Source organism: Cibotium barometz, chromosome 11 (assembly GCF_041138505.1).
Source record: "Cibotium barometz isolate CiBa-2024 chromosome 11, ASM4113850v1, whole genome shotgun sequence".
In the NCBI taxonomy this organism is placed as follows: Eukaryota; Viridiplantae; Streptophyta; class Polypodiopsida; order Cyatheales; family Cibotiaceae; genus Cibotium; species Cibotium barometz.
The window spans coordinates 49,683,551-49,755,639 of record NC_141056.1 but is presented as its reverse complement, the minus strand read 5'-3'; the positions used below and the strand labels follow the sequence as shown (position 1 = coordinate 49,755,639).

General features: G+C 42.1%; 1 protein-coding gene across 2 annotated transcripts; it reads right to left on the bottom strand.

Moving 5' to 3' along the window:
* Positions 1 to 54,310: 54,310 nt before the first annotated feature.
* LOC147634284 (putative lactoylglutathione lyase, chloroplastic) lies at positions 54,311 to 61,138 on the bottom strand. Of its 2 annotated transcripts, none has more exons than XM_086805412.1 (9): positions 60,904 to 61,138; positions 57,077 to 57,202; positions 56,842 to 56,966; positions 56,654 to 56,718; positions 56,356 to 56,568; positions 56,179 to 56,226; positions 55,783 to 55,893; positions 55,557 to 55,697; positions 54,311 to 54,645 (listed from the first exon to the last, which is right to left on the bottom strand). In XM_086805412.1, the coding sequence occupies exons 2-9, from the start codon at positions 57,190 to 57,192 to the stop codon at positions 54,604 to 54,606; spliced, it is 861 nt and encodes a 286-aa protein (XP_086661538.1). In that variant the 5' UTR covers positions 57,193 to 57,202; positions 60,904 to 61,138; the 3' UTR covers positions 54,311 to 54,603. The 2 variants fall into 2 exon arrangements, with proteins under 2 accessions (XP_086661538.1, XP_086661539.1); XM_086805413.1 differs by lacking the exon at positions 60,904 to 61,138 and adding an exon at positions 60,452 to 60,679.
* Between the last annotated feature and the right edge of the window lie 10,951 nt (positions 61,139 to 72,089).

Here is a 72,089-nt window from a genome sequence, read left to right as displayed (position 1 = left end):
CACATTTGGACATGGGCTAAAACTTTTCTTCACTTCAAGTAGTGTGTATATCTTTTCTAATTGGCTCCATAGTAAAAAACGTTTTCATCTATCTTCTAGGTCCTATTTTTTCTCAGAGCACACTTGAATATAAGTCCGCATTCACATGTGACTTACATGCATACTGATATGCAATCACACATTGGCCATGTGTCTTGCCATTTATTGCTCCTACATGCGTGCATATCTAACCAACACAACTACCATTTGTAAATCCCTCATGGTGTATGGTGGCAGTGTTTTGACTGACCCCCCTCATCTCGTTGTATCATAATTTTTCCCATCATTCGTTTAGCTTGCATTCTCATTACTTCCCCTCAAGCTTGACTCCATCTCATGCATTTCAAGTTTCTTCCTGAACTCAGAAAACTTCCGAACTCCGAATCGCTTTGTTAAAATGTTGACTACCTACTCATCTATGCCAACATATACCAGATTAATATCACTTGTCTACAACCCTCTCTTTGATGAAATGATAATGCACCTCGATATGCTTAGCTCTAGTATGAAACACTGGTTTTCTTAAATAATCTACCTCACATGCAACCATAATAGCATCTCTATACTCTACCTCAATGCTAGAAAGAGCAACTGTGGGTTGCTTCTTTTTGAACTCCATGAAGCTACTGCACTTCCCAAACTAAACATATAACTACTAGTAGCTCTTTTGTCAAATGCACTACCCGGTCCCAATTGCATATGTAAACCCATGCACATCAACTTGCCGGTAAAGCTTCTTTGCATGGTGGCTATAAGCCAAAATCAAAATCCTCAGGTAAGGATATAGAGAAAGAAGGTGATAAGCCTAAAAAGAAGGGCAAGTGTCACTATTGCAGGAAACTAGGGCACTACATATATGAGTGCAAGAAAAGACTAAAGAAGGAGAAAATGAAAGAATCGGGCATGGCTGTGGTGGCTGTGGTGGCTGGATGCATCTACACCGCAGAGAAGAAGGAATCTGCAAGTTTTGCTCAAGATTATTGGGCATGGACTGTACATTGCAGTTATGACCCTTGTGTTCATGATGTATGCATGTTAGTGGCATAATCGCATGCTTGTTACTTTGACAATAAGCACATTACTTCACAAAAAGGTTTGTTCTCATCTCTAGAATCTGTTCCAAGTGTAGGAATGGTCACATGTGCAAATGGTTCCTCATATACTGTCAAAGGAGTTGGTAGAGTTGTGCTCACTTCTGCAAATGGGGGCACATTTACTCTTTCTAAAGTTTATATATGCTAGGCATTAAGAAGAACTTGCTGTCATTTTTAGCCTTAGCCTTGTTAGGCTTGAATGGTGAAATTTGTGGATAACAGATGTATAGTTCATGATAGAAATGATGGTTATTCTATCATTATCTCAGGTACTTTGTTTTATGGCCTATACAAGATGGAGTTACAGCATGATGCTTACTCAGTTTCCTATGACTCGTGCTAAGTGATGCAAAATTATGGCATGCACGATTTGGCCATCTAAATTATGGTAGTTTGTTATGCCTTCAAAGGCATGATAAGGTGTCTGAGTTGGCAACTCTTAAGACCCTTGCTAGACATGTATGTGAGGGGTGTATTCTTGGTCAAATGCATCAGGCATCATTTCCAAAGGATGGATATGTGAGAGCTATTAAGCAATTATAGCTTATACATAGTGATGTATATGGTCCTATGAGGACACCATCTATTGGGGGATATCTCTACTTCGTCACTTTTATTGAGGATTACTCCAGATATAGCTGGGTGTATCCATTAAAGTAGAAATCAAAGGTTTTTATGTGCTTTAGGCACTTTGTATCCATGGTTGAAAATGCATGTGAATGTAAAGTTGGCACCCTTCGTTCTCAGATCGAGGGGGAGGAGTATATGTCTAGGGAATTTCATGCATATATGGATGAAAAAGGCATAAGGCATCAATGTGCAGTGCCGTACACACATTAGCAAAATTGTGTGGCTAAGAGGAAGAACATGTCTCTCATGGAGATGGCACGATATATGGTGAAAGTCCAAGATTTATCTCATGGTTTTTGGTTAGAGGCAACTATGTGCACAAACTATGTGTTGAACAAATGCCCTACTACCAAGGCCTTGTAGTCTAAAACTCCTTATGAAGCTTAGCATGGCAGGAAGCCTTCTGCGACTCATTTATGTGTTTTTGGTTGTCTTGCTTATGCTCTTGTACCTAAGCAACAACGCAGTAAGCTTGATGATAAGGCAGTTAAATGCATATTTGTGGGATACAGTTTAGAAAACAAGGGATATAGACTCTACCATCCGACCACATCACATCACATCTATTCACGTCCATCACATTCATTTACATCACATCCATTTACATCCATCACATCACATCACATTCATTCATATCCATCACATTCATTCATTCATATCCACCACATTCATTCTCATAACCATCCAATCACATGCATTCTATCCACATTATATCACATCACATTCATTCTCATAACCATCCCATCACATACATTCTATCCACATTATATCACATCACTTTTATCCACATCATATCTCATTCATACACATCTCATCTCATTCATCCACATCCATCCAATCATTCACATGTACGACTACTCACATCTATCCATACATTCATATCTATCACTTCACATCCACATATATTCATGTCACATCACATTCTTTCACATACACATCCACATACATTCTTTCACATACATCCACATCCATTCTTTCGTATACACATACATCGACATCCATTCTTTCACATACACATCCACATCCATTCTTCACATACACATTCACATCCATTCTTCACATACACATCCACATCCATTCTTCACATACACATTCACATCCATTTTTACCACATCTTTTCACATCACATTACATCCATCCATTCATTCACATCTATCTGATTCATATCGCATCTCATCACATCTATTCACTTCACGTCTCATTTCTATGCAAGTTTTCAGTTTGATTTTCTTTTAAATACAAGGAGTATTTCTTGAATCAGTATCCCCAAAACTTCTTAATCGAAATTCTGAATTTCATACCAGAATTCCTCGAATTCTATAACCTTGATCCACAAATCAATTCGAAGGGTCTCAAACTTAGTTTCAGATTTGGCAGGACTTTTGAGTGTATTTTTCTAAACTAGTCACACCTTCTTTCCTCAAAACTGAACGAAAGAGTTTGGTCTTGGTCATAGTCTGATTCAAGGTTCGAGTTGGATAAGATTTTTCCTGATCTATCTTTCTCGAAAAAGGTTTGATAATTCAGTTACTATTTTATTGAATTTCTTTCTTTGAATATTCACTTAACTGATTTCTAAATTAGTTACGAATTCCAATGAGGAATAGATTAATTATTTATCTGAATATTTCGATCTCAATAGATTTCCTGAATTCTCTTTTTACAATATGTGTGAATATAAAACGATAGAAATTTCTCTCTTAGAGTATTTAATTATTCATTTATCAAATACTCGTAGAAGTTAAACATAGAATTTAAGAGAATTCTAATTTTGATATAAAAATTCTTTATGCGTCTATTTATGCATAAAAATCAACTTCAGTGGGAATAACTCTTTTTTTTAAAAATCATTTTATGCATAAAATCAAATTTAATAGGAATAACACTTTTAAAATAAAAAGAATTTCTTTATGCATCTATTTGTGCATAAAAATCAATTTTTGTAATAAAAAAATTCCTTTATGCATCTTTCTATGCATAAAAATCAAATTTAATGAGAATAACACTTTTGTAATAAAAAAAATCCCTTTATGCATCTTTCTATGCATAAAAATCAAATTTAATGAGAATAACACTTTTGTAATAAAAAGGTTCCTTTATGCATCTTTCTATGCATAAAAATCAAATTTTATAAGAATAACACTTTTGTAATTTAAAAAAATTCATTTATGCATCTCTCTATGCTTAGAAATCAATTTTAATAAGAATAACACTTTTGTAATTAAAAAAATCCTTTATGCATCTTTCTATGCATAGAAATCAATTTTAATGAGAGTAGCACTTTTGTAATTAAAAAAATTTCTTTATGCATCTTTCTATTATGCATAGAAATCAATTTTAATAATTAATATCAGTAATATCCATGCATATTCATAGGTGAATATGTACATGGAGTAATTAGAATATTTCTTTTAGATGCAAAAATGGTGGGAATTACTCTTTTGGAATAACATAAAAACAAACTTTCTTTTCTACAAAATTTTAAAAAATTTTGCCATAACCTCCTTTGTATGGCTGACCATTTCTCATTTTTATCATTCTTTATTTAACTTAAATTAACCCAAATTAGATTTATAGAACTCTAATCTACACAATTTTCTAAATTCAAGAGAGTAAATAATAATAAGAGCTTAATTAATCCTCTAGTTAATCTTTCTAGGATTGAGAAAGGTTGGAATGTAAAGAGGAGAAGGGGGTGGCCTTTTTATCAAAGGCATAGCATTTGAATTTAATTCAAATGCTACAAAACATAAAAATTAAGAAAACCATAGATTCTTCATTAAACAAGTAAGAAAATTAGCTTACATGGAGCTTGTAAGCTCTCCTTTGGCTTGAGGGATTGAGGGTTCTACTCTTGTTTGAAGCAAGAGTGGCCACCAATTCACTTTGGAGAGGATTAGGCCATAAATAATTGAATTATTAAAAAATTCAATGTAGATGGCTTAGGACAGGAGCAGAGTAACAACAGTGCATAAACACCATAAATAATTGAATTATTAAAAAATTCAATGTAGATGGCTTAGGACAGGAGCAGAGTAACAGTGCATAAACACCATTAAGCTTTTACAAAGGGGGAGGCTTCTATTTATAGGAAAAAGTGAGCCTCTAACCAAGCAAACTGATTCTAGAATTTTACAGATCAGTTTGGTCAATTTTACAGATCAGTTTGGTCAATTTTTGACCATTTTTGGGTCAGTTCAATTTACTTTTTGGATCTAGTTTTGAAATAGGAGAGAGGAGAGATGAAAATATCTCATTTTATTGATTAAAAATTGGGGGTAATGATGAGAAAAAGGTGCCTACTTCATGAAGGGAGATCCCCACACTGAGGTGTCAAAATTTAATTTTTTAATTCTTTTCTTTGGTCCTTAGTCCACTCTTCATCTTATGTCAGCATTTACTTATTTTTTGGGAGGGGGGTTCTTTTATTCTTCAATTTACCTACTCCCTACATTTGGATTAATCTTATTGGTCCATAGGAACCTTAATTGGACCATAATCCAGAAATTTCTGAAAATCTAGACCCTTAGGCTAAGGTCCTTTTATACCTATTTTTAATTGATTCCAATTGCACATTGGAAAGTTCTTTTTGAATTTGTGTTTCAGGGGAAACCATTTTAGACACTAGGATGATTTTTATATCCAAAAATATCTTAATTTTGAATTACCTCCCTCTAGGCATTTTCTCTCTCTAGGCTAAAACAGGGTAAACATGATCTTTCTTTTATTTCAGAGAGGGGAATAATTATAAGATCAGAAGGGGAGGTTCTTACACCTGCACACCTCAAAATCTAGAGGGAGGAATCTTACGGTACCGAGGCTGGTCAAGACCTCGGAAGGCTTTGCCGCTCTAGCGACGTCCCTCGTCGACGACTCCCCGCCAGCTGTTGCAATGAACCTCCTCTTAGTAAAACACATGCCAAATGCTTCCTCCAGCATCCTGGCGTAAAACAGTCCTTTAAATGAAAACAGGGATTCTATGCAAGTAAAATTCCCAGTTTAAGATTGGTTCCACAAAACCCTTTTTCCTTAATCTCCAATTTCATAATGAGAATCCTTGATCTCTCTCATTAGGGTACTCCATCCATCATTTGACTGACTGTCCAACTAGATTCTTGGTGATTTCGGTTAAGGAAAAACTAGGTTAATTTGACGGTAGTCTATTCCTTGTATTAAGAACTGGAATTGGTTCACGAAGTTTTTTGCTTGATTCAGATCGAGAGATTTACTGACCGTCCCTCTCATACTCGTGGTCTAACCAAAATCATCCAGTTTAGTCCTGGCTTTGATTCCAAGATTTTCTTCAGATAACATCTACTAAATTTCTAACCATAAGGAGATTCCAATTTCATTTCTTCTTAACCATAATAGTTTAAGAAATGGTTTTATATGAGAATATCGGATTTTAATGAAAATACTCTTCTTTCATTTAATCTAATTTTGGGTAAATACCAATTTGGTGATTTAACAACGTAAAATATCTAAAGATAATCTTTCTACCAATTAATTTCTCAACCTTAATTCCCTAGGTAGAATTATGGTGAAAATTCCTCTTTGACACCAAAAATTAATTCAAATCTTTCTTTACTTAAATATCATAAAATTTTTTCTTTTAACTAAATACCAATATCCATTTTTTTAATAAGCTTAAAATTTCTCTTTTCCACTCATCTAACTCCTCAGGATTCTCTATACCTAAGGATAAAGCATTAGTAGTGTATGTAAGAAAGTAATCTCTCATGATTTTCTCCTTTGCTTCACTGATCAATGGATTTGATACCACTGTAATTGCAAGCAAGGAGGCTTTTTTGGTATTGAGTGCATCTGCCACCACATTTTCTTTCCCCGGTCGATACTTAATTTCAAAATCAAATTCTTATAGGGTCTGCATTCATCTCCTTTGAGTCTTGACGCATGTTGAGATCCCTTTGGGTGAAGATCCACTTCAGACTTTGATGATCTGTCATCAAGGTGAACCTCTATCCCAAAAGATAATGTCTCCACAACTTCAAAGCATAAACTACTGAGAGTAACTCCAAGTCATGGTGGAGACGGCATAATTTTTCTCATGTGTTCTGAGTTTTCTGGATTCATAGGCCACTGCGTGACCTTCCTGCATAAGAGCACTACCTAAGGCAAACCCACTGGCATCAGTAACTACCTCAAAGGGTTTGGTAAAATCTGGCAACTTAAGGATAGGGTTGGTTACTAAGGCTGTCTTCACTTTATCAAAGGCACTCTAACACATTGCAGTCCACTGAAAAAGTGTACTCTTCTTGAGAAGGTTAGTTAAAGGGGATGCTCTCTGAGTATACCTGGGTATAAAGATCCTATACCATCCGGTTAATCCTAGGAATCCTCTGACTTCCTTTACTGTCTTGGGTTCTGGCCATTCTACGACTGCTTGGATCTTTGCGGGGTCAAGAGAAATCCCATCCTTTGATACTATGAATCCCAAGTATTCCACCTGGTCAACAGAGAAAGAACACTTGCTCTTTTTTGCAAAGAGTTGGTGTTTCCTTAGGATTTCCAGGACCTTGTGCACATGATCTTCATGATCTGCAGCATTCTTTGAGTATACCAAGATATCATCAAAGAAGACAAGAACAAAATCATCCAAGTATTCTCTGAGAATATCATGCATACGATGATTAAATGTTGTCGGGGCATTAGTCAATCCAAACGGCATGACTGTGAACTCATAATGCCCATAACGAGTATTGAATGCTGTCTCGCGATGTCCTGTTCCTTGATTCTGATGATTTGGTAGTACCCGAATTTGAGATCTATCTTTGTGAACATTTGGGTCCCACTTAACCGATCCAGAAGTTCATCAATCCTAGGAATAGGATACTTATTTTTAATTGTTAATTGATTCAATCCTTTGTAGTCAATACCGAGTCTTAACGTTCCATCTTTCTTCTTTTGAAAGAGAACGGGCGCACCCCAAGGTGAGACACTGGGTCTGACGAATCCCTGCTCTAACAGTTGTCTTAACTGCTCCTTAAGTTCTATGGCTTCAGGGACTGGCATTTTATATGCACGCTGGGCTACTGGCTGAGCTCTGGGGGTTAACTCGACCTCATGATCTACTTTGCGAGACGGAGGCATCTCAGTCAGCTCTTCAGGGAATACATCTGCATAATCACTTAACCACTCTGGTTCTTTAGCCTTGCATTTTATGTCTACTGGATTCATCTTAACGACATAAACAGCTTGCCTCTTTCTGAGCCCTTTTAACAATTTAGAAGCCTTGACTAATTGCAGCATTGGGGATCCAAAAATTCCATTTCTTTGAACTTTATTCCCGTCGTGAAGGTCAAGGAAAGAGATGGTTCCTTTGTGACAATGAATATCAGCTTGATTCTTATGGAGCCAATCCATTCCAAGGATTCCATCATAGACTCCCAAGGGTAAACTGGCACTTTGTTACGTTCCCATCTAGACTAAACGGAATAAGGTCTGTCTCAAGGTGTGAAAAGAATCTTTCCACTGACCAATTCCACTTGCATAGGTTTCCCTGATTTTTGCTTTAGGACTAATTTACGCAGACATCCTGGGAAAATAAAAGAATGAGTGCTACCTGAATCAATCAAAAGCTTGAATTGCTTACCCTAGTACTCTGCTGGAGTCTGGAGGACTGAAAATTGACGGTTATTTCCCTGATGCTCTATTGCTGCATAGATCTATCCTTTTTCTTCCTCCACTTCATCAGCTATAATGACAGCTCTAGCTACTGTAGTCTGAGGTGGAACTCTCTCTCTTTGGTTACTCCAATTTTGGGAGGGAGTTCGGAGACTACTTTGCATGGAGGCTGCAAGCTGAGGTGGCACTCTTCTGGGGTTGCCTTGATTCTAGCGTGGGGGACCCTGATTGGACTGATACGAGAGAGTCTGTCTCTGAATTCTGGGACCCTGGCTTCCTTGGCCCACAGAAGGAGATGGGCAATCCTTGAGCTGGTGCCCAAATCCCTGACATCCAAAGCACCTGTTCTCATCTTTGCATTCTTGAGAGAGCCGGAGTTCCTGAGAAAGTACTTCGAGGGAAAGGTCTTCCTTCATTCCTGAAGCTTCCCGTCTCCAGATTCTGGTTGGGACCTTGGTGTCTCTTTGGAAGCGGAAGGTTGGAAGAACTTCCTGGTGTCTGGAATCGCTTGAAGGATGAGAGGGGGCTGGCTTTGGCGGGACTTTCACAAAAATGAAGGCTTTGGCAAAGTCCTTCGCCATTCTGACAGCTTCGGCCATGGATACTGGCTTGGCATTCTTGACGAGTGTGTCTAAGGGTTCGTTCATTTCCCAAACGAACTTGGCCATGAGTTGCTCTTCATCTAGAGGTGGTGAATACTTGAGGAGAAGAGCAAATGCCTGGTGATATTCTTTGATAGTTTTGCTGCCCTGATTTAGCTCTAAGAATTCATTCATTTTGGTTTCTAAAAACTCGAGGGGACAAAATCTCTTCCTCAAATAGGTTTTAAGATCATTCCAGGATTGGGTATTTCGGTCCAGATGGTTGGTGTCACAATGGTTTCTCCATGCCACCCTGGCTGTTTCCACAATTTTCAGCCTGGCAAGAGCCATTTTGCTCCTCTCATTGTAACCAGTGACATCAAAATACTCCTCCATTGCTTCAACCCATAGCTTCACCCAAGTTCTCCCCTTCACCTTTGAAGGGTCCTGGCTGAGTTTTGTGAAGAGCCTTGCGAACGTCGGGATCAAGCTCTTCTTCATCAGCAGTGAGAGGGTCTGGCTGACAGCCACGGTTCCCTTGCCTCATGATTCTACCAAAAATGATATATTATTAAATTTTTATTTTGATATCGCCCACAAGATCCTAAGACTTAAGAGGTTTGGAAAATAATTTCTTAAACAAGATAAATGATCTTATTGGAGATCTATGACATATGTCCGATAACAGATTTTGCTTTATTAGTTTGTCCATAAACAATCACTTATGCAACGGGGAATTTTTCTCCACAAAACATTTCTTTATTTATATAAAAGTTGCAATATGTACATAGAGCAGCTCGGCTCCAAAAGTCAAAATCTCCTCGGGAGACGCATAAGACGATAGTACTGGGCTATAGACATGCCTTGATACAAATGTTTCCTTACTACCAAGGAGCTACTCCTTAGGAATAAAGCAACTAAGGAGTTTGTAGATTTGGCAAGAAAGTCTGAAATTTCGAGGCGTTGAGTGATATAAAATAACACCATGTATCACTTTCAGCCTCATCAAAATCATGGTTAATGAGAGATTCTGCCTCAACATCGCATGATGTTGGTCGCAAAGAGGCGTGGACATACTGCCCTACAAGCCACTTGTGTTGTTGTCTCTCCGCTGGGTCAGGAAAATAGAGATCCTCGAAATGGCCTGCGAGTCTAGCTCGGCTTGTTCGAGTTGTAGCGGAAGAGATAAGATGCTCGAAGGCGAATGCAGTCACGTCTTGTGGACTGGGTGAGGTCAGGAACACTAGATGAGTGTGGAACTTCCATCTATAAAACCAAATTCTTTGATTCAAATTCTTCGTTAATGAAGCTTAAGGAATGAAAATATAATATGTAAATGCTCTTTATGAGTTTTTACTATAAATTTTTGATAAGAATTCATTTGTCCTTATTAGCTTTCAATAAGGCTCTGATACCAGCTGTGAGATCCCCAGCCTGCTCCGCGGTGCCCCCTCCGAGGGCGTTCAGCGAAAGCAACATCAGCCTCTCAGGCGAGGCGGGGATCCACACTCGGGGCCTAGTCTCTTGTCTGGACATCTGTGGTGGGCGAGTCCAACAATTCCTCTCCAAAACCAAACCCGGAAAACTTTCCTTGCCGGGAAGGCATAGGCAATCCTCTAGGGAAAATCTTCGAACGGGAGAATTAATCTAACAGGTCAAAGTCTTAACTATTCAAACTGATCCGACCGAATCTGAAGTCACATGGTCAGATCAAAGAAGAGAGTTGCACTTGGTCTATAGAATCACCGCTTTTTTCCTCCTTTAGAGGCACAGCCGGCTGATTCCCTCTCCCACAGAACAAGGGTCTTCTCAGGACTTAATCTAACTAACGTAACTAATCGTAGCTTAATGGTATCGCAAGAATCCCTCGATCCAGTTAGCCCATGGGTTTAGCCAACCGCCCAACCACTGTATTGGTGGGATTCCTTTATAAGGATTTGGTTATGTTTTGCCCGGGTACCGAGGAAATGAGTTCCCAGGCCCCCTAGTCGGTGTTTCATGCAAAAATTAAGGTAGGCATACCACGTACACACCCAATATGAAATTACCTTTATAACAGAATCGGCTGTCTTTAAAACAATTCTTCAATGAAAATCATATTACTGATCATCATCCTCCAAAATTCTGAGTCCATTATATTACAAAATATGTCATCTGGGCTCTCTGTTGAAGACCAGTTGGCCAAACACGAGATCCAATATCAAAATTTGATTCACAAAAGTCATTCTTTTTAGTCCATCCAAATCTTCCTCGATGCACGCATGGGTGTCCTAGAAACCGTGAGCCCGTGCATCACCTGCTAGTCAGAACCCTCTAGGATCCTACTTAGGTGTCCTAGCACTTCACTCAGGGACCACTTCGTCGGTCCTCGCCCATCGTACCAGAAGCACACCATTTTAACCGAATGCCCTTTTGTTGGGCATACCCCTTTTTGCAACAAGTGTGGCCTTGTAGCGATCAATGCTACCATCTGCTTAGCATTTTAACTTGTAAACCCACTTGGCCTTCTTGCCATGAGGTAGATCTGTCAAATACCAGGTGGCATTCTTGAGTGTAGAGTTATACTCATCCTCCATAGCATGCATCCAATGATCATCATCCTGTGCTTCCTCAATGAAAACAGATTCCTCCTCATTACAAAAAGTAGAAATGAGAACACGATCCACATGAGAATAATCTGCATGATGAGAACCTGCACGAGTTTTGCTAGGTAAAGGAGCTGCCAACTTGCTATCCCTCAATGTTTGCATAAGCCATTTTGGCATACGCCTAGATTCTTCTGTGGCTATACTCTCCTCATCCACTACATCCTCAATAATTGCCTCATCAAAAGGCTGATTTGCAAGCTAATTTTACACCTGCAAAAAGCCTGAATTTCAGCACTTGGTTGAGCATTCAATTGCTCTACATATGGCTTCCCTCCATTAAAGAAAGGTAGGAGTGAATCAAACATGACCTTTGAGCATATATTCTACTGTTTTTTGCATAAAAGCATGGGCTGAACTGAGTTTTCAAGAAAAACAACATCTCTACTTACCAAAATCCGCTTTGAGGCTGGATGGTAGAGTCTATATCCCTTGCTTTCTGAACTATATTCCACAAATATGCATTTAACTACCTTATCATCAAGCTTATTGCATTATTGCGCTTAGGCACAAGAGCATCAGCAAGACAAACAAAAACACGCAAATGAGCCACAGAAGGCTTCCTACCATGCCAAGCTTCATAAGGAGTTTTAGACTACTGCAAGAACTTGGTAGGGCATTTGTTCAACACATAGTTTGCACACATAGTTGCCTCTAACAAAAAACCATGAGGTAAATCTTGGGCTTTCACCATACATCGTGCCATCTCCATGAGAGACCTCTTCTTCCTCTCAGCCACACCATTTTGTTGAGATGTGTATGGGACTGTACATTGATGCCTTATGCCTTTTTCAGCCATATATGCATGCAATTCCTTGGACATATAGTCCCTCCCTCAATCTGAACGAAGTGTGCCAACCTTATATTCACATGCATTTTCAGCCATGGATACGAAGTGCCTAAAGCACATAAAAATCTCTGACTTCTGCTTTAATGGATACACCCAGCTATATCTTGAGTAATCATCAATAAAAGTGACGAATTAGAGATATCCCCCAATAGATGGTGTCCTCATAGGACCACATATATCACTATGTATAAGCTATAATTTCTTAACATCTCTCACAGGTCCATCCTTTGGAAATCATGCCTAATGCATTTGACCAAGAATACACCCCTCATATACACCCCTCATATACATGTCTAGCAAGGTTCTCAAGAGTTGGCAACTCAAACACCATATCATACCTTTGGAGGCGTAACAAACTACCATAATTTAGATGGCCAAGTCGTGCATGCCATAATTTTACATCACTCATAGCACGAGTCATAGGAGACTGAGCAAGCATCATGCTGTAACTTCTCAAATGCATCCATCTTGTATAGGCCATGAAACAAAGTACATGAGACAATGATAGAATAACCATTATTTCTATCTTGAAGTGTACATCTGTCATCCACAAATTTCACCACATCAAGCCTGACAAGGCTAAGGCAAAAATAAGTTCTTCTTAATGCCTGGCTCATATAAAACTTTAGAAAGAGTAAATGCACCCCCATTCGCGGAAGAAGTGAGCACAACTCTACCAACTCCTTTGATAGGATATGAGGAACCATTTGCACATATGACAGTTCCTGCACTTGGGATAGATTCTAGAGATGAGAACAAACCTTTTTGTGAAGTAATGTGCTTACTAGCACCACTGTCAAAGTATTAAGCATCCGATTATGCCACGGACATGCATACATCATGAACACAAGGTCTTAACTGCAATGTACAGACCATGCCCTTTCATCTTGAGAAAAACTTGCAGATTCTTTCTTCTCATCTGCACTTGGTGCAGATGCATCAGCCATAGCCATAGCCATGCCCGATTCTTTCTTTTTCTCCTTCTCTAGCCTTTTCTTGCACTCATGCATGTAGTGCCCTGGTTTCCTCCAATAGTGACACTTGCCCTTCTTTTTAGGCTTATCACCTTTTTTCTCTACATCCTTACCTGAGGATTCTGATTTTTGCTTATAGCCACCATGCAAAGAAGCTTTACCTTTGCCTTTCTGATTGGCAACAAAAGCTTGGTCACACCAACTCACATATTAGATCTGTTTTGCCTAGACTGCTCTTCCTGCTGCAAGAGTACTAAAACCAGCTCATCAAAGGTAAGCGCATTTGGATTTCCCTTCATCAAGGGTAGAGGAAAAGCTCTAATAAGAATCAGGCAAAGCATTGAGAACTATGGGCACCAATGTACTATCAGGATATATCTCATCCACACTAGCGAGCTGCTCCTTAAAATCTTTGATCTTGGTCAAGAAGTTGTCCATTGAGTCTCCCCCTCATTCATGTGCTCAAACTCCAATTGTTTACACAAATATGCAACATGTGCTTCATTGTGCACCTGGTATAATGTAGCAAGTGCATCCCATGCCTGTTTTGAAGTCTTACATGACCGAATATGACGAATAATGCTTCGCTTCACAAAAAGTGCAAGCAATGCATGTGCCTGTGCATCTCTTCCATCCCATCTTGTTTGAGCAGCAGTGGGAGGTAATGGTGGTGCACATGGAGGACCATGACTTTCTACCAAATGCAAAATCTTTCAACACACTGCAAGTACTCAACCTTGGATGGCTGCCAACTGACTGAATCACATGTAAAGTGTATGAAAATTAACACAGAGTAGAGAATAGAGTGTTACTGGGGCGAAAGTATGATGGTCGATATTGAAGACACTGTAGATGTTGCTGCACACCAAATCTTTGCTGCTACACAACCCACAAACCCAAAATCGAGCAAAACCACACCAAAATGACACCTCTCCAAAACGTCTGTAGAAACCTTGCGATGCCCAAAATGCACTCAAAACGCGCCCGAATCGCACCGCGGACCTTGAAAATGTTTACATTGTATACAACACACTACAGTATACACCTTCTTCTCCTAAGAGGGTATCTCAATCGGAGATAGAAAAATAGGGTCGTGAGGAGGGAGGCAGACTACTAGATCAAGTGTCAAGGAAGCTAGCTCTGATACCTTAGGGCTAGGGTTGCAACAATGCACACACACAAGATAGAGAAACTTGAGAGCACACAAACTCACTAGATTAGAATAAACAAATGTGTGCCAGGTACAAAAGATAAGTACACACCCCAAAATGAGTAGATAAGAGGGTGTACATGCACACAGAGGAAAAAACCTCCTAGTGAAGGAAAAAGTGCCTCGACGGTCCTAAGTGTGTTCACACACGCCACTACCATATAATGCTACAGTACAAGTGTATTTCACTCATAGGATACTAACAGACTACTAAGAGACTACTAATCAAACTACTCATAGGGTACTAACAGACTACTAATCAAACTACTCATAGGGTACTATAACAGACTACTAATATGGTACTAATATAACAGACTACTAATAGGGTACTAATATGTTATTACTAGTGTGCTTCACTCATTTGGTACTAACAGAGTACTAATAGGGTACTAACAGGCTAGTACTCATTGGGTACTAATAGACAAAAACTAGTAAAAATAGGCATTTTACTACTATTAGACTACTCATAGGGTACTAACAGACTAATAATAGGGTACTAATATGCTATTACTAGTGTGCTTCACTCATTGGGTATTAGTAGAGTACTAACAGACTAATAATAGGGTACTAATATGCTATTACTAGTGTGCTTCACTCATTGGGTATTAGTAGAGTACTAATAGAGTCCTAATAGGGTACTAATAGAGTACTAATAGAGTCCTAATAGGGTACTAACATGCTAGTACTCACACTGGGTACTAATAGAGTACTAATAGGCAAAACCTAGTAAAAATAGTGATTTTACTATTAGACTACTCATAGGGTACTAATATGCTATTACTCGTGTGCTTCACTCATTGGGTACTAACAAAGTACTAATAGGGTACTAATAGGCTAGTACTCATTGGGTACTAACAAAGTACTAATAGACAAAACGTAGTAAAAATAGATATTTTAATATTAGACTACTGATAGTCTATTCTTAGGGTAATAATAGGTCAGTTTTAGGGTAATACTACTTGTAGACTACTGATAGGATACTAACAGATTACTATTAAGGAATCTACTACTAATAGGGTACTAGTAGGATACCACTAGTCTATTACATAAGGTCAATTTTAGGGTAGAGTAGACATATACTACTAATAGACTACTATAAGGGTCTCATAGAATACTATAAGTAAACAAATTAGACAATTAGACTAGTAAAGTGATTTTTATTAGACAACATAATGTATGTAATACATCACATTAATAGTCGAGTGCACTCATAAACTATTAATCGAGACCTGCAGTTGCATACAAGACAGCAGAGAAGAGAAGACAAACAGGAAGAGAGTCGAATAATCATAATTGGAATCTTGAATGTTTCTTAAACTCAATAAAAATGTAGGTTTGTTATATGTAAAGTGGCATGTTATTGTATATTGATTCGTACACTGCATCTGAAATTGAAAAAACCTTCCTTCATTGTTGACTGATTTTATCTGAACCATTGAAAACTTTATGGCCCTTATAAGGTGCGAGTAAGTCAAAACTTCAGGGTGGTCATCAAGAAGGCAATAAGTATGGACATTAAGTCACTTCTAGTATATACCCTTGACTGCATAAGAGTCCTTCTCAATGATGTTTTTCCATCCATCATGTAATGTATTAACTGTCTTAAACTTTGTATTAGTACACTTTATGATGTAAAACTCCACTTCCTCAGAATTCCCGACCTCTACATTAATAGCAAAATTATCCCCAATGCTCACAGCATCACTGAGAATCTCATGGTGTCCATAGGTGGCATTGTCAAAGATGTCATCATTTGTGTGCACACCTGGTGCTATGGGCTCAATGATATGATATTCCCATTGTTGCACATATGCTTTGTTACAACATCTTTTCCATGCACCATGCATGCAAGCATACAAAAACATGATAAATTTTGTGCTATAATTCTTGTGTTGTTAGTTATTGAAAACCCATTAACACAATGTATAGAACGAGTTTTACCAATAGGCTGGCAGTCCCACAAAACTGATCTGTCAACCTCTGTAGCCTTCACCTCCCAAAACAATCCAGCCTCAAGTATTTCCTTTGATGGGTAGGAAGCTTGAGCTGCATTTGACAAATTTGACCGTAGAAAGTTGACCACGTCAACAACACACTCTAGTCGCACAGCATCCACTTTTAATTATTCATGTGTGAGGGCTCTTTTCACAACAGCCCCATACTCCATCATGCTCACCCTTACCATGTTCCAAGCTAAAAAAATTCAACGTCATCTTCAGGCCAGTCAAACCAAGATATCTACCAACAAAATAAAATGGTCTCTTTACCTTAAATTGGGATGTTGCGCCATCTGACCAAACATAGTGCTCTTGTAAAATAGAACCCCCTATTTCTGCAGCCACGTAAAATAGAACCCCCTGTTTTTGAAGCATAAAACAATGTTGCACAGATAACTTCATATAACGTAAGATAGAACCTCCTACCCATGCGGAGTTGATGCATGGCGAGAAGTGGCTGACACCTCTTCCTTGTACACATAAGATCTCAACTGTTGAGATGCTGGGTCACCAGGCTTCAAATGAGATGGATTCTTGAACATTAACTTTCCATCCTCTCCCTGTCTTCATCTGTGCAACATGATATATGAACCCCCATGTTCTTGAAGGGGATAGCCCGCACATTGGTGGATCACTAAAGACCACCAAAGATCCCATTTGCACTTGGAAAGAGTTCAAGGACATGTTTTATGCCCAATTTTTACCTCCAAATGCAGAGAAAACTCTCACATAGAAGTGGGATAGACTTGAGTAGAAAAACAATGAGAATGTGCAACAATATGTGAACAAGTTTGGAAGGTCTTACTTCAGGTTATTCCCTTCATGCATTTCTCCGAAGATGAGAAGAGAAGGAATTTTTGCTCCGGGTTGCAACCAACCTATCATTCAAGCATTGAATTGCACCAAAAACACACCCTTTAGACATCTCATAGCATCTACTCTTGCTACGGAGCAATTGTTGCTTAAAATTAAGCAAGATAATGGGGGTTCCAAGGGCAAAGAGAGGTCAAAGAGAGGGCTATCTCAAACCTACAAAAAGGTGGACAATTTGAACTCTAAGGCCTCAAATTTGGGCTCCCCGCATACTCTGTTTTTTGCACACAAAATAGAGGATTAATTTGCTAATTAATGATTAATCATTACTAATCACTATATTTTGGTGCAATTGAGGGTTCAAATTAACCATTAGGTATCTGATACAGATCTCTATAACTTCATATTGCAATTCAGAGTTGGTTTGATACTCCAACCATTCAATACAAATTGGTTACCCTTGATTTAATGTAATTTCTGGTGATTTTATGCTGATAAATCTGTTGTAATCATCTCTTAAACACTAGATTGAGTTGTAAAAGGGTAGACACTGTCCTTGAATTTGAAATTGGATCAAGAGGTAAGAACCCCTTCACATCATCATGAGTACAGCACAAGAGATAGCCAAATTTAATAGGGAGCAGTTTTACACATGGCAGACAAAGACCATGTATTTGGTCATGAGGAAAAATTTGTGGGGGCTACTTGAGGGAAGAGATGAATGCCCAGAGGTGAGAGGAGAAAATGAAAGGAGGAGCAGCAATGAAAAAGCATTGGGACTTATTGCACTCAGTTTAAATGACGAAATCATTCATCACATCACAGGGATACAATGGGCAAAAGATGCATGGGATGAACTCAATAAATTATTTGACACACAAGCTAAAAATTCAAAGATAAATCTATTAATGAAATTCTACAAATTGGATATGAAGGAAAGTGAACCTTTAATCACACACTTGAACAGATATAAAAGCATTAAGCAACAACTGGCAGCTATTAGCAAAAAGATAGAAGATGATGAGGCACTAGCAGTGCTTCTGAAGAGTGTGGACAAAGGTGAATATGAAAATATTATAGCAACACTAAAGAATGTACCTGAATTGAAGCTACAATGTACCTGAAGAATTGAAGCTACACGAGATAGAAGGAGCTCTACTAGAGCAAGAGAGCAGAGGCAAAGAGAAGAAATGGCTCGACTCAATAGGAGGAGAAGAAAAAGCATTCTTCACCCGAGGAGGATTCTCTCGAGGACGAGGAAGAGGCAGAGTAGGAGGAAGGACCTTCACTTGCCACAATTGTGGAAAGCCAAGACACATGGCAAGAGATTGCTACAGCAAACCCAGTGGAGAAGGAACGACATCGGCAAACTTCATGGAGGCTCCTAAGGAAGTGGAGTCGGATCATCTTTTCTGAGAGAGAGAGAGAGAGAGAGAGAGAGAGAGAGAGAGAGAGAGAGAGAGAGAGAAACCCCACAACCCAATGTAGCCTGCCCCAACAGAGTAAAACCACCTCCTCTGAGAGCCACCGCGATGATGTAGGCCATGTGGTAGATGTATGTGTGAGCACTTTAGTCAAGGTCGCGGGCACTTGTAGTAGCCTTGGACACATTGAGAGAGAGTGTGTATCAAGGACTATGAGTTTAGGGATTATGAGTTTAGGGACTTGAGGCACTGGTCGCGGACTATCAAGTAAGAGAGAGACTTGGTATAGGGTCCAGGTGTGCTAGGAGTATTCACTTGAGAGGAGGTGTTGAAATATACAAGTGAATAGGGTGTGTGCGGGAACAAGCCCTTGGCAAGAGGCTGTAAAAGAGAATCTGTAAATGTGAAAGAACCTGTGAAAAGGTGAGAAGAATCTACTGGGAGAGAATAAAGGGTAGCATGAGAAGATTTAGGAAGTGTGGAGATATTCTAGGAGAGGTGGAGAGAATCAAGCAAAAGAGGTGGAGTGAATCAAGGAGAAATCAGTGGGATTAGATGCTTGGATGTAAACTCTATAAATTGAGGCATTGGCCTAATGAGAATTTACTGGTTTTTTATTATCCATGCCTACATTAAGCTATTAGTTAATTATTATTCACTAATCACATCTTAATTATCATCTAATCACTTTGTTAATGATGTTGATTCTAGCATTTGATCCACCATAGCTCATCACATTGCTGTAATTTTAACAGATAACATCTTGGCCGCATCAATTTGAAGAGTGGTTATTACTAGATTTGTGTGGTACCCAGGATGTCCACACAAGACTGCATTCAGGATAGCTTTTGGCTTTTTAAATGGATCTAGGATGAGCAGGATGCCTTCTACCAACTCAAGGATGCTATCATATGTGGGCCTATATTGATCATTCCGGACTTGCACACGGTGGAATGTGATGCTTGTGGGAATTACATAGGAGCTGTCTTAAATTAAGAGGGCCATATAGTGGCCTATGAGAGTCATAGATTGCATGATGTAGAGATCCATATGGACATTTATGAGAAAGAGATCTTGGCTATAATTCATGCCTTGAAAATATGGAAGCATTATCTTCTTGGGGATGAATTTATAGTAAAATTGTTCACCAAAGTTTGAGGTACTTTTTATCTCAAACAAAGCTCTCGAAGAAGAAAATGAGAATGGCAAATATCCTTTCTATGTTCCATTTTGAGATTGTACACACTTCGAGAAAGAAGAATGTAGTGGCAGATGCCTTGTCCAGGAGGCCATATGTGGCTGCCATTTCAATGACCTCACATGGGGACCTGCCATGCGTGATTTGTACCATTTGGATTCTAATTTTTCCATATTTGGGCTAATTTGATGGTTGGTCACACACATGCCTCTTATGTGATCAAAGAGGGTTATCTCATGAAGGATAACTATTTATGTGTGGTGAAGGATATGCATCCAAAGGCTATGGACGAATGCCACGCTCCACCTTCTGCTATTCATAGAGGTATTTTACCTATGATACACATGATTGAGAGATATTTCTTTTGGCCAAGCATCCAAAAGCCTCCAGGTTTGCTTCAACCTTTGCCTAGTCCCACAACCATGGGAAAGCATTACTATGGACTTCATTATGGACTTGCCTAGATCCCCACAAGGGAATGATGCTATTTGGATCATTGTGTGGACAGGTTTAGCAAGCAAGCTCACTTCTTGCTAGTCAAGAAAACCATTAAAGTTAATCATATAGTGAGGCTTTTTCTTACTCAGATATTTAAACATCATGGTATACCAAAATCCATCATTGGGGATAGAGATCCCAAGACTATAGGCCTCTTTTAGAGGGCTCTATTTCACAACATGAGCACTAAGCTTGAGTTCTCATCGGCCTATCACCAAATGGATGGTCAGAGTGAGGTTGCAAATTCAAATGTGTTGGATTTGTTAAAGTGTAGCTTTCTCAAAATTTAGCAATACCCAATCACCTTCCTTGACTTGCATGTCCCTTCTATGCTTGTCGTCGCGGTAGCCCTCTTATGCTTGTATTGAGACCTTGCAATGGTTGTCCGCACTTGAGCAAAGGCTACATCCAAATAAAGCACATACTCATCCTTTGTACGAAGAATGGGTGGCAAGACTACTCTACCATAAATAATCTCAAACAGGGCTTTTCCCATGGAGGCATGCACTATGTTACTATAGGCAAGCTCTCCATGCACTCTTTTGATCTTCCACATAAGGCTCTGGAAGAGGCCATGATGAGAGGGATCATGCCCTAAGCTTTCTACTCGGTATTATGGACCCTTCAAGGTAATTTAGAAGATCAATGAAGTGGCTTACATGCTTGCTTTACCCAGTCATTGGAAGATTCACAATGCCTTTCATGTGAGTCTTTTGCAGAAGTATGAGGGGCCAGATCCTAAGGAGCCTGTCTCACAGAAGATTCGCCAGAGGTTGATGAGCTTGAGGAGATCCTCCAGCTAGAGAAGATTGTGTTTTCACAAGGAGAGAAGACTGCCAGCTCTGGAAAGCTTTCCAAAAGATACCTTGTAGAGATTAAGAATTATTTACACATTGATGCAAAGTGGGTAGATTAGGATTACTTTGTTGATTACCCGCAACTTTTGTAGGCGTATCTTGAGGCTTTTCAGTTGAGGTCAACTATTTAGAAGCCGGGGGGAATGTCACCATTTGGCCACCCATTTGGTCCATCTCCATTTCTGGTGCCACTTCTATAGGACTGTCACTCCATAGAGCAGCTAGATTTGTGCCATGTTCACATGAGGCCAAGCTGGTGTCTCATGTGAAAGGGCTAGTTACTTTGTGTCACATGGACGGGAGCCAGTCTCGTACCACCCGTGTGTGACCAAGATTGTGTCATATGGACGAGAGCTTGTATCATGCCACCCGTGTATGGCCAGGATGGTATCTTATCCGTGTGGGATTGTCACTCCATGGAAGGACCCATGTTTGTATCGTGTCTTATCTATGGGATTGTCACTCCTCCATGAAGGTTTGGGTTTTCACATTCTGTCATGCCAGATTTGTGCCCGACCAGAATTTCTTGTACAAGTTCCATGAAAGGGAGATTTCGTCCATCACATGTGCATGTGCATCCATTTTTGTATGCTGGACTTGTTTTTGTGTGACTCCCTACTATGTTGTGCCAGTGCAATGGACGCCCCCCTGGGTGTGCCTATCTGTTGTGCATTGGTGTGGCATGTGAACATGTGGTTAGTATCCTTTTTGACCCATTTTTTTAATGCTATATTTATAACTTATGCTAACCTTTGCATTTATAAGGTTATATGTTCGCATTCATTAAACCATTGGCCATATACAATAATAAGTGTGGGTGCCCAAAGTACACTTGTAGAAAGTCTAGTGTAACTAAAGCTTATAACTCAACCTACCATACAAACTCAACCCCATGCATGCACCTAACTATCTAGTCTCTAGCGTGGAATATTGTTTTTTTTTTGCTACACGCAGGTGATCATAACTTCATATGCATCCTGTTGGTCGACCTACTGCTCACGTTGAACCCGAGATGAAGTTGCTGTCCGTACTAAGCTGTACAAAAATCCGTACTATAGTACGGATCTGTACAATCTATGTTGAATCTTCTCGCCGTCTTGGTACTGTTACTGTTGCGCGCCTAGATATTCCCAACTGTTATATAGACTTGACCATATAGCTGCCATACATCAATACGGCTATACCATACAATCGGGTGCGAAAACTCGTACACCTGACAAGACCCATTGGGGCTATAAATCTATGTTCATCATCATCGTCAACCCCACTGGCTAGAGTACACTTGGGTACAAAAACATGTACATCTGATAGGACCCACTGGGGCTACAAATCTATGTTGATCACCCATCACCCACACTAGCGGAGAGTATCTAGTTTGTGTTGTTTGAACCTGTGTAGCTCCAGTACTTGGTGGTCCTGCTAAAGATTGACTTCCCTGTTTGGCACCTGCTTCTCAGCACTCTCCGCATGGATTTGCTTCTATATGTCAGGTGCTATCATTTATGTTATGTTGAGCAAAGTTTTATGCTCATTCTTCCCAGATTTGTGTGTAGAGTACCTGCTATCTCTCTCTCTCTGGGATTCTGCAAGATCCTATTTCCCTATGCTTGCCCCATGACCATGCTCTCAAGTTTTGAGAGCCAATGAAGGTCAGTGGGCCTAGGAGACAGAGAGAAAAGCTTTCATTTGGGGTACCAGGTTTTCCTCCCTCCACGGTGAATCACCCTGCCAGGTGTTAGTACGAGCATGCTTGTTGGTGCACAGTCTCGGTGAAAGACCAGTGTATGTCTGGTAGCATACAAGCAAGGTGGTGCCCCTAGGATGCCTCCACGCCCTTTTATGCTCCCCCTCCTTTCTGACCACGTTATGCGATTCGCTCTGTGCCCTTCCACAAGGCAAGTGTCTAGGCAAGGACAGCTTGCCGATCTCTCTCTTCCTACATTATTGGGATCTCATGGAAGACGATTTCATGGCCACCTTCAATGAGATCATGACCTCAGGTCACACGACGAGACTTTCTAAGGGTCTAGTTTACTTGATTCCGAAGGATGGTGGTTGACCGTGGCCTTGGGGGATATGTTTCCAATCTCCAGATCACTCATATAGGGATGTCCCCTAGCCCCCTTCCCTCTTCCTCTTCATGATGGAGGCGATGAGTAGCTTTCTCTCCGCCTAGGAGACATGATTCTAGGGTCTCCACCTTCCCATTAGATCCCAAGAGGAGTTACTTGACTCGGAGTTTGTAGATGACACAGTTGCCTACCTCGTCGCAGGCGAGGAAGGGGACCTATAGAGATTTTCCCTTGCCATCGAGACCTTCTATTAGCTGGCACAAGTCGTGTGGTTTCTGGGTCGGATATTTCAATGGATCCCCAAGGGAACAATCAAATACCTCAAGTGTCAAGTAGTGATTTAAATCTCAGCCGAGCAGCAGCTTATCCCCTTCTTCTGAGCATTCAGAAGAAGATTTTGTAATGGAGCACCACTCGCCTCTCCCTTGTTGGCCGCATGATTGTGGCCATCCATGTGCTCCTGGCCACCATGTGGTACATCACTTCTAGCTACATGTTCTCTACAGCTTGCCTAGGTTAAGTGCAACAGTCAATCCGGAATTTTTTGTGTGTCGAGTTCGATGGCCCACTGGCTCGAGAGCCTAGGTGGCCTGGAGAGTGATTATTCAACCTCAAACATGTGGAGGATTGGGCATCATAGACCCAATGGTGCAGAGAAGAACCCTCCTCAACAAGTTGATCGTTAGAGGTCCTACTACCTAGTGGTGAACCTTGGAAGGTCTTTTTGATGGATTGGATCTTGGCTCAAAGCCCCTCACTTGGCGGCCCTTGGACTCCCAATGTTCGATGGATCTTCACGGAGGCCCGATCCCAAGGCTTGAGCACCACCTTTGAGGATATATTTATAGCTAGTTTCATGAGAGCTTAGGGCCACCTCAAGCCAACCTCCAACAGCTTCCCCCAACCTTAAACAAGGAGGGATTCCACCAGCCGCGCCGCTAATCTGGAACCACCTCTTCAAGATGCCCAATGGTCAATCTCTAGGCATGCATTCACACATAACCTGGGGCCCCCTAAGTTCACCAAGCCCAATCTCTTGGCGAGTGGAGTAGCTTCAAGCATCTTCCTCAAGAGGTTGACGAAAGATGCCTCGGAGAGATTAGAGGCAGAGAGCAAATAGTCCTCACCCTATCGACCCCCCCTCAATGGCTTGGAGCTTTCATGTGTCACGACCTCCCCTTGGCAGTCCTAGGCTCACATAGGGACCAACTCTCATTATCTTAGTAGGATGTCACACGGACGTCTAACCCTTTCCCCAACAAGAGGACTTTAGTGGTGGCTCACTTCAAAGGGTCTAGATCATCGGCTTCCATGAGCACTGTTGGCACATCAACCCACCCTGGACGCGGGTAGCTTGTTGCGAACGACAAGCCCTAGAGACTTTGGCTTTAGGAGAGCCAACCCATGATGTAGATTCAATGGAAGCCAGGTGAGTGGGAGTGGACACCCTCAGCCTAGAGAGCCTGACCACCCCCTTTTTCCAATGGCCTAGAGTGGAGGCTAGGCCATTGGATTCAGATGCACGAGATTGACAGGAACCCCTGCTTCAGCAGACTACTAGTTCTCCAAGGACATCTCACCTAGTTTCCTCAGAGACTACTGGAGGTGACTATGGGACAACTTTCGACCTCAAAAGGTTGCTCTTTTCCTTTGGCAGGTAGCACACAGGAGTTTAACAATTGACACATGGTTGACCATTGGTGGTCATCCACATAGCACAGTGCATGAGATGCAACCACCTGCAGGAGTTGCAGCACCATTACCTTTGGGACTGTCCCAAAGCGCAGCCAAAGGTTTGACTAAGGATTCTTCGTCTTTTCACCACCTCCCGAACTTTCTTCTACATCATCACTTGGGGGTAATTGCCTCGGTTTACGAAGTCAAGACCCGCCCATCACTACGAGTAGACAAATGACAATCAGACCCTCAAGATCACCACAAGATATAGTCTATCCCCACTCTCGACTCTCTAGTAGTAGTGTAAGATGTCCATGCAAGGCAAGCAAGGTCTCTGTATCTAGCCTCATGCAAAAAACATGAGAGAGAAGAAGAACTCAAAAATATCAAAAATAAACCTAGCTTGGCATACCATGTTTAACCACCCAATCATTATATATACTAGTGACCCCGGGCGTCCAATGTCTACCTTACCAGCCACACACCATACTCACGTGCCCCCTATGTCCTCGATGGTACCCCCATGCTACACATCACTAGGTCTTTGGCCTACAACCGTCACCCACGAACGTTACATGTTCACACTTTTATTATTATAAGCAAGGATGTGCAATAGTATGCCGGCATTAGTTTACCCATGCAACGCCATTAGTTTACCCACGCACATTACTGGTGTGTAAATCCTATGTAACAATGTAAGCATCCCACGTGTTGCACAACGTGTAAGGATCATAACATTCTTTCCCTCTTTTAAGAATCATCGTCCTTGATGACAAACTGAGGATAATGCTTTCAAAAGTGAAATTCCATTTGTCAAAGAACGTCCTTTCCATTTTACAAGGAACTCACAAAGAGTACGATTTTGCAATCATCTTTCTCTTTGTTTTAAGATCTGTTCTGGTCCATGATGATCTTGATCAGATTCATGCAAAGCAATCATACCATCAACTAAATTATCACTATCGTGAAGATAACGCTTCAATCGACTCACATGAAATATTGGGTGGACACGACATTCTTGTGGTGGTAAGTCTAACTTATAAGCCACATCTCCGACTCGTTTCAAAATTGCCCACGGCCCATAATATCTAGGCAACAACTTAGTAGATTTACCTACACCCACGAAGCGTCTCTGTTCTCTAAGGAAAAAGTAGAAACACTTTCTCCCCTTCTTTAAAAAGAACGAGCTATCCTCTTAGGATTAGCATACTTAACCGCTCGATCCGTAGCCCGACGGATATAATCTGGAGCTCTAGCTAAATTTAACTACATCTAAGATAGAAATTCAGTTGCACTAGGCGTCTTCTGAGGTAATTCAATTGTACCTAACAGTAATGGATTATAACCATAATTCAATTCAAATAGAGAAAAGTTTGTAAAGGAATGCTTGCATGAATTATATGCAAACTCCAATAAAGACAAATACTTTTCCCAATCGCTTTGTCGTTCTCTGGCATAAGCTCTCAACATATCCTCCAAGACTTGGTTGACTCTCTCAATCTAACCATCAGTCTGTGGATGTTCACCCCTACTCATACAGAGTTGCGTGCCAAGTTTACTAAAAACATGCTATCAAAAATTACCCGTAAACTGTGGATCTCTGCCCAACACAATTGGCAAGCCATGTAATCTAAACACATTGGCAATAAATAATTCCGCTACTTATGGAGCTTCAACCTTGTTCCTAGTAAGAACAAAATGTGCTCTCTTAGATAATCTATCCACCACAATGACAAAGATAGCATTATAACCTTTGCTGGTTCTGGACAAACCCATAATAAAATCCATGGAATTACTCTACCATTTCCTCTCTGGAATAGGCAACAGATGTAACAATCCGGGCGACTTCACACGCTCGAATTTAGTTACCTGACATTGTAAACAATGTGTCACATAATGATTAACATGTTTCTTTTAACTGTGGCCACCACCAGTAGAAACATTTAATGACCTCAATTGTTTTCTTTATTCCCGGGTGTCCAACACATGGACTATCGTGACATTCTCGCATCACTAATACCCTTTGATTATCTGAGTCCAAAATGCATACCTTACCGTTCCTCTTGATAATTCCATTCTCAATGGTAAATCTACGTTTACCAAACAATAAATCAAACGGACCTGATTCCTCATCTACTAGGCTAGTCTTTTTCCATAATGATTAAACATACGGATCCGTCTTTTGAGCTTCACGTATTCTATGAATGATCTCATTCTCCACTATACTGAAACTCGTCTGATACATTATCCAAGACAATGCATAGGCATCAACATTTTCTTTTGCTCGTCTATACAAGATTTCCATGTGAAATTCTTGCATCAATTCGGTCCATCTCGCATGACAGCCACTTAAATCTGGCTTGTTTACAAAAATACTTCGGTGTATCATGATCCGTGTATACCTTAAACTCATCTCTATATACAAGTAATGCCTCCACAGCTTTAGTGCATGTATAACTGCATATAATTCAAGCTCGTGTGTGGGCCACTTGCGTTGCAAACTACTAAGTTTCTGACTTTCAAAAGCCACTGGTCGGCCTTCTTGGCTCAACACAACTCCTATGGCAATGCGACTAGCATCTGTCTCCACGAAAAAGGTAATGATCGATCCACAATCTTCAACACAAGTGCAGTTGCAACCACCTGCTTTAACTTATCAAAACTTTACTGATGAATACTAGTCCAAACGTAAAACAATAATTACTTGCAACAACAAATCAATCAATGGCGTTGCTATTCTAGAATAGAAAATAATAAACTTTCTAGAAAAACTAGATATTCCTAAGAAAGATCTAAGGGTAGTAATATCTTGTGAAACAACCCATGCCAAGATCACTGCTACTTTCTTCGGATCCATCTTTACACCTAGCGTTGATATAATGTGTCCCAAATACTCAACTTCCTCTTGACATAGGAAAGTCTTTTGTTTATTGGCATATAATGAATTTTTCTTGAGCATGCCAAATACTGTAAACAAGTGTCGTTTGTCTTCCAGTAAAGATTTACTATAAACCAAAATGTCATCAATAAAATCCACCACAAATTTACTTATGAATGACCTAAAGCCATCATTCATTAACTTCATAAATGTGGTTGACGCATTTAGTAAGCCCAAATGGCATTACAAGGTACTCATAATGACCAAAATGAGTACGAAAAGCAATCTTAGATACATCTTTGTCTTTAATACGAACATGATGGTATCCACTTTTTAAATCTATCTTATTGAAGGCCATCCACTTTTTAAATCTATCTTATTGAAGACCTTAGCTCCACCTAGAGCGTCTATCAAATCATCGATCCTAGGCATTGGATGTCGATGTTTTACAGTAATCTTATTTAAGGCTCTGTAGTCAATACACATACGATAAAAACCATCTTTCTTCTTAACTAGCGAAACCGGAGAAGCGAACCGTGAGAAACTGGGACGAATTGAATCCTTTCACTAGGTACTCCTCAATCACCTCTGACACCTCAGTCTCCTCGACCAAACTTAAACTCATTCGGTACAAAGGAATCGCAGTTGCACCGAACACAAGCTCTATTCGATGCTCCACATTTCCACGTGGAGGCATAGAAGAGGGCAAGCCAAATTTGGAAATATCAAAAAAATCCATCAAGATTTTTTCTTGCAAAGATTTTATGGCATTATAAGTTGGAGTTCCACTTTCATGCGTGTCTATAACACTTGAAACTTTTTAAACCCAACTTACAAGATATTCTTAGCATTTGTGTAGCAATAATTGATGCACTTGGGTAGATCTGGCTCACCTTTTATGTTATGCGTTGTGCGCTTTTGTCGCACAGGTCGTAGCTAAGGACTTGCCAGACACCGTATGCGAGCCACGAATGGCTGCAAGCATACAACCAGGAAGGCAAGCTCAAAACAGAATGCAAAAGGTGTGTCACTCACCGCTTAACTGCCGCCTTAAAGGATTCCCACGTCGCAACCGTGAAAGAGGAGCCGCCGTCGCCGCTCAACCGCCTCACCGCCGCCGCCGTGCCGCTACACAGTGCGCTCGATCGCTCTCTCACTCTCTCTCTCTCTCTCTCACACACACGCAGGAGAAGGAAACCAAAGAGATAAGGCAAGAGCACTCTTCTATTCACAACACATGAGAATGAGGAGTTTAGGGTTACATTTGACTCTTATAGGTGACTTGGCCGTTCACACTTGGGCGCCCATACATGGCCGGCCGACCCTAACCCTTATCCTACTGATATCCAAGGTGCGCCTCTCATCGGCGATCACCCAATCCCTTTATCCTTAATATATGGTGCCGACAAGCCCGGCCCATGACTCAGAATATTTAAATTAATGACGTAAAACATAGTGCGTCCGCCATGGGTTAACATGCCCCCCTTCCTGATGTAGATTCCGTCCTCGGAAGCTATGGTATGGTAAGCTCGAGAGGGTTGTTGTGGTAGACCGTCTGCAAAATAGGGAAGTAGAGTGAAAGTATGCTAGAATTCAAAAGATATAAAGTGTAGAAATTCAAGCATGTTAGACCACAATGAATGTTGCGATGAGATCTTAGTTTAAGGGTCACATGAATGAGCTAGTGTAGTAAATTAACAGGAGTTTAAAATTATTGAAAGTAAATCAAGAGTTAGCAAGGTGTCAAAGGTTAAGCAAGGTTTATAACTGGCCTAAGTCAAGGAAAAGAACCAAGCTTAATAAATAAACAGATGACCACACGGTGTCTACTCTAAGAACAAGTTTATACCCCAAGCCTAGGGACACAAGAAACATTAGAGTTACAGGAGCCTTTTGCCTTTATTTCCTCATGCACGTGACAATTTTTATACACAATGGCGACCTTCCTAAGGCAAAACTAACATCGATCCTGGTACCATGTTTAACACAAGGCATTATCCAGGAATCTATTAGCTCACTTTAGGCAAGGCTACCCCCTACCAACCAAGGCATCGGTCTGGAGTAGAATACTCCTCGCCTACCAAGTATCAATAAGGCGATAGGCCAATATTAAAGCACATCATAGACTTGTATTGCCATTTATTGTAGGCTTTTTTTTTTAAAAGATTTTTTTGATCTTCGCTCCTGAACTAAAATGTGTTCTTACATCCTTTCGACAAGGGGTCAAAGCTATGTCCTAGAGGTCAACACACACACAGCCAGGTGTTCAAACATAAGATGGTTTGACCCTAGACCTAAGACAATCGTATTCCAAGGTTAACTAAAGACGTCATGCTGCTTAGGAATATTTCCAATAAAGTTAAGCTCATTAATGATTTACACTAGCATGCAAGCAACTTCAAAAACTAAGTAGTACATTGACAATTTCCATGTGGTCATGCAATACAGTTTATGCAATTAATTGAACAGTAAAAACGAAAGAGAGTGGGTATGGAAGAATTACACCTGTAATTGGAGATCTCCTTGATTTGACGAGACAGCTTGCAATTTGATGTAGATATATTTTGATGAACGTTGTGGCAGTCTCAGGACTTGAAAGCGAACCCACCTCAAACTTTTTAACCTGTACAATCAACTAACAAGCACTATACCTCGAGAGGCACATCAGTGTGAAAATTTCAAGACTTGTTTAAGGAATCTAAACTAGAAAAAACTTGGAAACGCTAACCTACCTACCAGTCACCACACTACTACTGAGGATACGGTAAGAGGATGTTGTAGAGTCCTGGCTCTAGCCCTAAGGCTAAGCCTCTATCCGCATCATCCAAACAAATAAAGTCAACCTCAGTAGTGCCATGAGTTTCATCCGTCCATTCATCATTGTCAGATATTTCCTTTTCATTTTCCCATCCACATAAACTCATCAAAAATGTAACCATGCGAGGATAGTCATCTTGTGGAAAAGGAAAGCATAGGGCTATCGGGGATATGTCCTCTACGGAGTAGGGGTCAGTCATGGTTAATAGGCGAATTAGCCATTCTAATTCCTCAATATTTTCCTCTCTGGCTAGTACATCTATATGATCCCATTCAGTTTCAATTACAGGATAGCACATGTGGAATATCTGAGAAAGGTACAGATGATACCTCTCACCAAAGGTAGGAGTGGATGAAGTGTATGATGATCGGGCATCTGCCATATCTGCAAACACAGATATAGCATCAGTAGGTTTATGACAGGACAATCTAGTTCTTGATTGTATACGGATATTTCTCTTGTTTTTGTGCTCTTGCTCTTTTTACTATTTTTTGTTTTTCTTTTCTTTGTTTTTTTTTTAAATGTATGAAGCTATATATATACATCCCCTTGAATTTGGCAATTATATAGTCAGGGGAGAAGGTTATAAGGAGGAAGCATTAGAATGTCGAGCGTGAGTACATGCTCCTCCTTTCCTTGGGTAGATCATATTATTTGCAATGATGTTGCAGCCTCTTGGAACCAATTTGTCCAGCGGGTCATAGGTTGTGATGTGGGTAGATAGATTTTTATGACCCTTGTGGCCACATCCAATTGCAGAGATGGTAGTGTACGCTCCCATTGACGAATGGAGGAAATGGTTTCCGATGATACTATTACAAGGGGAGACGTAGACTCATCGATTTTTTGTTGGGTGTTGGCAAGAGTAGGTGTAGAGCATGTAGAAACTTCTACATCAGCGTGTGCCTGGCATGAGGAGCTAGAAGCTTCATGTGGCTCCCCCCTTCCTGAGCTAGGTGGTAATGATCGATATCGTTTGGGAATCCAAACTAACTCTGGAAGAAGTGGTGGGGAGCACTCTGTTACCTTTCCCTTACCACGATCTTGAATTATCGTTGGGGTGGCAACAATTGGTTTGCAAGGTTTTACAAGTGATGTAGAGGGATTCAGCTTATGTTTAGGGACCCAAATCTGGTCATTTCCCTCGTAGTACCCTTGGGCTACTAATAATTTTTTAGGGATCCATCGCGATGTTACATTGCCCTTTCTTGGGTGGGTAGCTGCTTTCCTTTTACGAGGCTTCTTGGTGGCTGAACGAGATTGAGCAGGGGAAGTAGCTGTTAACGAAGCTTTGGGGACCCATTTGTATGTACTCTTTGGCATAGTAAGCGAAGCTTTAGGGACCACCTTGCCTGTTTCCACTCTTGGCGTTGAAGCGTTAGAGGGGTGGCAAACAATCAAAGATGGTTTTGCCCCTGGACTTTGTGATTTGTCGTTATCTAATATTTGAGTGGATGACTTAGGTGCGGGATTTTGAGCAGTCAGACCTAGTGTTGGTTCTTGCGTTGTGACTTGTCTGGTTGCCCAATCGATATTGCACTTGGTGGCCATCATCCATTTGCGCCCTAAGATCACAGTCCCTTTCATGGTACCAGCAGGCATAACCAAAAAGCTTTGAATTATGGTTCCCTTGTCATAAGCAATCGGAGTGTGCAGAATTCCTGAGATAGGGGTTTTCTTCTTGTTGATTCCCTGAACTTGGATAGAACTCTTGGATAAAGGTGGTTTTCCCAGTTGACACCACACGCCATATGATAGCAAATTGTGTTGAGCTCCTGTATCCAATAATGCATTATACAGCACCTCCCCGTAAGGACTCTGTAACTCAATTGGGTATCTTAGAGGTGGGTCAGATTCCAATGCATCCTCCTCTGCTTCCTCAAAAAATACTTGCGTAATTCCCAAGTTGGCTTCTCGTTGTCTCCTAGCACGCTGTTGACGTTCTTTGGCTTCGACTCTTGCTTGTATATTTTTAAGCTCAGCCTGTTCTTTAGCTGCCTTCTTTTGATGGATTGCGTGTAACTCCTCCTGGCTCAGGGGGTCATAGTATCTTTTGAATTTACTCCCATTAAGGAATCCAATGGTTTCAACTCCGTCGAGAGTCTCCACTCTGATGGTACCTTGCGGTGTAATTTCACATACTCTATACGGTCCCTTACCAGCATATTTGAGCTTCTTCTTTTCGTTTCGCACTCCATACATCAGGACTTTATCCCCAACCTTGATGTCCTTGTCCTTTAGATGGCGATCAAACCATTTTTTCCTTCTATCCTTCTCCACAAGGGCATTGTATACAGCCAATTGTCTTTCTTCGTTTAGTCGCTCAAGGATATACAGACGCTCTGCTAAGGGATTACCATCCCAACCCTCTTGAGTAGCAACACGAAGACTAGGAATGACAAATTCCCATGGCATGACTGCTTCTTGGCCATATACCATTTTGAATGGTGTGCAATTAATAGCCACTTTGTACGCAGTACGATAGGCCCATAAAGCCGTCGTGAGCTTTAGATCCCAATCCGTGCGATGAGCTTCAACTGTCTTTGTCAAAACAGAGATTAATGTCTTGTTTGTACTCTCGGCTTGGCCATTCGCTTGCGGATAATAAGGAGTAGATTTATGATGGGATATCATGAAATTTGTTGTGAGCTCCTTAATCACTTCATTTATAAAATGCGTACCATTGTCGCTCACAAGTTCAAAAGGACAACCGAAGCGTGTGATTATATTTTCAAAGAGGAACTTGGCTGTTGTCCTCGCATCTGCCTTACGTGTCGCTTTCGCTTCAGCCCATTTGGTCATATAGTCAGTGGCCACAATAATATAGCGAGATTGTGTGTTTCGGGCCGCTGGACTAATTGGACCTACAAAGTCTAAACCCCACTTTTCAAATGGTTGGTTTACTTTGATCGGATGTAGGGGCATCTGATCTTTCCTCTGGGGTTTCTTATATCGTTGGCATTCATCGCAACCCTTCACAAAGAGTGATGCGTCTTGGAACATAGTGGGCCACCAATACCCTAATTGTAAGATCTTTCGCGCAGTTAAGTCTCCTGAGAAATGACCACCGGCTACGCCCATATGTGCCTCTTGCAAAATGTATAGATACTCATCCTCTCGGGCACAACGCCTAAGAACGTCATCCTTTACTCTTTTATAAAGAGTCCCGGCTATCAGGCAATAGGGTTCGCATTCTTTGATGAGCTTTCGAGCTAGATCTTTACGAAGCTCCTTGGGTGGAAAGCCATTAACCAAAAAGTTAACAATCTTCTCACTCCATTCAGGCATTGTCTCCACCATGAACAGGGAAGTGTCAGGTAAGTCATCATCAACCCCCGTAGGAGCCTCACCATTAGGTATGCGAGACAAATGATCAGCCATAACATGTTTTTTGCCAGGTCTCACAACAACAGTGAAATTAAACTCAAGAAGAATCAATAGCCATCGTGTGATTCTTCCTGTGGAGCATGGTTTGTTTACCAGATACAACAATGCTTGATGATCCACATTTGGAAAACAAACTTGGTGGTGGCCAGGAGGTAATAACGAAATTTTCTTACTGCATATATCATTGCCAACCCTTCTCGCTCCGTAGTGGTGTAGTTCATCTCAGCATCGTTCAACTGGCGACTGGCAAAGCTAATGGGGTAGTCTAGCTTGTGTTCTCCAGGTTGAGTTAACACACACCCAATAGCAAAGTTTGATGCATCAATATGCACATGGAAGAGTAAATCCCAGTTAGGCATTCTCAAGATTGGAGCACTCGCCAAGGCCTTCTTTAATAGCTCATAGGCACGGTCACATTCTTCGGTCCAAATAAACTCGATGAGAAGCTTATACAATGGTCGAGCTATCTCAGCGAAGAATAGAATAAAGCTTCGATAATAACCAACGTGGCCCATAAAGCGTTGGACTCCCTTGTAGTTGGTGGGTGGGGGTAATTCCAGAATGACCTTGATTTTACTCTCGTCCGTGGAAATCCCATTTTTGGACACTATATGCCCTAAGATAACTCCGTGTTTAACCCAGAATTGGCATTTGAAAGGATTCAAGGAGATGCGATATAATCTACACCTTTCAAATATTTTTCGTAAACACATCAAGTGCTCGTCCCAAGAGGAATGAACACAAAGATCATCTAAGAAAGCTTCACAAAAGTCCCTTAGATATTCCTTAAAGGCCGTGTTTATCAATCGTTGGAATGTTGCAGGTGCATTGGTCAAGCCAAAAGCCATGACGCGAAAGGCAAACACTCCAAACTCCGTGATAAATGCTGTTTTAGCTTGGTCCTCGACTGCAATTGTGATCTGATTGTAACCCGAGTACCCATCTAAAAAGCTATATGCCTCCTTGCCTGCTACTCTTTCAAGCACATGTTCAGAATATGGCAAGGGGTAATGATCCCTTCTGGTGGCCGCATTAACCTTTTTGAGATCAACGCACACTCTAAGTTTCCCATTCTTCTTTGGTACGATGACTATCGGAGACACCCATTCTGAGTGCTCAATAGGGTATATGAATCCACATTTTACAAGCTTTTCAATTTCCTCTTGTAGAATCTTTGCGTACTTAGGATTCATTGGGTAGGGACGTTGCTGGACTGGTTTAGCAGTGCTAATCATTGGAATCGTGTGTTGCACCACCGAGGGTGGAACACCCTTCATATCATGATATGTCCAAGCAAATATGTCCTTGAATTCTTTAAGAAGCTTCGTAAGTGCAGCTTCTTCCACCTTGGTGAGGTCTTGAGCAATAAAGACTGGTTTAGACTCCTCACCCGGATCTGCTAAGTCTATCTCCTTAACTACCGCAGGGCCATCGTAGACACCGCTACCCCCATTGGTAGGCGTTCGTTGGGCTTTTGTGTAGACTACTTTACGTTCCCCTGTGGTGAATGATTTGAAATGCTCGAGTGCGGGGTGTAAGTCTACTGGTTCTTGTTGTGCCAGACTTTTTTCTTTCAATTCCGCTTCCTTTTGTTGTTGAGCCAACTTTTGGTTTTGCCGCCTTCTTGCAGTACGACTTAGTTTCGGCTTCTCTTCGATTTCTAATTGGGCGACGTCATGAGGTTGCGGAATACACCACATGACACTTTGGAGGTATTGTCCCCAATTATCCGCTATCTTTCGATGAGCATCAATGGCTCCTACATAACTAAGCCATTCTGCAGTGGATCTTTCCTTGTTTATTGCAGTTCGTACATTAGCTCGATAGCGTTGGCGCTTATGTCTCGTTTTCTTCTTACCAAGTTTTTGATTTTTGTTTCTATTCGATTCGGACTCACTTGGTCGATCTTCACTTTCGGATGAACTGCAGGAGGCCACTGTCCTAGGCCTTGAGCACCTTGCTTCCACATTTGGGTGAATATTTGATTCATTTTCCCCATCAGGCTCAGGGTCAGTTTCTTCTTGAGATTCATACTCAGAGTTGCATTGGTCAGAGTCTTCGCTACTTTCAGTGTCGGTGGAGTTTGCCACTTTCTCGCCACCATCAGGGGTCAAGTGCATAACACCTATCATGTTTATTGGCACTAACGGTGGCATATCTTGCCCCTCAGGTGTTACCCAACTTGTGCCTCTATTTCCCCATGTGTCTATGGTTGCCACTAGGTGTACCCAATCCACGTTATCCGACTCAGTCATACCCGGTAGGACATCCATATAAGGAGAATCTTTCCCATCATCAGTCTCTTTTTTGCATGTATAGCAATACCTTAATGGGGCAGAGTGAACAGTGGTATCCGATCGATTATCAATGATAACCTTGCTTCCTAAGGGATGCGCACGACCATTCTCAAGATCAACTCGAATGACAGAGTCCTGGAATTGTAGATAGACATGGTTTTTCGACCAGTCATGCACCATTTGTGCTTCCCTCATGAAAGGACGTCCTAAGATCATTTGATATGACATAGGATGCTTGGAGAAATCCATTACAATGAAGGTATGTCGTACCTTGTATCCCAGAACCTTGATCTTAAGGTCCCTTAACATTCCAATAGGTTTAGCTATGGTTCCGTTTGCCATCTTAACCACTATGTTTGTGACTTCGAGGTGAGGCCTTCCCATAGATTCCCAACAGTTTTTAGTCACAATGCTCACTCCAGCACCACCATCAAGGATTCCCTTTAGAGTTAATCCCTTGGTAGTAATGGGGAGGGTGGCATTAGATTCGTCACCTTCAAAGTACTGTCCCAACTTGTTCACAGGTATTTCCACGACCGAATCTTCATCAACGTTGGGTTGTAGATCCCAATGTTCCCCTTCATCTTGAAGCGTGTCGGGTCTATCCATATTTGCAAATTGTGGTAACCCCGCCTTTAGTTCTCCATTGAGAAATGCCCGAAGAGCTAAGAATAGCTCAGGATCTCCGTATAATTTGGATATGATCGTGGTTCTGATCTCGGAGGACATGAAATCCATTAGCTTGGACACATTCAATGGTACTTTTCGAGATATCGCTCCTTGACTAGGAACTGGTGAAGATGGAATCACTTCCTCTTCGATGGGGTCAGGCATTCCCTCACTAAACATTCTTTCAAGCAAAAAGGGTGTTTGCCCACTTCCTGATGTTCTATCCTCACTTTCTTCTCGAATGATACTCGGTATAGCTAACGGTTTATGGTTCCTGTGAGGCTGAACTTGCGTAGGAAACACTGTGTCTGGAATTTTGATTTTTCTCGGGTTTGGCTCCAGTTCTCTTTGTGTTTCTTCCACCAAACCCCTTAAGTGTTGCACTTGTTCAATCTCCTCAACTGGGTTTGGGTAAGTTCCAATCTTTTTCTTGAGGGTTTTTGGCCCACGTGGCTTGTCTTGGGGAGTCTCAGTCAGTTTGGGTGGTCGAGAGGGCATTAACTGACTTGGTTGTGGGGCCGAGGAAGTTTCCTTCTGTTTCCCCTTATTTTTGTACTCGCTTGATTCTCCTTCATTGAGCTCCCGAGTGGGTTCCTCCCTTAAGGTAGTGGCTTTGGTCCCCATGGTTTCTATTGAATCAGAATCATCTTCAGGATCATTCATATACACGGGGTCGTCTCCTGTCCCTATGTTGGTCTTTGAACTGGGCTTGGAGCTCGTGGCATTAAGCGATCTCTTTCGTCGTGTTTTCTTTTTCTTTGCCTGAGCGATTGATGCAGTATCCCTCTCTTCAAGAATGTAGTTTTGATTTTGAAGCATTGACCGTGTAACTACATTCGCGGGTACAACGGGTGTGGTTCCTCGTGCTTGGTTGGTGACCTCAACCAAATTCAATGGCGTAATCTTGGGTGCATTAGGATTATGTGGACATTGAGCGATCAAATGATCTATGCCACAACGATTACATGTAAGTACCGGCATTCCCGATGTGCTCCCTTGATTTGGTTGCATCTGAGTAGCGATCTTCTGTAGCCTATTAGGGCACTCCGCTACACGATGCGGTCCACCACACTCGTAGCATTGAAGAGGTGGTCTCCTTGCCATGGTATTAAGGTTTTGCCCTCTTGTGGCAAGAGCAGCCGCTTGATATATAGGCTTAACTTGCCCGAAATGATCCTCCATGTAGTACTGGGGAATCATTTCAAACGTATCAATCCCGTATGGAGCAGTAGGGTCTATCTCCTCTTCATAATCCCCACATGCACTATGTGACTCACAACCCATCTGGTTTATTGGGGTAATCCTTGGATGTGGAGGTTGTGGTCCTAGCACTGGCGGTGGTAACGGCACAGACTGGACTACATTCGGATTCCTTGGAACTATGTGCTGTGACGGTTGCTCGATAGGTTGTGCAGGCATTAGCGTGGGTACTTGAGGTGTGTTTGACCAAGCTAGTGGTGCCTGGTTTGCCAACATTCGCTTAAGTGTTAGGCAATCTTTAGATTGATGGCCATACTTACCACATGCATTGCAATTCCCATTGAATTTGACTCTGAATGTGGGACATTCACTCGTGCTATGTGGTCCTAAGCACACCGAACACCATTGTTGCTCTCTCCTTGGGTACATATGGCTATTCTGAGGAGCTCGATTACCCCTGAAGTATTCTTGGAGAGCCTTAGTAAGGTCGGTCACACAGACATTTCAGATATCTTGGGCTCCTTGGCAATTGGTTTTACCGTCATTGGCTCGTGCCCAGATACTTGCGAACTAACGGATTTTGTTTCTGAAGACACCTTTTTACCTGCAATCATCAAGTTGTCTTCTAACTGGATTGCATTGGCAGTGACTGCTTCCCACGTTGTAAGACCTCTAATGACTAGGCCATTGTAAATGTCCTCGTGGCGCAATCCTCGGATGAATCTATCGAGGAGTTGGTTGTTATTGAAGCGTTCATCGGGAGTGCAGCGAGAATTTAGATGCTTCAGTCGACTTATAAAGTCTCTCACTGACTCCCCTTCCTCGCGTTCAGCTTTTTGGAGTTGAGATGCTACCCCCCAAAGCACACCCTCGCGTATGTATTCTTTCAAGAACAATCTCTTGAGAGTGGGGTAGTGAGTGCGCTCTTCAACCCTTAAGGTTCGATACCAATCTCCGGCCTTCCCACTCAAGGTTAAGCCTAAGGCTTTACACTTGTGTAGCTCATTGTGCTCTTCCAAGGAATCACACACGTGTTCAAAGACTTCAATGTGCTTCCTAACATCCTCGTTACCACTGAAGTTTTGAGTGAGCTTAGCCACTTGTACTGCCTTGCTTCTAGGTTCTCTCTCAGGCATACCCCGCATGTTTTCTGCAATGGATCGTCCGATCGTCTGAGCAAATGCTACGAGATCACCTAAGTGAGCAGGCATAGTTGGTGGAGGCACTTCTGGGATAGCCTGGCTGATAGGAGTTGGCGTTGGTCTGAGTAGGTTGGCAAATGACGTAGGATATGATATGTGGCTAGGCCTAGCTCCTCTTGGATAAGGGTGGTGATAAGGCGGTCTTGGAGCATACGCCATTGGCATACTAGGAGGCGTAGGAGCTACATGAGCATGAGTAGCAATAGGTACATAAGGTCGATAGGCACTGGCACGCACTGTTGTAGGTACTGTTCCACTAGGTAGCGGTGTCGTACTAACTACAGCGGTAACAAGTGCACTTTCAGCTATGCTCATCATTGGGGTAGGCATTGCGGATTCCCTAATGGAAAGTTGAGCCAAGGTTGGAAAGCTAAAGTTACTACTCGTGGGCTCAACCTGCATTGAGACTCCAGGCGAAACAACATACGAAGGGTCTATGGGACTCACTGAGGGAGTCTCCAATTGTGATAGGGTTGGTTGTTTGGCCTTGCCCGTATCCAAAAATCTCATAGGGCCAGTGGAAACTAGGTCCACTCCCCTATTTTGCCTCTCAATTTGGATAATTCTATGAATCACCTCACATATCATGTGTTGTTGCTCCTCTAGATTAGTGGCGCTAGATGTAGATCGTAGGACTTCTAACCAACCTACATGGTATGTGTAACCCGTGTATAGGTCCGTTAGAGTCTCTGTGTGTAGATCATATTCCCAATTTTCATTGAGAAATGTCCCATCTAGACTTGGTGTGTCAAACGGTTCTCTTGAAGTGGACGCAATGTCACTTCTTATGGATTGGCTTCTAGGGACCTCTACTTTAGGAAGAGCATCGGCGGAATGTGGTAGCTCAGTAGGGCCCTCATTAAACGAAGTGGGTAGAATATCCACATGGACACTCTTTGGGAGGGTAGGGTCTACATAAGATGTGAATGGCGAATCTACTACCCCTCCTTCCTCATTTACTTCGCTTGTCGCATGTTCAGAGCGTGTAGCTCTACTAAAGGTCTCTATTAGACGACTAAACATGCTAGATCCGGGTTGTGGGGCCCACACTGGCATGTTTTGGCTTGTCTCCTCAGGGTTCTTGGTAGGGTGTCCTTCCATGGCTTCTGAGTCAGAGGACGAGTCACTATCCACTATTCGTGGATCTTGGGTTGCACTCCCTTGGGTTCCAGCCGAAGGCCAAGATGCCAACGTGGAGGGATGGTGTGAGCCTGCGTAGACTGAAACGCTTTCTAGGGGTTCAGGCTCTAGCACCCGACCAGAACGTAGATGCATGTGACGTGGGTACCCTACGTGCGTTGGTAACTACCCTTGAAGCCCACACAAGTGGTTTCTTGGGTATTTTGCACCTCGTTTTTACTTGTTTTTAGATTGTTTTTAACTCGTTTTTGACCCCCTTACTTACGGTCGAACTTGGACTAGGGCGTGTGATAGCTCGAAACGAGCGTATCGTTTAAAGGGTCCTAGTGTGCTTTACAACACCGTTTTCGCCTATCTAGAGCTCCTGTAGTCCTCAAAATAGTCCGTTTCCGTTGGGGGGAAAGGGGCAAAAGCCTATTTGCTTGTGGAGGAAAGGGTGAGGGCTTTATCCCACATGCTCACTTTACTCCTTGGGGAGTGGGCTACATATAGGACACAACTTCCCATAAGCTCTCACTTGAGAGAAAGCTATGGAGGCTCACTCTCCTATATATATATATCAAAAGACCGAGACCGAGGCCGGGGTCGTGGGTCAATTGGGGTTCTTTCTTTTCAAAATTTTTTTCTCCAATTAGAAAAGCTTTCCTCTCCACACGTCTGGTTCTTTCTTTGAAAATAAAATTTAATTTTTTCTTTTTTCTTTTTTATAATTTTTTTATTTTTTATTTTCTGTTTTTTTTTGTGGGATAAGTTTTCTAGGGTTTCCTTAGGGTTCAACCTTGGCCGCGGCGCAGTTTGCACACACAGCACAGATCTGGGGATTCAGAAATCCCTCTCACACGCAGAAACCAGATAACAGATGCATGCCCACACGCGGAGCGAAAATATAACAAAAGGAACAGAAATGCAACAGACAAATTGCAAAAACAGATTGCAAAACACAGAAACACCTTAACAACAAACACACAGTCGCTTTCCTACAGTGTAGATTAAACTTCACGCAGTAGCCGAGCTGCAAACTGGAGCTTGGTGCAGGGCAACTCCCCGGCAGCGGCGCCAAAAATGTACGCTTTTGTCGCACAGGTCGTAGCTGGGGACTTGCCAGACACCGTATGCGAGCCACGAATGGCTGCAAGCATACAACCAGGAAGGCAAGCTCAAAACAGAATGCAAAAGGTGTGTCACTCACCGCTTAACTGCCGCCTTGAAGGATTCCCGCGTCGCAACCGTGAAGGAGGAGCCGCCGCCGTCGCCGCTCAACCGCCTCACCGCCGCCGCCGTGCCGCTACACAGTGCGCTCGATCGCTCTCTCACTCTCTCTCTCTCTCTCTCTCTCACACACGCAGGAGAAGGAAACCAAAGAGATAAGGCAAGAGCACTCTTCTATTCACAACACATGAGAATGAGGAGTTTAGGGTTACATTTGACTCTTATAGGTGACTTGGCCGTTCACACTTGGGCGCCCATACATGGCCGGCCGACCCTAACCCTTATCCTACTGATATCCAAGGTGCGCCTCTCATCTGCGATCACCCAATCCCTTTATCCTTAATATATGGTGCCGACAAGCCCGGCCCATGACTCAGAATATTTAAATTAATGACGTAAAACATAGTGCGTCCGCCATGGGTTAACATGCGTCCTCCCCTTATGCATTAATTGATAGACATGCGTTGCAAAGTCAATGAGAGGCTTCTTCTGTGCATGCCATTCCTTCCCTAGCACAACATCAAAATGTGCTAGTCGAGTAATATCAAAGTTAAGCTCCTCAAAGTAGGATTGAATGGCGAGACCTGTCAGAATACGCAACGGAGATGATGACCAAATCTGGGAACACGAGCAAAAACGCATGCAAAAAAAACAGCACAAGAGAGAGAGATGTAGGCGTGTAACTCTGCTCTATATACACAAGAAGATCCCGGTGTTGATACACAAGTGGTATGGGGGATGGGGACCTATTTATATGCTCCCATATACCAGTCGGCCTGTGCTACAAGCGGCCGACTGGTGCTGAAACTACACGACCAGCATATGCAGCTAGTCGACCAGCACTGAGGGTCCACGTCTTGTCAAGTACAATCGGCCAGCTCCAACACACACATCGTGATGTAGTCGGCCAGCAAATGGATCCTCCTGGCAACTCAGGGATGCCTCCCAAGCCACAGAAAAAATAGAGAAAAAATGCGGAGTGGAAAAAAATGATAAAACACCTCATAAGGGCGGGCACACCCACAACAAAGGCCCTGGTGTATAAAACTAGACAGGAGATGACTTCTAACACCCCCTCTCAGCTCCTAGCTGTGTAACCAACCACAGTGAGCTGGGGTGCCACCTGAGCAAATCCTGAGAGAGCGACTTCGTGAAGAGGTCTACCGTACTATCCTCCGTCGAGAACTCTAGCAAGATGTCATCAGCAACGATCTGTTCACGAACAAAGTGCCTCTGGATGACCATGGGTGCCACCAGTGGAAGCCCAAACCTGCAATGCAATCTCTGCATCCTCACCACCTCACAGGCAGCATCACAAGCAGCCCGATACTCTGCCTCTGTCCTCGACAAGGCAAAAGATGACTGCTTCTTACTGCTCCCTGCTCCATAAAACTGCTCTTGGGCCTGAAGTAGATCTCCTCGTGTCCGGATCTCCTCTCCAAACTGAGTGTGCGCTTTTGCCGCACAGGTCGTAGCTGGGGACTTACCGAACACTGCATGCGAGCCACGAATGGCTGCAAGCATACAACCAGGAAAGCAAGCTCAAACAGAATGCAAAAGGTGTGTCACTCACCGCTCAACCGCCGCCTTAAGGATTCCCGCGTCGCAGTAGTGAAGGAGGAGCCGCCGTCGTCGCTCTACCGCCTCGCCATCGCCGCCGTGCCACTACACAGTGCTCGATCGCTCTCTCACTCTCTCTCTCACACACACACACACACACACGCAGGAGAAGGAAACCAAGGAGATAAGGCAAGAGCACTCTTGTATTCACAACACATGAGAATAAGGGTTTTAGGGTTACATTTGACTCTTATAGGTGACTTGGTCGTTCACACTTGGGTGCCCATACATGGTCGGCCGATCCTAACCCTTATCCTACTGATATTCAAGGTGCGCCTCTCATCGGCGATCACCCAATCCCTTTATCCTTAACATATGGTACCGACAAGCCCGGCCCATGACTCAGAATATTTAAATTAATGACGTAAAACATAGTACGTCTCAATGTCCGTCATAAGTTAACATGCCCCCCTTCCTGATGTAGATTCCGTCCTCGGAAGCTATGGTATGGTAAGCTCGATAGGGTTGTTGTGGTGGACCGTCTGCAAAACAGGGAAGTAGAGTGAAAGTATGCTAGAATTCAAAAGATATAAAGTGTATAAATTCAAGCATGTTAGACCACAATGGATGTTGCTATGAGAACTTAGTTTAAGGGTCACATGAATGAGCTAGTGTAGCAAATTAACAGGATTTTAAAATTATTGAAAGTAAATCAAGAGTTAGCAAGGTGTCAAAGGTCAATCGAGGTTTATAACTGGCTTAAGTCAAGGAAAATAACCAAGCTTAATAAATAAACAGATGACCACATTGTGTCTACTCTAAGAACAAGTTAATACCATGAGCCTAGGGACACAAGAAACATCAGAGTTACAGGAGCCTTTTGCCTTTATTTCTTTACGCACGTGATAATTTTTATACACAATGGCGACCTTCCTAAGGTAAAATTAACATCGATCCTGGTACCATGTTTAACACAAGACATTATCCAGGAATCTATTAGCTCACTTTAGGCAAGGCTACCTCCTATCAACCAGGGCATCAGTGTGGAGTAGAATACTCCTCGCCTACCAAGTATCAATAAGGCGATAGGCCAACATTAAAGCACATCATAGACTTGTATTGCCATTTATTATAGGGTGACCCTAGACCTAAGACAATCGTATTCCAAGGTTAACTAAAGACTGCATGCATTCTTAAGAATATATCCAATAAGGTTAAACTCATTAATGATTCACACTAGCACGTCAGGCAACTTCAAAAACTAAGTAGTACATTGACAATTTCCATGTGGTCATGCATTATAGTTCATGCAATTAATTGAACAGTAAAAAATTAAAGAGAGTGGGCATGGAAGAATTACACCTGAAATTGGAGATCTCCTTGATTTGACGAGATAGCTTGCAATTTGATGTAGATATATTTTGATGAACGTTGCGGCAGTCTCAGGACTTGAAAGCGAACCCACCTCAAACTTTTTAACCTGTACAATCAACTAACAAGCACTATACGTCGAGAGGCACATTAGTGTGAAAAATTAAAGACTCGTTTAAGGAATCCAAACTAGAAAAAACTTGAAAACACTAACCTACCTACCAGTCACCACACTAGTACTGAGGATACGGTAAGAGGATGTTGTAGAGTCCTGGCTCTAGCCCTAGGCTAAGCCTCTATCCGCATCATCCAAATAAATAAAGTCAACCTTAGTAGTGCCATGAGTTTCATCCGTCCATTCATCATTGTCAGATATTTCCTTTTCATTTTCCCATCCACATAAACTCATCAAGAATGTAACCATGCGAGGATAGTCATCTTGTGGAAAAGAAAAGCATTGGGCTAATGGGGATATGTCCTCTACTACGGAGTAGGGGTCAGTCATGGTCAATAGACGAATTAGCCATTCTAATTCCTCAACATTTTCCTCTCTAGCTAGTACATCTATATGATCCCATTCAGTTTCAATTACAGGATAGCACATGTGAAATATCTGAGAAAGGTACAGATGATACCTCTCACCAAAGGTGGGAGTGGATGAAGTGTATGATGATGATCGTGCATCTGCCATATCTGCAAACACAGATATAGCATCAGTAGGTTTGTGAGACAGGTCAATCTAGTTCTTGATTGTATACGGATATTTCTCCTCTTTTTGTGCTCTTGCTCTTTTTACTATTTTTTATTTTTCTTTCTTTGTTTTTTTTAAAATGTATGAAGCTATATATATACATCCCCTTGAATTTGGCAATTACATGGTCAGGGGGGAGAAGGTTAAGGAGGAAGCATTAGAATATCGAGCGTGAGTACATGCTCCCTCTTTCCTTGGGTAGATCATATTATTTGCAATGATGTTGCAGCCTCTTGGAACCAATTTGTCCAGCGGGTCATAGGGGTTGTGATGTGGGCAGATAGCTTTTTATAACCCTTGTGGCCACATCCCCCAATTGCAGAGATGGTAGTGTACGCTCCCATTGACGAATGGAGGAAATGATTTTCGACGATACTATTACAAGGGGAGACGTAGACTCATCGGTTTTTTGTTGGGTGTTGACAAGAGTAGGTGTAGAGCATGTAGAAACTTCTATATGAGTGTGTGCCTAGCATGAGGAGCTAGAAGCTTCATGTGGCTCCCCCCTTCCTGAGCTAGGTGGTAATGATCGATATCGTTTGGGAATCTAAACTAACTCTGGAAGAAGTGGTGCGGAGCACTCTGTTACCTTTCCCTTACCACGGTCTTGAATTGTCATTGGGGTGGCAACAATTGGTTTGCAAGGTTTTACAGGTGATGTAGAGGGATTCAGCTTATGTTTAGGGACCCAAATCTGGTCATTCCCCTCGTAGTACCCTTGGGCTACTAATAATTTTTTAGGGATCCATCATGATGTTACATTGCCCTTTCTCGAGTGGGTAGCTGCTTTCCTTCTACGAGGCTTCTTGTCTGAACGAGATTGAGCAGGGGAAGCAGCTGTTAAACGAAGCTTTTGGGACCCATTTGTATGTATTTTTGGCATAGTAAGTGCAGCTTTAGAGACCACCCTGCATGTTTCCACTCTTGGGGGATATCATGAAATTTGTTGTGAGCTCCTTAATCACGTCATTTATAAAATGCGTCCCATTGTCGCTCACAAGTTCAAAAGGACAACCGAAGCGTGTGATTATATTTTCAAAGAGGAACTTGGCTGCTGTCCTCGCATCTGCCTTACGTGTCGCTTTCGCTTCAGCCCATTTGGTCATATAGTCAGTGGCCACAATAATATAGCGAGATTGTGTTTTTCGGGCCTTTCAAATGGTTGGTTTACTTTGATTGGATGTAGGGGCATCTGATCTTTCCGTTGGGGATTCTTGTATCGTTGGCATTCATCACAACCTTTCACAAAGAGTGATGCATCTTAGAACATAGGGAGCCACCAATACCCTGATTGTAAGATCTTTCGCGCAGTTAAGTCTCCTGAGAAGTGACCACCGGCTACGCCCATATGTGCCTCTTGCAAAATGTATAGATACTCATCCTCTCGGGCACAACGCCTAAGAACGTCATCCTTTACTCTTTTATAAAGAGTCCCGGCTATCAGGCAATAGGGTTCGCATTCTTTGATTAGCTTTCGAGCTAGATCTTTACGAAGCTCCTTGGGTGGAAAGCCATTAACCAAAAAGTTAACAATCTTCTCACTCCATTCAGGCATTGTCTCCACCATGAACAGGGAAGTGTCAGGTAAGTCATCATCAACCCCCGTAGGAGCCTCACCATTAGGTATGCGAGACAAATGATCAGCCATAACATGTTTTTTGCCAGGTCTCACAACAACAGTGAAATCAAACTCAAGAAGAATCAATAGCCATCGTGTGATTCTTCCTGTGGAGCATGGTTTGTTTACCAGATACAACAATGCTTGATGATCCACATTTGGAAAACAAACTTGGTGGTGGCCAGGAGGTAATAACGAAATTTTCTTACTGCATATATCATTGCCAACCCTTCTCGCTCCGTAGTGGTGTAGTTCATCTCAGCATCGTTCAACTGGCGACTGGCAAAGCTAATGGGGTAGTCTAGCTTGTGTTCTCCAGGTTGAGTTAACACACACCCAATAGCAAAGTTTGATGCATCAATATGCACATGGAAGAGTAAATCCCAGTTAGGCATTCTCAAGATTGGAGCACTCGCCAAGGCCTTCTTTAATAGCTCATAGGCACGGTCACATTCTTCGGTCCAAATAAACTCGATGAGAAGCTTATACAATGGTCGAACTATCTCGGCGAAGAAGAGAATAAACCTTCGATAATAACCAACGTGGCTCATAAAGCGTTGGACTCCCTTGTAGTTGGTGGGTGGTGGCAATTCCAGAATGACCTTGATTTTACTCTCATCCGTGAAAATCCCATTTTTGGACACTATATGCCCTAAGATAACTCCGTGTTTAACCCAGAATTGGCATTTGAAAGGATTCAATGAGATGCGATATAATCTACACCTTTCAAATATTTTTCGTAAACACATCAAGTGCTCGTCCCAAGAGGAATGAACACAAAGATCATCTAAGAAAGCTTCACAGAAGTCCCTTAGATATTCCTTAAAGGCCGTGTTTATCAATCGTTGGAATGTTGCAGGTGCATTGGTCAAGCCAAAAGCCATGACGCGAAAGGCAAACACTCCAAACTCCGTGATAAATGCTGTTTTAGCTTGGTCCTCGACTGCAATTGTGATCTGATTGTAACCCGAGTACCCATCTAAAAAGCTATATGCCTTCTTGCCTGCCACTCTTTCAAGCACATGTTCAGAATATGACAAGGGGTAATGATCCCTTCTGGTGGCTGCATTAACCTTTTTGAGATCAACGCACACTCTGAGTTTCCCATTCTTCTTTGGTACGATGACTATCGGAGAAACCCATTCTGAGTGCTCAATAGGGTATATGAATCCACATTTTACAAGCTTTTCAATTTCCTCTTGTACAATCCTTGCATACTTAGGATTCATTGGGTAGGGATGTTGCTGGACTGGTTTAGCAGTGCTAATCATTGGAATCGTGTGTTGCACCACCGAGGGTGGAACACCCTTCATATCATGATATGTCCAAGCAAATATGTCCATGAATTCTTTAAGAAGCTTCGTAAGTGCAGCTTCTTCTGCCTTGGTGAGGTCTTGAGCAATAAAAACTGGTTTAGACTCCTCACTCGGATCTGCTAAGTCTATCTCCTTAACTACCGCAGGGCCATCGTAGACACCGCTACTCCCATTGGTTAGGCGTTCGTTGGGCTTTTGTGTAGACCACTTTACGTTCCCCTGTGGGTAAATGATTTGAAATGCTCGGGTGCGGGGTGTAAGTCTACTGGTTCTTGTTGTGCCAGACTTTTTTCATAGCTCGAAACGAGCGTATCGTTCAAAGGGTCCTAGCGTGCTTTGCAGCACCGTGTTTGCCTATCCGGAGCTCTCGTGGTCCTCAAAACAGTCCGTTTCCCTAGGGGAGAAGGGACAAAAGCCTATTTGCTTGTGGAGGAAAGGGTGAGGGCTTAATCCCACATGCTCACTTTACTCCTTGGGGGGTGGGCTACATATAGGGCACAACTTCCCATAAGCTCTCACTTGAAAGAAAGCTATGAAGGCTCACTCTCCTATACATATTTATCAAAAGACCGAGACCGAGATCAGGGTCGGGGTCAATTGGGGGTTTTTCTTTTCAAAAATTTTTTCTCCAAATAAAAAATCTTTCCTCTTCACACGTTTGGTTTTTTTTCTTTTTAAAAAAAATTAATTTTTTATTTTTATTTTTATTTTTTTTCCCGAATTTTTTTTTTGTTTGGGATAAGTTTTCTAGGGTTTCGGGTTCAGACTTTGTCACGACGCAGTTCGCACACAGCGCAGGTCTGGGGATTCAGAAATCCCCCCACACGCAGAAAACCAGAGAACAAAACGCACGCGAAGCGAAAAAATAACAAAAGAAACAGATTTCAAAACACGGAAACACCTCAACAACAAACACACAGTCGCCTTTCATACAGTGTAAATTGAACTTCACGCAGCAGCCCGAGCTGCAAACTGGAGCTTGGTGCAGGGCAACTCCCCGACAGCGGCGCCAAAAATGTGCGCTTCTGCCGCACAGATCGTAGCTGGGGACTTGCCGAACACCGTATGGAGCCACGAATGGCTACAAGCATACAACCAGAAAAGCAAGTTCAAACAGAATGCAAAAGGAGTGTCACTCACCGCTCAACCGCCACCTTGAAGGATTCTCTCGTCGCAGTAGTGAAGGAGGAGCCGCCGTCGCCGCTCTACCGCCTCGCCACCGCCGCCGTGCCACTACACAGTGCTCGATCGCTCTCTCACTCTCTCTCTCTCTCTCTCTCTCTCTCACACACACACACGCAGGAGAAGGAAACCAAGGAGATAAGGCAAGAGCACTCTTGTATTCACAACACATGAGAATAAGGGTTTTAGGGTTACATTTGACTCTTATAGGTGACTTGGTCGTTCACACTTGGGCGCCCATAAAGGTGCGCCTCTCATCGGCGATCACCCAATCCCTTTATCCTTAACATATGGTACCGACAAGCCCGGCCCATGACTCAGAATATTTAAATTAATGACGTAAAACATAGTACATCTCAATGTCCGTCATAGGTTTTAACACTGAATCACTCCAACCGTGAAGTCGGACTCCATCCAGCAATCCCCCTCCTGTGTACAAGAGTCCATGATCCTTCGCATGCCGCAGAAACCACAGGAAACGCAATCCTGCCTCCCAAAGAGTCATCCGCAACCCTGAGCTCAACTGCCTCATCAGGAAGCTCCTGTCCAATCTGGTGTCCATCAACTAGATTAAGGAACCATTTTGCTTCAGAGTCAAAAAGGCATCACACTGCTCACAAGGATCAACACCTGTGATGGTGCAAAAACAAGTCCTGGAAACCTTATGAAGACCACGCAAGGCCTTGTGAAACTTGTCAACCACCCCCTCTAAATCCGTAACCACAACGCCTAGAGAAACCACCTCCTTCTGCAAGTAATCACCTGCCATCTGCCTGGCTTTCCGAAAGGTCCCCGTGGAAAGAACATCCTCATCTACTGGAGGTTCTTTGTCCCGAATACTCCGAGATATCAAAGCATAAGTGACCTGTTCAGTTTCCTCTGACTCACGAACACAAGAACTACCAACATCAGTACTCGAAAGTTCCTGCCATGCGGCCATCTACTGGCAAGCTATCCACCATCTGGTCCCGAAAAGCCTATACCTGCAGCGTATCCACACAAGTAGCCATTACCAGACTGCCACTCATCACAAACCTAAGGACCTAGGAGAGAGAGTACTGAAAGCTTGTAAACTCCATTCTCCACTCCGCCTTCCAAAACCACCTGGCCTGTTGCTTTGTCCCGGAGAGCAACAAAATGCTCATCAAACTCCACCCGTACGTTAGTCTTGCAAACCTAATGCACTAACAACAGATAAAAACTAAGTGCCAGAACATACAACACCTGTGAGGAATGCTTCCCCCCTCTACCATCGGGAACTATCTCCATCTTGCCCTCACTGTGAACTGGGATAGTGGATGTATCCCCCGTAAGAATGTGACTAGAACACCTGCAGAGATCCAATAAACCGGAACGAGAAGGAGTCATGTGACTGGAAGCACCACTATCGAGAATCCACTCCCGAGTATCCGTTGTTGCGGAGAGTCCTCCAATCTCCTCCCTGCCTGAAGAAAATGAAACATCGGTGTCCACCACCTCCAGGTGCACAAAAGCCGGAGTCTTCATGATTGCTACTGAGGAATCTTCACTCTTCTCGGTCTTCCGCTTGGGACACTACCTCCAATAGTGGCCTTTCTCACCACAGTCATTACAGGTCCTTTCTGCCTTTAGTTTCTCGCAGTCAGTAACGGACTTCTTCTTAGAAAACTTCTCCGACGAAGCCTTCCCTTCGCCCGTGTTACGGCCTTTCGACCGTTGGCCAGTTAAGGCCTCCGAACCTCCACCCTGAGGAGGGTTCGTGAATCGTTCCTCTTGGTCCAGGACCATGGGCACAAGCTTCTCCCACGTGATGGTGCTGAGCCTGCCACTGGTATCAAAGACGAGTAAAATGCTGAGTACGAAGAGGGCAAATGTGACAGCAACGTTATGGCCATGTCCTCTGACGAGATCTCCTTCCCAGCCTGAAGAACTTCTTGCTGAAGAGCCCGCAACTTGTTAATATGCTCCCGCATCGTCGACGACTTTGCAGGGTTCATAACCCGCATCTGCACTTCCAAGGAAATCCTCTTCATGAGCAATACCCTGTTGTAAAGAGAGGCCAAATGCTGCCATATACCTCTGGCCAGTGTCATGTGCTTTACATGATTAATTACCTGTGGTGTGCAATAGAGAAAGATAAACGAACGGACCCTGGCGTTGACACGATTCCACATCTGTGTCTAAACCTCCCGATCCTTTCGGGTTGACGATAACTCCCCTTCCTCAACTTACGGCCGTGGAACTCCAACAACGACGAAATCAACGAGGTCGTAAGACTCCAAAACAGATTCCATCATAACCTTCCATATGCCGTAGTTGCTCCCGTCTAACTAACGGTCCACCGGAAACGTGGGGAGTGTCGGATTTTCACATGCCTCTCGGCCATCTCAAACAGATCTGCCATTGCGGGGATGTACGCTGAAAAGGGCGAGTGGGTGGGAACAAAGAAGAACTAAAACCTGCAAGTGGCTGTCCAGCAAATCAGCCCGCCGTCCTCTTGCTTCTCCTCTTCCCGAACAATCCAAAACAGTCCACCAATCAGCCACACACAACAGTCCCCTCTTGCTCACACAAATCCCAAGAACTGTCTAGAGCCTAGGACTCTGATACCATGTCAGAATATGCATCGGAGATGATGACCAAATCTAGGAACACGAGCAAAAACGCATGCAGAAAAACAGCACGAGAGAGAGAGATGTAGGCGTGTAACTCTGCTCTATATACACAAGAAGATCCCGGTGTTGATACACAAGTGGTATGGGGGCTGGGGGCCTATTTCTATGCTACATATACCAGGCGTGTAACTCTGCTCTATATACACAAGAAGATCCCGGTGTTGATACACAAGTGGTATGGGGGCTGGGGGCCTATTTCTATGCCCCCATATACCAGTCGACTTGTGCTGCAACAGCCGACTGGTGCTGAATATACACGACCAACATATGCAGCCAGTTGGCCAGCACTGAGGGTCCACGACTTGTCAAGTACAGTCGGCCACCTCCAGTACACACATCCTGATGTAGTCGGCCAGCAAATGGATCCTCCTGGCAACTCAAGGCTACCTCCCAAGCCATAGAAAAAATAGAAAAAATAGGAAAAAAATGCGGAGAGTGGGGAAAAATGATAAAACACCTCATAAGGGCGGGCACACCCACAACAAAGGCCCTGGTGTATAAAGCTAGACAGGAGATGACTTCTAACAAGACGAGAGAGAGAGAGAGAGAGAGAGAGATCGTGGAAATTTTTTTCTATTTTTTGTGTTCTGCGTTGCAGATTGTTGACGGAGGCGACCAACACGTGGCAACGGCTTCACTTTGTGGTGTTGCAATCGAAGAAAAAGAGGTCCGTGTAGTTGTGAAAGGGGTGCAAGGACTTGTGGCTTAACCACAAACGCTAATGGCGACAGCTGCCTTTCTTGTCGGCTTGCGTAGGCGCCTGTGTGGCAAGGCTAGCACCACCCAAGGGCTTAGCCACAAGGCCTACAGGCAACCAACAAAAACAACAACATCAACGACAACAACGGATGTAAAAACTCGATGGACGTCGACAACCAACAAACGGAAGTAAGGACGATGGAATTCACACGGCTGCAGCACAAAGACGTCTTCTCCTCCTTGAGCAAGCTCAAGAGAGGCTCTAATCTACTACAAAGCTTTCCCCCATAACCAAAAATCAAGGACTACGCTCCAATACCCGATGTAAGATCTCCATGCAAAGGCAAGTAAAGTCTACCACCCAACCATTATCTATAAAAGTAACCCTGAGGGTCCAATGTACCTTACCGACCACACACCATACTCACACCCTGCGAGGGTCCAATGTACCTTACAGACCACACACCATACTCACACCCTGCTTGTGTCCCCACTGGTACTTCCATGTTACACATCACTGGGTCTTTAACCTACAACTGTCGCCCACGAACATTACCCGTTCACACTTACTATTATAAGCGATGAGTGCAATAGTATATTACCATTGGCTTACCCACTCGACGATCTATGTCTCACACATTATTAGCGTGTAAATCCCACATAACAATGTACGCGTCCCACGTGTTGCAGTCGTAACCGGCACTTGTAAGCAGTGGGACATCATCAGCAACATTGCAGCATGGCACATTTGGTAGGCCACACGCAGAGTCCATCTGTGCCGTATGGTCACATATGATCATATCATTCATACCCTCCGCAATCAATGGGGGAAGCTTCAAGCGGAATCGGACCACATGCATAGACCTCGAGAGGCCGCACTTGGCAACAGGGTTCCTTCCTCCCTGGCAGTGCCAGTGACCTCACTTGGCATTACAAACCACCGGTGTGACTTTCCCCCCGCCTCTCTTGTATGAGGTAGTTCCCTCAAGAGCAGCCAGCAATGGAAGGGACTACCCTCCCGGATGTTTCTCCACTTCTAGAGGCTCTGAGCATATACTTCAGCCTGTTGGCTGGTTTTTCATATAACTAGTCTTTTTACAAGGAAAAAAAAACACATCTCCAATCATTCATTTTTCCATGCTATAACATCCACTCTTAACTAGAACCTCTTTGGATATTGAATTACTTGTATACATTCTCTTTATTTAATCCCATGATTTTGTATCACATTCAGAAAAAAAAAAACTTTTGCAAGGGAATGTATGAGATTTAGACAACCACTACCTCAGAACAGCACAATCCACATAATTCCCTTTGATGATAGTTGTTGCGAAATCGTGTGCCTTGCATGTACCCCCATCCCCCCTATTTTCCAACAATTATCCTAAAAATCTAGCTATATTTCATAGTAAAACCATGCAAAGCTCATGGTTGCCAGTTTCAGCACTTTACTCCAGCTCCTTAAGAAAGTCAGCATTGTCAACAAAGACCTGTTTTGTAACATACAAAAGATCAAAATAAGATCTATAATCACTCATAGGAACATGGCTTTTTTTTTAAAAAAACAGTTTAGTGATATTGCATCCATGACCATAGACCAGGGTTGCACTCGGGTCAATGCTCTCAACACTCACAACTGCCCTATGTGCCTAAGGCCAAAAAGTTCAAAAAGGCAAGGCTTTTGGAGCCAAGCATTGAAGAAAGATCTCAGCACAAACTTCTGCTAACTCTAAACGTGAACTTAACAGACTCTTCACCTTAGTGGACCGATGTTCATAAAGAAAGCACCATGCTGAGTTTCTATTGAAGGGATGAATTAATGTAGATTCCAGGCTCTAGCCTGAATGTTTTAACACTTTTCTGTTTCTATCACTCGCCAGGCATGGAGCGGATGAAGCCTAGCTAAACATGAGTCAAGAAAAGGGACATCAGCAGCAGCAAAAAATACGTGCTTGGCAGACCTTCCAAATGCACCAGCACAGCGAAGAACAGACAAACACAGCAGACGCTTTCATGGCATTAAGATGTGTCTTTTATCCAAACAGCCTATGCAATGAGTGCAAAATACAAAACTCCTTATCCTGAGCCAAACAGGTCACATTTGTACAGAACTGAAAGCCATAACAAACAATTCAGATGGGTGGTAGTGTCCTGAATGTCCTCAACCTTGATCCTGGTTGGCTAGAGAAAAAACATCTGGACTTCAGAAATAGGTGGAAAGAGCCACCGACCAATCCATGCCACCCTCTTGGTATTCGTGACATTCGAGTTGAAATATCACCAGCTACCATGAGTTTTAAAGCAAGCTAGGCCAGGATGAACTACCATTCCTCCATCTACCATGCAACATGTCTCTTCCATTACACAGCTTAATCTAAATAGAAACAGTAGAGCAACTTACTGATTTCCAACCATCAAGATCAAGTACTGCAGTGATCTTGGTGTTGATCCCTGGTAACGGACCTGGCTCTCGAGTAACTTTGCCACCAAACTCTTTCAGAAGCTTAGCTGTTTTGTAGACATCGTCCGTTCCAATAGCAATCTAGCACAAACTCTGATCATCAGTAAAGCAGAAATTCGAAGGGACACTGAGTGCACAAAGTAGAAAAGAAGAAAGGCAGCCCAACCTGGGCATAGGCATTGCCTCTGTCATATTCGGTCACTCCGTAATTGTAGGTCAGCTCCAACACTGTGGTCTTCTTTTCATCAGTACCATATCCTAGAATCGCTATTGTGTACTGGAGATATCATACGTCATGTTAACACACGCTTAAACAGGGTGCTTCTTTAAGCTGTGTCAAATATACAAAACTAAGATGACACCATTTAGTACTAATAAAGCTGGGTACAGAATACTCCCCGCCCATGCGAAGGGCACGGAGTTGGACAGGCAAAACCAACCATTCATCCCTCATAGTCTGCCCCCTGCTGAAGGCAGGCAGGCATTGTTCTGAGTAAAGCCTAAGTATATAGCGAGTTTTCTTTTCATGAAGCACACAGACACACATAAATGCAATTCATACCTGCTGCTCGGGATTGTCGTGAGTGCGAAAAAGCTGCATCCCAAATGCCTGAGCAGCCAAAGAATCCATGCCACCAAATCACACTCATAGCCACCACAGTTCCCACAGTCAAATCTCATCACCCAACATGCTGTAATTTGGATGATTATAATTTAAAAAAAGGCTATCCATCCTCACCTTCTCATAAAAGTTGATGGCCCGATTAAGGTCCCCAACCCTCAGCATAACCGCACATAAAGGATCCACAATAGGGCCTCTTTGGATAAGTAAAAACCTGTAACCATCCGGGTCCTCTACAGATGCAAACACAGTGCCTCCCCCCTCCCGTGGAGCTGCTTCTTTAGTGACCTTTCCCCCTTTTGACTTTATCAAATCCACTGATGCGTAAACCTGCCGACATAAGTGCATGAGTGGCCAGAGAAAAACCTACCAGAGGCTTCATGAAGCACAAAGAGTACAAGGGTCTTGCACTTACATCCTCAACAGCAATCCCAAAAAATCCAAAGCCAGTGCCCAAATTGTACTTGTCCACACCATAGTCTGCAATGTATCTCAGACTATCAAAACACACACACACATGTACACATGCGAAAACACAAACAGCCCAAGAAAAAAGCATGTCTAGTACTTGAGAAGGTAATCAACAATATGCTAAGAGCTTACTGTATGTGAGCTCTATAACAAAATGAGTATCTTCAGGCCCATATCCAAGGAATGCATTTGTGTATTTCTCTGCAGGGATGTCGCGCTTCCGGAGAAGTTTCATGCCCAGGCATTCCGTGTAGAACCTGGCACATCTCAGCATATCTCAGGTAAGGAAGCAATCACAAACCTTATGCTGAATCCAAAATATACTGCAAATTAACTGTTCACATTATGATATGCAAGAATCACTCACTGGATGGTTTTGTCCAGGTCACCCACACGATACACAACATGCAGAAATCGCCTGTTATCATTTTTGCCCCACTCTACAAGACTTTCAGGAGCAGCTAAGGCATCAGGAGCTGCCATTTGATAATGCCTACAGAAGTCACTTTCAGTTAGCCACCTTTTTTTCCTGGAAAAAAGATCCTACAGCAGTTAAAAAAACAAACACCCAAAGGCTACATACATGTACATGCTCAGAGCCCTCAAAAGAGGTGAAGATAAAATCTGGGAAGGGTGGTGAAACTACCTCGTACAATGCAGGGGGAAGCCAAACAGGACGCCTGCCATACCAAGTAATCTCGCCGTCTCGATCAGAGAGAGGACGACCCTGGTGCCATGTGCACGAAAAAGCCTCTTGTTGCCCACACATGCGGTCCAAGACCGCAGAGGGTATGAATGATATCAGTCCAAATGGAGCGGATCAACTCAGCTTTGTGTGGGGGGGGGTGGGGGGATTGACATTGATGGCCTCACTACATCGGGCCCGCCATATATGCCATGCAGCAATGTTGTTGATGATCTTCCATCTCCGATTAATCGCTAGAGACCATGTCTCTGACAATAGGTCAGGAATAGGAACTGCATATATCTTGCAATAAGATAGTCGGAAAGCCTGCCCTCCTGCTGCCTCCTCATAGAAGAGGGCAGAGCCGACCACTTTCACCATGTAAAGTCAAAAAATCCTCTGCCAAACCTGATGCACTTTGGGACAGTCCCAAAGGCAGTGCTGCTCTACAACTCTAGGGGATGGCGCCAAGGTGTACACTGAGCCGGCCATCGTCCAATGGTGGACAATGAGGCTGCAGTGAGCTGACTGCCAAAGGAAGAGTGTGATCTTCCTTGGCCCATGACCCATCCTTTCCGTGTTGTGAAAGAAGGGGGTGGTTGGCCTCTCCAGGCTGAAGGGTTCCTGCCATTCCCACTCGCTAGGGTCCCGTTGGACATGTATCATAGCCACCAAGAGCTGTCACAGGCCACCTTGGCCGAAGGAGGGTCAATGTGCCACTAATGATCATAAAAGCCAAGAATCCTCACCCACTAAAGTGAGCCACATGTGAAAATCTCAAGTGGGGGAATGGATTAGCCAACAATCCCGGGGACTAACTGAAAAAATGAGCTCAGGGATATCAAGACAGAAGGCTCCAAGCCACTGGGGGGGTGGGGGGTTTGTGGAGAGAGATCTTGGAGGGGTTTCTGCCAGTCGGGAGTATGGTTGGGACGATAGTGAGGGTAATCTGATCTCTGCCCAAAATCCCAGCGAAGCATCCATCTGTTCTGTGGCTCTGGGGAGAGCCTCCTAAAGCTGGTCCACTCTCCCAAAGACTAAGTGGGGCGAGTGCAAAGCGCCTGTTCTGTGACTCTCGTGGGGAGAGCCTCCTGAAGCTGGTCCACTCTCCCAAAGACTAAGTCGCGCAAGAGCAAAGGGGCCCAGGCATTGTGAGAGCGAGTGCCCAAGGGGTGGCCACCCGTTCTAAAGAGGGGGGTTCCAAACCAAAGGCTGGCAGGGTCTCTCCTCATCGGTATTCAGAGGCAACCGGAAGAGGGCATGCTTGCCAACATAGTTGCATGAAACGGAAACGGAAACGGAAACGGCACCGGCCGGCCTCTAGGAAACAGCAACGGCTCAAAACTAGAAAACGGAAACAGTTAGGAAACGGTGGATGTATGATACATGATCTAAAAATAATGAGAAAATTGATAATTGGAAAAAAGTTTGAGGAGTACACCATCATGATTTGAAATAAATAGTGAGTAAAGTTTGTAGAAAATCACTAAGCAAGCACTAGATGAGACAAATCAATGAGTGATTTTTACAGGAGATTAGGCAAAGGAGAAACTGAAATGCTAACACAAACGCAAACAGTGACACTTGGGGAACGGCGTTTCCGGGCTAGGAAAAGGCCGTTTCATGTTACTATGGTCCCCAAGCTGTCACCAAACTGGCTGCAAAGCGGTACAAGCCTTCGTAAAGATCCACCGCACATTAAGGATCTTAGGGGCCATTGATAAAGGGACCTCCCTCCTTGGGAACAAATAAATACGCTCCTCCGAGAGCCACTTTGCAATGTGCTTGACAACAAACCCCTCCATAGCGACGGGGTGAAAATGAATGGAAAAGTGATAGGCGTCGCTTAAGCGACGACATGTCACTAAAGCTATCATATGAAAGATGAATAAAAAGCATCGTATATGTGACATTGTAAGCGACATCGAAAAACTAATAGGCATCATGTAAGTGACGTTTTAAATTAAAAATTCACATCTAGACTCTAAAAAAAAAAAGACGATGAAAGATGCATGAAAGAGGAAAGATGAAGTAGTTATGATCTAGTCTCAACACCAGTGGCCATCTTAATTGGGTATGACACGTGTCGAAATATGATACTGGAGGCTTTTTGACCGTTTCACGGCGTGAACTGGCATGAGTCGGTTCATGGCATGAACTGAAGGCAGCCCAGAAACCACCTTCCATTAGATCTAGTGAAGAACGAAGAGGGAAACTAGGAGGCCATCCTCACTGGGGCACTTGCCGCCGAAGAGCCTCACTTAGCGAGTCAAGCGAGAAGAGAGAGCACAAGACCGTGTGTGCTGCCAAACTCTCTCTCTAACGGCCTCAATTTTCTTGTTCTTTTTCTTTTTCTTTTTTTGGGGGGAAGGGGGGGGGGGGAAGGCTGTGTCGTGTGTAAAAAATATTTGGCAATCGCACAACCTGGAGAGGGTCTGACTCGATTGTACCAGCTGTACTCCTCCGCCCCGAGATTGGCAGGCAGATCGAGGGGATCTGGGGAGCTCTCTCTTTCAGGCAGGACTCAGCCGTTGTGGATGTCCACCTTGGTCTCAGCAGGGAGATCAGCTCCTTAATTCAGCGGGCAGGCAAGGACCAGCTCATCTCGTTCCGGGAGCAGGTGCGGAGCCTTGCTTCCCTGCAGTGCCTCCAGGAGTAGTCCCTGTCTAGAGTCCCAGATGGAGACATCCTGCACAGAGATGCACTCGATTGAGGAGGGAGAGGTGGAGTAGGAGACAGGGTCATTCCGGATTTTTTTGAGCAATCTGGCCCCGCCATTGCAGAGTCTGGGATCCTTCGTCACGCTCTTTGGGATGCGGACACTCTGTTGCCTCTCTGGACTCTCCAGGGATCCTCTAGGTCAGTGTTTGGGAATGAAAACCTTCTCATTGTAATTTGAAAAGGAAAATTGACCATTTCGAGAAGGTATTTCTTTATAAATTTGGAAAAAGGATTCTTCTCCTCTCACAAACACAAATTTGAGCAACCTCTGCACAAATTTGAACAAGTTGTGAGCAAAGTCGTACAAATTTGAACAAGTTGTGAGCTAAGTCGTACCTATCTTTTCAGGAACCCTGCTCTAGGTGAAGGAGAACTGGGGCAGGGTTACCTTTCACACATCCCTGCCCTAACTTTCGCAAATCAAACCCAGACCCAATTCCATGCAAAGCCCCTTCCCCATCACACACCCTTCCCTTCGCCCATCCGCCCCAGCCTCCTTTTTACAGTCCTATGACTTAGAATCCAAACTGATGTGCCCAAAGTTCCTTAAGTTCACCTGCTTTGCTAATTCAAAATTTACACATCGAAGAAATATATTCAAGTTAGGTGGAAGCTTACACTAAACAACTTTACAATCTTAAGTTAGAACCCTCAAGCATTTTCAAATTTGCACAGAATGAGAGTATGTTAAGCATAAGCACCAAGCGCAAGAAGAATAATAAGACAAATGCAGGGTGTCTAGACTGTAAATTTAGCAACATGGACAGGGCAAGCAGCTACAGAGTTACCTGGACGCTTGGCCAAAAAACGTCAAAACGAGATGCCCAAAATCGTAAGAACCCCTACACACATGCGGAGCTCAACTAATCTTCGGAAAGCGAGCAAGAATCGAGGGGGGGAAAACAGATCCTTATACAAGTAAAAGCTCTACAGCGTGGAGCCTTCAATACGACGCACACGAAGAACGTGGAGCCTCCAGCTTCACGAGACTATGTGCCTCCTTGGCTGGACGCATAATCAACCATCCATGTGGCAACCTTTTTTATCGCATTAAAAAACGCAACACTAATATGTCCTTTTCAGTTCTCGCTCTAAAAATTCCTCTCTCTCTCTAGTCTCAATTAACACAAAAATAAAACCATACATATTTTTAAATTTGTGATGACAAAAATTCCCATGGATTCAAATTTGAGAGAAACAACCAAATACAGTCACACGCAGCCCTCTTTGACAAGCAATGGCAAGTCGAGAGAGAGAGAGAGGTTCTGTAACCTATGCAAGAGATATGGGCCCACATCGCATCACAGAAACATAGCAACTTACAATGCCCTCCTGTCCTCCTCCCTACATGATTTATGTGCACCCACATGGAGAAGGCGGGAAGGTGCGAGAGCCATAAGAGAGGACGGATTTAAGAGGAGCATTGATACCTACATTTCTACAAAGAGAAGATGTGCTCGGAACCTTAGGAGAATTCAGATGTAGTACGATGAGAGACCATCAATGGCTGCAACTTTGTTGTTTATAAAAAGCAAAGGCTTCCAACCTTAGCAAATTACTCTTTAATGCCTTTTCTCAAAATTAGTTAATGATTTTGCAATTTTCACTCAATGTAGAGCCCTATTCGTGTGTTCTTCGATATAGAGAGCATTAAAGCTTTTGGTAAGGTTTTCAAATAGCGTTTCTCCAAACTTAACTAAATAAGGTTGTCTATTTTAATTGTAAGAATAAGAAAATCACAACTACAACATTGAAATAGGAAAAGATCCACCTTCTTCCTTTCTCTCTATAACAAAGTGTTGGCATATTATGGTTCCACAAGTAGTTGTTCCACAAGCTCGTGCCTTGAGGACAGTGCGACATCCCACTTCTACACCACCCGAGACCTTGTTGCCTTCATCTAGTCTAGCTCAAAGGGTGGCTGACACAACAGATGCCCAAACAACAACAAATGATTCACCAACACCTCTCCATTAGTTGGAGATGTCGTTGTTCTCTTATGGGGACCTCATGGACAACAACAATGTGCGACTAGGGCAAGGGACTCTCGAGTGACCAAAAAGTCAAGTGATTCATCAAATGAGGTTTCAAGTGGATTTATACGTGTAAGACAGGTTTGCTTTAACCGTATGCCGGTTCATTTTAGGGGAATGCAAATTACCCAAAAAAAAATTCATCCTTAGCTTCTAGAAAATTGAAAATGTTGTATTTGGGCTACATTATTGATGTGAATAATTGTTTTTTTTTCATTTTTAACATTGCAACACATGTTTTCTTGCATATGTTACAAATATTGAAATTGCATAGGGTGAAGGGTGGTGGCATCACTAAAATTTTGAGCATCAAAAAGTAAATAAGAACTCGAGCTTATCATTGGGCATTAAAAAGGAGGTAAGAACTCAAGCTTTATCTTTAGAAATGGCACCCAAATCAAAAGACAAAAGGCACTCAAATTAAAAGATAAAGGAATGGCACCGAAATCAAAAGACAAAAGGTAAGGAACTCTTCTCGCTTGGGCATGAGTTGATCCAAGTTCTGGAATTCAAACTAAGAAGGTAAAGGAATAATGATAATGAGATTATTACATCATCAAGTATTAAAATGCCTTCTAATGAACTAATTAATAATCTATCTTTTTCAAGAAAAAACTGAGTATTAAAATGATAATGATAATGAGATTATTATGTCATCAAGTATTAAAATGCCTTCTAATGAAGTGATTAATAATCTATATCTTTAAGAAAAAGCTGAGTATGAGAGGAGAAAGGAAGGAGGCATGCTATTTTAAGTATTTCAAGAAGAGTGGATGGATCACGGGGCTTGTTTTTAATAGGGACCAGGTAAAGATGTATTGCAAGTACTATTTGAAATATACTCCCTCCAAGTTACCCAAGTACTCACACACCAATATTTTCCCCAAAAACAACAAAAAATCAGACAGACCTCATAGTGCATATTCTAAGGGTGGTTCTATCAACTTCAAGGTAAGTAATTTAAAATCCCATGTTCATATATAAGTTTGCCATGGAAGCTGCATTACTTGATAATAAAAATTACATTGAAAAAAGCATAATTGCAAAAGAAAATCTATGATTTTTAATCTTTCCTGAAATGATTGGTCTCCTATAAGATTGTCATGATGCCTACACTATTGTGACACAAAGAAGGGGGTTTTACTTTGAAAAAAGCATGAAGAAATAAAGGGAAGTGAAAGATTCAGCTTTCACTGTTGGTCTCTTATAAGATTGCCATGATGCCTACACTATTGTGACATAAAGAAGGGGATTTTACTTTGAAAAAAGTATGAAGAAAGAAAGGGAAGTGAAAGATTTGGCTTTACTTACATATTTAATTGCAAAATAAAATCTATGATTTTTAGTCTTTCTCAAAATGATTGGTCTCTTATAAGATTACCATGATTCCTACACTACTGTGACACAAAGATGGGCGTTTTACTTTGGTCACTTCTCAGAATCTAAAGCACATTTATATGAAACCTCACCTCTCTCTCTCTCTCTCTCTCTCTCTCTCTCTCTCTCTCTCTCGGGTTAAGATAAAAATGAACATATCAAAGGGAAAATCATAATTTATGGAGAGGGAAAGATGAATGGTTCGGGAGAAGCAAGGATTTCGGCTAATCTCACCGCTCCAAATAAAAGGGAAATCTTTTATTGGAAGAAAATCTTCTTACTCAAGATAATGTGAATGAAAACATACGAGGAGTGTTGGCATGGCTCATTCGTGGAATTAGGCAATTAGGACAGAACATATTAAAGTAAAATACAATAAAAAGTATTCACAAATGCATGGGGTTGAAATTTGACAAAGAGGTTAAGAGAAATTAATCATCATTCGAAGTATATAGGTGCGTCAAGCTCAAAGAGAGCTTTGCGCAAACATGAAAATCTTTCAAAATAGATATCCAAGTCAAAAGTTATGACTATTTACTGTAGGAGTATAAAGCTAGCCAAAATCACCTAATACCTAGCAATTTTGGAAAGATTTTTGTTTACAAATGAAATATGGGATTGGAGCATTAATGATTTAGATGGAAAGAGCATTGAAATAGATTTTTACCCATATAAATAATTATAAGAATGAATACTCGAGAAAAGGGAAATCAGTGGGGGTTGAACCGCCGAAATTGCACTCCTCTTCTCGTTTGCATGAGGCTTCAATTACAAAATTCTTCATGCCTTTTATCCCTTGATCATTTAAGGGTTAACAGTGCTTGGTGGACAACTCAAGGTTTACCCATGGTTCCCAAAGTCTTTCCACATGCTCACTACCGCCAAAACCATTTGGTACCTCCAAAAGGAGGGTGGTACTAAGACAAGGTCTACCTTGAGATATCATAGGTAAGGGTTCACAGTGCTTGGTGGACAAACTCAAGGTTAACCCATGGTTCCCAAAGTCTTTCCACATGCTCACTACCGCTACAACCATTTGGTACCTCAAAAAGGAGGATGGTACTAAGACAAGGGCTACCTTGAGATATCATAGGCCCCCACTAAGCTAATAACTTCTTATCTCACTTACTTTGATTCATTAAGAGGTCTAGAATCAGGGAAGGCTTTAATAGACGATGCTAATGAGAACATTGCAAAGCAAAGAGAATGTTTCACTATGTGAGTAATAATGACACAAGAACACACAATTAAGGAGGCTTCACTCATTAATTTGAAAGGGAGAGGATGGCTCCTTTTATAACTGGAGAATCGCCCTCTCTATCCTTCTTACAAGTTACAAATGTAGAATTCTTCCACCTCCCATGACATACGGAGACATGTTATATATCAACTATCCTTGTTGGCTACTTTTGACATGTGTCCCTTTTTGAATTATAATTTAAAGAATTCATTGACTTGGAGGATAAGAACCACCTTGATCCCACATATGTACACATGTCAAAAGTCTCCTAAGTCTACCTAGTATTCTTTGAATGTTTCTCCTAAATTATGCATCTTCCACATGCTTTCTACAAGCCATCCACACTCTTCCACATGCCTTTCTCCATGGTGAATGCTAATAAAGAAATATACAAGTGAGCCATGTAGGCAATAAGATCCACTTTTATTTTCCTCATCACTAGGCCACACAACCATAGCATGTTATTTATAAATCATACTTAGGGTATTTACAAATATGCACTTCCACACATGCTAAAACCTTAGGAAATACAAATTATTAAGGACTGTTTCAGGGAAGCCATAAAGCCGCCAACCTTATTGAACAAGCTTCCATTGTAGGTGTCGCAAGCTTCTAGCTTCCATCGTTCCAATGTGGGCCTTGTAGGTCTCACGAGGAAGGTATCATGCCATCCTTCCATAGTGGGCCTAGCCATTGTATTGACACTCCACTGTGGGGGCGCCACAAGCTTCATGAGAGCACCTTACCGTGCTGATGTTGCCACAAGCTTCATGAACACCTCACCATGCTGACAGAGCCCCACGGGCCCCACACAATTTGTGGACCTTGCAAGGTTTATAAGGCAAAGTTTCATGTTGCTAGACCATTGTGGGCTCCATAAGCTCCATGAGTGGGTCTTCATTTTGTCACAACATTGTAGGCCCGACAAGTTTCCACCTTTACTGCAATTACAAAGCCTCTAATATATGCACAAATTATTAAGTAAAACTTTTTGTAGAAGGTCCACCTAAGTTAAGTGACTCATAGTAAGGAGCTATGGACTAAAAAGGCTCATCTGCACTTATATGCAACACAAGGAATCTGCTCATTGATTTTGTAATAGATTTGTATGCAACACTTATTATACGAGCACTCTATGATTTTGTAATAGATTTGTATGCAACACTTATTATACGAGCACTCTATGATTTTTTGGTTTGTTAACATTTTATGCCATGATATTTCTTAACACTCTCCTTCAAAGATGACTGATGATGACATTGTGAAGTTAATGTGCATCATTTGGACCTTACTTTTTTTTTAAATTTTTTCTTCAAATATCCTATTTATGAAATATATGTTCTTTGTCTTGAATTTTTGTTGTTCACAGCACATATTTATTTATTTATTTACTCTACTAAACATGCTATCTTTTGCATAGTTAGTAATTCATGGGATTTTTGTTAGTATTGTAGCTCATCTAGTTGTTTATATTTTTACATAAATTTTGATTTTATTTTTTCTCATTTTTTCACTGCTTTTACAATTACAATATCATTCTTATTATTGTTATATTTTTTCCCCCACCTTTTACTTCTTGCAATTGTGATGCTTTTCATGTATTTATTACATTTTTTTAATTTTCTTGCCTATATTTATTTTTCTTAGAAAATATGCTTGGTAATTTGTAGCCTTTTGGAATTTGATTACGTGTAGTTTTTCAATCTTTAAATGTTCTTTTTTTACATTTTTTCTTTGAAGCTTTTTTTAATTCAAATGGTGAATACACTGCTTGAGGCCACACACATTGTATATGTGCTTGTGCATATCTGATGTGGTATGTATATAGATATCTTAGTGAATATGCAAATGAGTTAATGATTTCAAATTATTGGTTGCTTGTATAGTTAATTTATTTTGGCTGGGTCATTGGCTGTTTAACCAAGTTAATGACCTCCAATATAGATGCCACTTCTTATAAGTATCGTACACTAGAAGCATTACTAATGTACAAAGTTTGGAATAAATTGCATATGATTTATTACCTCTAGTAAGCTATTTTTAATAGCACCATCTTTTTGCATATAAATACCTTACTTATTATAGACACCATAACTCCAAAATCAGTCATATTTGATGTAAAGGTAGTCCTACATGTGTTCTAAGACTTTATGGAATTGTAAGATTCCTTCCTCCATCTTTTGAGATGTAAAGGAGTAAGAATCTCCCCTTTAGTCTCTGTAATCATCCCCTAATTTTGAATGCAAGAAAACATTGTTTTTCTTTGTTTTTGGCCTAGAGAGAGAGAGAATATTCTAGAGAGAGATAATACAAATTTGAGATCTTTTTGGATACAAAGTTTCTCCTAATATCTAAGATAAATTCCCCTGAAACAGAAGTTCAAAAAGAATTTTCCAATGTGCATTAGAAATTAATTGAATATGTGTATTGGAGACCTTAGCCTAAGGATCCACATTTTAAAAAAAATTTATTAAGGTCCAAATAAGGTTCTAAAGGGCCAATAGGATTAATCCAAGTGCTAGGATGAGAAAAATACAAAGAATAAAAGAAAATCCCCCAAAAATGAGTAAATGTTCACATAAGATGAAGAGTTGACCAAGTACTGGGTTTATTAGTTAAAAAATGGAATCTTTAAGTAAAAAAATGAATTTTTGACACCTCAGTAAGGAGGGAGAGGGCTCATGAAGTAGGCGCCTTTTTCTCATCATTACTTTGCATTTTTAATTCAAAAAAATGAGATATTTTTATCTCTCATTTCTCCTCCTGCAAACTGGATCAAAAAGTGAGCCAAACTAGTCCAAATCTTGTCCAAATTGGGTCAAACTAAAGCCTCTAGATCCCAGTTGGACTTGGTTAGTGGCCTCCCTCACCTATAAATAGACCCTCATTCCTTTGTATTTACATGCGAGTATTATATTCATTTTAGTGTAATTTTATTATCCCTCTATTTTACCTCTACTTTGGGAAGCTTTGGAGCTTCACAAATCTCCATCCTCTCTTGGGGATTACCCTCCCCATCTTGGTGGCCAAGTTCTCCCTTGTGGGCTCACTTATCTCCAAAGAATCAAGCGAAAAATCAAGGGTAAGCCTTAATCCATGGTGTTTTTGTATCTCTCTCAATGGTAATCTTCTTCCCAACCACTCTAATGCTTGGAAAGCTTTTTAAATCAATGGTTTTCTCTTGAAATCAAGCTTTTTAGTGATTCATAATGTTTAATTGGATTAATGCTAATCTTTTATGCTTAATTATAATATTTTTGATTAATAAATCTCTCTTTTTAAAAGATTAATCAACTTTTTGGATGGATCCTTGTTAGAAGGATGGATCTTAATGCTAATTTCATTATCTTAATCAAAACTCTAGGCTTGATAAAGAAATGGATGTGAAATAATGCGAATGGATGTGAAATGATGTGAAGTGATGTGAAATGATGTGAATGCATGTGAATGGATGTGAAGTGATGTGAAATGATGTGAATGGATGTGAAATGATGTGAATGGATATGAATGGATGTGAACAGATGTGAATGGATGTGAAATGATGTGAATGGATGTGAAATGATGTGATTGGATGTGAGTTGATGTGATTGGATGTAAGTTGATGTGGAAATAATGTGATTGGATGTGAATTGATGTGGGATGATGTGATTGGATGTGAGTTGATGTGGAAATGATGTGATTAGATGTGAGTTGATGTGATTGGATGTGAGTTGATGTGGGAATGATGTGATTGGATGTGAATTCATGTGGGATGATGTGATTGGATGTGAGTTGATGTGGGAATGATGTGATTGGATGTGAATTGATGTGGGATGATGTGATTGGATGTGAGTTGATGATGTGATTGGATGTGAATTGATGTGGGATGATGTGATTGGATGTGAGTTGATGTGGAAATAATGTGATTGGATATGAGATTATGTGGGAATGATATGATGTGATATGGATTGATGTAGAAAAATGTGGGAAGACGAGAAATGATGAGGAATAATGTGAAAGGATGTGGAATGATGAGAAAAGATGAGGAATAATGTGAAAGGATGTGGAGTGATGAGGAAAGATGGGAATTTTGTTTGGAACTATATTTGTATGTGAAACCTGTTTTTTAAAGACTGTTTTATGTCATTACCAAACCAATAACTCGACAATATCAAATGAGGTTTCAAGTTAGTTTGTGCTTGTAAGAGACTCCAAGCATATTTTTCACTACATATGCACATTATGAATTATTGTCATTACCAAACCAACACCTCAACAATATTAAATAAGTAAGGTAGTGCTCAAAAACAATTTCAAAGCTAACGCCAACCACATAAGCACATTGCCACATGCTATACATAGCTTTGGCACGCAACAATGCTTCACTTGTGCTCATTTAAATGAGGGAATGGTACATTTTCTCATAGCTATAGTCTTAAGAGGAGGCTTGTTCTCTTTTAAATGAGGGAATGGTACATTTTCTCATAGCTATAGTCTTAAGAGGAGGCTTGTTCTCTTTTAAATGAGGGAATGGTACATTTTCTCATAGCTATAGTCTTAAGAGGAGGCTTGTTCTCTTTTAAATGAGGGAATGGTACATGATTATAGTCTTAAGAGGAGGCTTGTTCTCTTGAGGTTCTCTTTTAAATGAGGGAACGGTACATTTCCTCATGATTATAGTTTTAAGAGGAGGGAATGGTACATTTCCTCATGATTATAGTTTTAAATGAGGGAATGGTACATCTCCTCATGATTATAGTTGATAGCTATGAGGAGGATTCTATGCATGACATGGAAACCCAAGAATAACAAATGCCACCCCAGTCACCATCCACATTATCCCTCGTGCCAATGGTAAAAAATTTTGATTCCCCACTCATAAAGGTTGATCCATGGGACCCACATTTATCAGATGTGCAGTCAAACCTTATGAAGGTGGTCGGACGACCACCCATTCCATAACAAAATCCGGCATAGTCAATCTAGCCACATGGCCAACCATAAATTGCTAGTAGCCACCTGTGTACCCAATTCTTTGTACAAAAAACTATAGGTAATAAATTGTTAGGATCTTGAATGTGGCTGACATGCATAGATATATAAGTAAGTGAGAGATAGAGAGTGATATCGAGAGAGAGTTGATAATAGTGAGCTAGTGGACCATTCAGAGAGACGCTCCCTCTCTCACTTACCCTCTCTCTCACTCCATAGTGCATATAGATACAGTGATGAATATAATGTTGAGATATCGAGCTCATCTAGTGAGGCGGTGGACACTGATGACCCGCCTGGGGGATAGGCCCCACACTTACACCACTGGCATGGTTGGTGAGATCATGGGTGATATGCGGCCGGTGGGATGACAGGCTGTGTGACAGCCATTCTAGAGACTGTTGGCATAGTTATAGCGCCAGCTCATTTACTTGGGTTCACACTATAGAGAACCCTAGTATGTATTTTGGTTGAGTACCTTTTCATATGTGTGTACTCTTATCTTTGTATATGGTGTGTTGAGTGTTGAGTGAAGAAGAAGAAGATTTTCAGCCTCTCACCTTGTGTGTTCTCTATTGGGGTTTTGTGTGTTCTCTATTGGGGTTTTGTGAGTGTGTGTGTGAGCTCAAGCACTCTTCCCCCCTGCATCTTTTCATGGTATCAGAGCCTGGTTCATGCTAGGGCTGAGCTGCAAGCAAGAGAAGCACAGGAAGCGGTACGAGGGTAAGAGCTTCAACTGCTCTTCCCTATTTGTGTTGGTGACTACACCCTTGTCTGGAGCTCTACGGGAGGCACCGGCAAACGATCTCTGATTGAGGAGCTTTCTTCGCGAGAGTAAAGCTATAGGACAACTATACTGTTCTATTGGACGAACTTTTGTGGTCGAAAACGCGTTTCGGGTGCGTTACGACCTCCGTTTTTCAGAAAACAGGCAATTTCGAGCACTGCGATTAAGTCGTCGATTCTTTGCAGATCTCTGTTTTAAGAACTGCAAGAAGACAGATTGGCTGTGCAGACACTGTGTGTGCTGCAAGGAGGTCTACAATTGCCATTGGGTGTATGTATGCACATTGAGGTCACTGGTTGTGACATTTGAGTGTGCTACAGTACTACTGCTGCAGAAAATACAGTAGTTTGTGCAAGACAAACCAGGGTGCTGTTTCTAGTAAATTTGTGTGTCTGGCAAGATGTTAAATGATGGCATAAACCAGATTATTGCTGAGAAGCTTGATAAGAACAACTTCCATGCTTGGAGGTTCAGGCTGACAAATTTCTTGATAGAAAAGGGCTACTGGGATTATATAGAAGGTGAGCATGAAGAGACACCGGAGATACCGGACATCAATCTGACTGCTGTAGATGTGAAAGAGTTCAAAGATTGGAACCAAGGAGCCATAAAAGTTATGTATTGGGTCTCTATCAGTATACACAGGACACCATGATTGGGCACATACAGGATGCCAAGTCTCCCAAGGAGGCATGGGACACCTTGGTAAAACTCTATGAAACGAATACCAAGGCACGAAAGATACAACTGAAGAATGAACTTCATACTGTGGAGAAAAAGAGTATGTTTGTGAGAATGACTATGCATTGAAGATAAAGGGTATTGTGGAATCCCTTGCATCTATTGGTGTTTCAGTAGATGATGATGATAAGGTGGAAGTCTGTCTACGTGGTCTCGGGCCACAATACAAGGCATTCAAGACGTCTATTCAGACTCAGGAAAACATTCCCAATTTCACAGATTTGGTGTCTATGTTGATTATAGAAGAGAAGAGCTTGGGTGAAGACCAACAGTCTTCACAAAACAAAAACAGTTCAAAGCAACAGGCCTTCTACACAAGTTCAAGAAGAGGACGAGGTAGAGGAGGCCGTGGACGCGGTCAAGGAGGTGGTCGAATAGGTAATCAGAATTATGGCCAGCAGCAACAAAAACAGTCCCAGAATTCACAACAACAACAACAACAACACGCAGGTGGAAGAGGCCAATTCAAAGGCAGGGGAGTCAAAGAGGTCGTTGAAATCGGCAAAGGTAGTATAATGATACACGTGGATGCTTTTATTGTGGTAAGCCTGGACATGTGCAGGCAGATTGTTATAAGAAGCAGATTGTTATAAGAAGCAGGCTGACATGCAAAATGGGAAATTGCAGCAAAACAACTATGCATCCTCGAGCAGAAACAATGAGGATAATGAAAGGTTGTTTGTTATGCAGCACGTCGTTAATGCCATGTCTGAAGATGTTGAAGCAGCACATAAAGATGATGTATGGTACGTTGATTCAGGTGCTTCGAACCACATGACAAGTCATGTGGGGAGTGGTTCAAGGAGATGAAGAACCTTGAAAGAC

Excerpts from the sequence above, each read along its gene's own strand:
- LOC147634284 (XM_086805412.1), bottom strand. The coding sequence starts at position 57,192 with ATGGCAGCTCCTGATGCCTTAGCTGCTCCTGAAAGTCTTGTAGAGTGG. Across the intron at positions 56,227-56,355 it reads CCATCAACTTTTATGAGAAG|GCATTTGGGATGCAGCTTTT; the intron begins GTGAGGATGGAT and ends TTGGCTGCTCAG. Across the intron at positions 55,894-56,178 it reads ACGACAATCCCGAGCAGCAG|TACACAATAGCGATTCTAGG; the intron begins GTATGAATTGCA and ends TGATATCTCCAG.